We start from the raw sequence: 70,408 nt of genomic DNA, 5'->3' as shown, positions 1-70,408 counted from the left end.
TGTTGCACCCAGGGCTCACATTATATTTAATCCTCATTTTGTAGATGGGCAACTGAGGCACGGACAAGTGAAATGACTTACTCAAGGTCACACAACAGTCAAATGGAGGAGCCAGGATTAGAAGTCAGGTCAATAATAATAATAATAATGATAATCATGTATTTATTAAGTGCTTACTATGTGACAGGCACTGTATTAACCACTGAGTGGATACAAGCAAATCAGGTTGGTTACACTCCCTGTCCCATGTGGAGCTCACAGTTTCAATCCCCATTTTACAGATGAGGTAACTGAGGCACAGAGAAGTGAAGTGACTTCTCCAAGGTTACACAGCAGACAAGTGGCAGAGCTGGGATTGGAACCCATGACTTTCTTTGACACCCCAATCCCATGTCTTTTCCAATAGGCCACATTGTTTTTTTAACCTAATCAATCATATTTATTGCATGCTTACTAAAGGCCTGGGAGCATACAATATAACAATATAATCAAGTTGGTAGACATGCTCCCTGCCCAGCACGAGCTTACAGTCTAGAGGGGGTGATGGACATAGAAATAAAAATCAGGTGGAGACGTGTTTACTCCCCATTTTCCAGAGGACCAACCTGAGGCACAGGGAAGTTAAATGACATGGCCAAGGTCACAGCAGAGAGTGGTGAAGCTAGAACCAGAACTCCAGTCTTCCAGGGACATCTTTGCTGTCCACATTAGCCATCTGTTTTGGGGGATTCCTACTACATCCCACCCAACTCATACCTCATACCTTTGACCACCACATGGACTCGGGAGCTCTCCTCCCAGGCGGCGGTTCCTTGGGCTGCCTGCCCCCTATTTCCAGGCTAGCTCTTTAGCAGCCTTTTGGCCACCGACCGCCGACTTTCGCTGCTTTTTGGCCACCGACCGCCGACTTTAGCTGCTTTATGGCCGCCGACCGCCGACTCATCCACGCCGAGACCGCCCCTCTCTCCCGGGAAGCCGAGCCTTGTCATCGCCCGGAGCCTTGGAGCCATTACCACGTGGGCTCGGGATCTCTGCTCCCCTGGGGGTGAGTCTCAGACCGCCGGTCCCCCTCTTCCCAGCCGAATCGGCCACCACATGGACTCGGGAGCTCTCCTCCCAGGCGGCGGTTCCTTGGTCTGCCTGCCCCCCATTTCCAGGCTAGCTCTTTAGCTGCTTTGTGGCCACCGACCGCCGACTTTAGCAGGTTTTTGGCCGCCGACCGCCGACTCATCCACGCCGAGACCGCCCCTCTCTCCCAGGAAGCTGAGCCTTGTCATCGCCCGGACCCTTGGAGCCATTACCTCGTGGGCTCGGGATCTCTGCTCCCCCGAGGCGCAGCCTCGGCCCGCCCGACCCCGATTCCCGACAAGCCACCCCCTTTTTGCCTGCCGCTCGCCGACTCATCTGCACCTCCTCCGCCTCCCCCGGGGAGCTGAGCCTCGGACCGCCCGGACCCGCGCCCGCCTCAACATTGAAGCAGCGTGGCTCAGTGGAAAGAGCACGGGCTTTGGAGTCAGGGCTCATGAGTTCGAATCCCAGCTCTGCCACTTGTCGGCTGTGTGACTGTGGGCAAGTCACTTAACTTCTCTGTGCCTCAGTTCCCTCATCTGTAAAATGGGGATTAAGACTGTGAGCCCCACGTGGGACAACCTGATCCCCCTATGTCTACCCCAGCGCTTAGAACAGTGCTCGGCACATAGTAAGCGCTTAACAAATACCAACATCCTTTCCCAACCTGGACCTCCGCACCCCCGCTCGGGAACTCCCGACACTAAGGATCTTGGCCCCCACAGACCCCCAGCCACCAGCTCCCATTCTACCCCCGCCGCTCGGGCCCGGGGACATTGTGCTCCCCTTCTCGACCCTGGGGACATTGCGCTCCCCTGCTCGGCCCTAGGGACATTGTGTCCTCTGGGGATATTGTGTCCCCCCTGCTCGGGCCCGGGGTCATTGTGCTCCCCAACCGCTCCCCCACTCCGCCCGAGGCGGCCATTTTGGGAAGCCCTCACACCCTCTTCCCCCTTGAGGTGATTCATCTCCCCCACCCCCGCCCCGGGCGCCGATGTCCTTGTTCTCACCATGTTACCTTACCTTAGCCGCCTACGGCCGCAACCCATCCCGGACAACCTCAGGGCCCCCCGCCGCCACAGGGACATTTGGTCATGAGCTCTGGGACTCTCTCGGCCGCTGGCCGCTTGACTTTGAGTCTGATCTGGTAGGGTCGGGTCGTCCCCCGACCCTGGTCGTCGCCTGCTTATTAACATTATTGTATTGTGTCTTACTGTACCATGTTGCTATATTAGCGATTTCGCTTGTTATCGTTTATTGTCGTCAGTGCTGCCACCCACCTCTCTGGCCTCACCAGCCGCCTGACTTTGAGTTTGATCAGGTCGCCCCTTAATCGAGCCTACCCCTGACCGTGGTCATCGCCCGCTTATTAACACTATTGTATTGTATCATACTGTATCATGTTGCAGCGTGGCTCAGTGGAAAGAGCATGGGCTTTGGAGTCAGGGCTCATGAGTTCGAATCCCAGCTCTGCCACTTGTCGGCTGTGTGACTGTGGGCAAGTCACTTAACTTCTCTGTGCCTCAGTTCCCTCATCTGTAAAATGGGATTAGACTGTGAGCCCCACGTGGGACAACCTGATTCCCCTATGTCTACCCCAGCGCTTAGAACAGTGCTCGGCACATAGTAAGCGCTTAACAAATACCAACAAATACCAACATTATTATGTTGCTTTATTACCGATTTCGTTTGTTACTGTTTATTGTTGTCAGTACTGCCACCCACCTCTCTGGCCTCGCCATGTCCATCCTCCCCCCCTCCCTCCCGCCCCTTCCTATCCTCCCCTTCCCCTTCCCCTCCCTCGCTCAGCTCTTTCCCGCTCTCTCCTCTGCCCCCTCTCCCCTCCCCTCCCCCGCCCTAGAACCCCACTTTACCAGCGCTACCCTTCTTCCCCCTCCCCCTACTCCCCCCCACCAAACCCCCTCTTCACCCCCTCCTCCATTCTCTCTTCCCCACCCACGCCCCATCCCAGTCCTCCTGTCCCACCGCTACCCCTCATCGCCCTCTCCCCGTCCAGGGCCCCGCCACCTCCTTCCCATCCGAACCCTCCCCTCCCCCCGCCCTTTCCCCCCTCCCCCCTTGCACTCACAGCTACTTTCAAGTGTGGCCTCTGAAATCCCCGCTCTGTTACAGGTAAACTACCTTTAATCCATGACCTTTTCCTCTCCCGCTCCTCCTTCTCGCCCTTTCAGAAACGTGGCTCACTCCCGCAGACACGGTCTCCGCCGCCGCTCTCTCCAGCGGAGGCCTCTCCTTCTCCCACTCCCCCAGACTCACCGGTAAGGGAGGAGGCGTCGGCTTCCTCCTCTCACCCTGTTGCCGCTTCCGCACTATCCCTCCTCCCCCCTCCCTCTCCTTCCCCTCCTTTGAAGCCCATATCATTCGCCTCTACCACCCCCTCGAGATACTTGTCGCTGTCATCTACCGCCCTCCCGGTCCCACCTCCGACTTCTTCGACCACCTTGACCCCTTTCTCACCTTCCTTCTCTCCTTCTCTCTGCCCACTCTGATCCTCAGAGACTTCAACATCCATATGGATGTACCCGATGACTCCTCTGCCGCCCTCCTGCTATCCCTCCTCGACTCTGCCGACCTCCTCCTCCACCGTACCGCACCCACTCACCGACTCGGTCACGCCCTTGATCTCGTCATCTCCTACCGCTGCACTATCTCCTCCCTCACCGACTCTGAAATCCCTCTCTCTGACCGTAACCTTCTCACCTGCCTCATCTCTCACACTCCCTCCCCCTGCAAATCTTCGCTACTGCCCCACGGAGACCTCCGCTCTCTCGATCCCATCCGTCTTTCCAATAGCATCTCTCCTCACCTCGCCGCCCTGTCCTCACTTCCCACTCTCGACGATCAGGTCTCCGCTCTCAACTCCACCCTCTCTACTCATCTGGACTCTCTCGCCCCCCTTTCCCTCCGCTGCTCTCGCTCCACTAACCCACAGCCCCGGATCACCTCCTCCGTCCGCCTCCTACGCTCCTATGCTCGAGCTGCTGAGCGCTGCTGGCGAAAGTCCAAGCACCAAGCCGACCTCACACACTTCAAATTTATCCTTTCCTGCCTTAACTCTGCCCTCTCCTCCGCCAGGCAAAACTTCTTCTCCTCCCTCATCGACACCCATGCCCGTCACCCCCGCCGATTGTCCCGGACCTTTAACTCTCTCTCCTTAGGCCCCCTGTTCCTCCCCCTCCCCCATCTCTCACCCCCAATGATCTGGCCACCTATTTCCTCACGAAAATCAACACGATCAGGTCTGAGCTCCCCAAAGTCACCCCTCCGCCTCTCCCCCCGCCCCCCACCGACCCTCTCCCCTACTTTCCCATCCTTCCCTGCAGTATCCTCAGAGGAGATCTCCTCCCTCCTTGCAAGTGCCACCCCCTCCACCTGCACCTCGGACCCCATTCCCTCTCACCTTATTAAAACCGTCGCCCCTGCCCTCCTCCCTTCCTTAACTTCTATTTTTAACCACTCAATCTCCAATGGCTCCTTCCCCTCTGCCTTCAAACATGCCCATGTCTCCCCCATCCTAAAAAAGACCCGATCTTGACCCCATTTCCCCCTCCCAGTTATCGCCCTATCTCCCTACTACCCTTCCTTTCCAAAATCCTAGAACGAGTCGTCTACAATCGATGCTTAGAATTCCTTAAATCCCATTCTCTCCTGGACCCCCTCCAATCTGGCTTCCGTCCCCTCCACTCTACCGAGACTGCTCTCTCTAAGGTCACCCATGACCTCCTTCTTGCCAGATCCAATGGCTCCTACTCCATTCTAATCCTCCTCGACCTCTCTGCTGTCTTTGACACTGTCGACCATCCCCTCCTCCTCCATACCTTATCTCACCTGGGCTTCACGGACTCCGTGCTCTCCTGGTTGTCCTCTTACCTCTCTGGCTGGTCATTCTCGGTCTCCTTCGCTGGCGCCTCCTCCCCCTCCCATCCTTTAACTGTTGGAGTTCCTCAAAGGTCAGTTCTTGGCCCTCTTCTGTTCTCCATTTACACTAACTCCCTTGGTGAACTCATTCGCTCTCACAGCTTTGACTACCATCTCTAATAATAATAATGATAATGTTGGTATTTGTTAAGCGCTTACTATGTGCCGAGCACTGTTCTAAGCGCTGGGGTAGACACAAGGGAATCAGGTTGTACCACGTGGGGCTCACAGTCTTAATCCCCATTTTACAGATGAGGTAACTGAGGCACTGAGAAGTTAAGTGACTTGCCCAAAGTCACACAGCTGACAAACGGCCGAGCCAGGATTTGAACCCATGACCTCTGACTCCAAAGCCCGTGCTCTTTCCACTGAGCCATGCTGCTTCTCTCTACGCAGATGACACGTAGATCTACATCTCCGCCCCTGTCCTCTCCCCCTCCCTTCAGGCTCGCATCTTCTCCTGCCTCCAGGACGTCTCCACCTGGATGTCGGCCCGCCACCTAAAACTCAACATGAGCAAGACTGAGCTCCTCATCTTCCCTCCCAAACCCGGTCCTCTCCCGGACTTCTCTATCACCGTGGATGGCACGACCATCCTTCCCGTCTCTCGGGCCCGCAATCTCGGTGTCATCCTTGACTCGTCTCTCTCGTTCACCCCACACATCCTATCTGTTACCGAGACTTGCCAGTTTCACCTTTACAATATCGCCAAGATCCGCCCTTTCCTCTCCACCCAAACGGCTACCTTACTGCTACGGGCTCTCGTTATATCCTGGCTAGACTACTGTGTCAGCCTTCTCTCTGACCTCCCTTCCTCCTCTCTCGCCCCGCTCCAGTCTATTCTTCACTCCGTTGCCCAGCTCATCTTCCCGCAGAAACGATCTGGGCATGTCACTCCCCTTCTTAAACAACTCCACTGGTTGCCTATCAACCTCCGCTCCAAACAAAAACTCCTCACTCTAGGCTTCAAGGCTCTCCATCACCTTGCCCCTTCCTACCTCTCCTCCCTTCTCTCTTTCTACCGCCCACCCCGCACGCTCCGCTCCTCCCCCGCCCACCTCCCCACCGTCCCTCGGTCTCGCCTACCCTGCCGTCGACCCGTGGGCCACATCCTCCCGCGGTCCTGGAACGCCCTCCCTCCTCACCTCCGCCAAACTGATTCTCTTCCCCTCTTCAAAACCCTACTTAAAACTCACCTCCTCCAAGAGGCCTTCCCAGACTGAGCTCCTCTTCTCCCTCTACTCCCTCTACCACCCCCCCTTCACCTCTCCGCAGCTTAACCCTCTTTTCCCCCCATTTCCCTCTGCTCCTCCCCCTCTCCCTTCCCATCACCTCAGCACTGTACTCGTCCGCTCAACTGTATATATTTTCCTTACCCTATTTTTTTGTTAATGAAATGTACATCGCCTTGATTCTATTTAGTTGCCACTGTTTTTTACAAGATGTTCTTCCCCTTGACTCTATTTATTGCCATTGTTCTTGTCTGTCCGTCTCCCCCGATTAGACTGTAAGCCCGTCAAACGGCAGGGACTGTCTCTATCTGTTGCCGACTTGTTCATTCCAAGCGCTTAGTACAGTGCTCTGCACATAATAAGCGCTCAATAAATACTATTGAATGAATGAATGGTCAGAAACCTCCCCCAATGGTGGTCCAGTGCCAGCAGGCAAGGCTAGGGCTTGATTTGGCCTAGTGGATACAGCCTGGGCTTAGGAGTCAGCAGGACCTGGGTTCTAATCCCAGCTCCATCCCCCAAGGAACCCCTTCCCCCATGGAATCCTGGGCACTCCTAATAAGGGGAAGTTAGAGGCAGCCATTGATCCTTTAGCCTTTGGTGAGCCAAGGTGAGTGGGAACCAAGAGGTCTGGAAATGCTATTCCTCCTCACCAAGGGTTTCCAGGCTCAAAAGGAGAAGCCACAGATGTGAACACTGAAGCCAAGGCCTGATGCTGTGAGTCCGAATGAGAGGTACAGGAGGAAAGCGGGCCAGGGAGGGACGAACCAGGGAGGGACGAACCAGGGAGGGAGTTTCACAGGAGGACAGCAACTAGGGGAAAGGAAAATACGAGTTTCCCATTTCCTTGTAGAAGACAAGGAAAATAAATCCATACTCCTCATCTTCATCCTCCTCATTAATAATTATGGTTTTTATTGAATGCTTCCTATGTGCAAAACACTGTCCTAAGCGCTGGAGTAGATGCAAGATAAACAGTTTGGACACAGCCCCTATCCCACATAGGTCTCACAGTCAAAGTCAAAGAGTGAACAGGTATTGAATACCTATTTTCCAGATGAGGTAACTGAGGCAGAGAGAAGTTAAGTAACTTGCTCAAGATTACACAGCAAACAAGTGGCAGAGTTGGGATTAGAACCCAGGTCCTCTGACTCTCAGGCTTTTGTTCTTTCCACTAAGCCACACTGCTTCCCAGTAGTTGTCTTCTTCCTCTTCTTCTTCCTCCTTTTTTTTCATTTTTTTAGCACTTACTATGTGTCAAGCACTGTTCTAAGTGGCTGGGGGAGATTCAAGGTAATCAAGTCAGACCCAGTCCCTTTCCCACATTTGCCTCACAGTCGAAGTACTCAATACCCATTTTATGGTTGAGGAAACTGAGGCACAAAGAAATTAAGTGACTTGCCCACAGTCACACAGCAGTAAAGTGACAAAGGTATGTTAAGAAATGCACCTTCTAAAGTCTTTGAATATGAGACAGAGTAACTGTCAGATATAATGTTGGTATTTGTTAAGCGCTTACTATGTGCAGAGCACTGTTCTAAGCGCTGGGGTAGACACAGGGGAATCAGGTTGTCCCACGTGGGGCTCACAGTCTTCATCCCCATTTTACAGATGAGGTAACTGAGGCACAGAGAAGTGAAGTGACTTGCCCAAGATCACACAGCAGACAAGTGGCAGAGGCGGGATTTGAACTCATGACCTCTGACTCCAAAGCCCGTGCTCTTTCCACTGAGCCACGCTGCTTCTCTATGATATGAAGAGGGAGGGAGTTCTAGGTCAGAGGCAGGACATGGGCGAGGGGTCGGCAGTGAGGTAAAAGAGTTTGAAGCATAGTGAGTTGGCACTAGAGGAGTGAAGTGTACGGGCTGGGTTGTAGAACGAGAGCAGCAAAGAGAGGAAGAGGGGTCAAGGTGATTGAGTGCTTTAAAACTGCTGATGAGGTGTTTCTTTTTAATGCAGATAAGATCCACTGTCCAGATGGACCAATGAGAGTAGGAGAAATATTGAACACTGAAATGTACATTCCAATGAATGGTGAAGGGAAACTTGAATCAATTGTCCTTTAGACTGTAAGATCATTGTATGTTAGGGGACATATCTACCAACTCTGTTGCATTGTACTCTCCATGTGCTTAGTACAGTGCTCTGCACACAGTAAGTGCTCAATAAATACAATTGATTGATTCACTGATTGAACAACTGGACCAAGAATGTGGTCTGACTTCTGGGGTAAAGTTTCTGATCAAAGTATTCCCTGGGGCCTTGTGGGTAGGAAACGTGTCTATCAACTCTGGGTTTTTTTTTTTTCTTTAATGGCATTTGTTAAGTGCTTACTATGTGCCAGGCACTTCACTAAACACAGGGGTAGATACAAGTTAATCAGCTTGGACACAGTCCCTGTTCCAACTCGGGGCTCATTCTTAATCGCCATTAATCCCCAAGGTCACACAGCAGACAAGTGGTGGAGCCAGGACTAAAGCCCAGGTCCTTCTGATTCCCAGCCCCATGCCCTGTCCACTAGCCCTCACTGCCTTTCAACTTAAACAGTCATAGTTATTGAGCACTTACTGTGTGCAGAGTTTCTCTGTTATATTGTACTCTCCCAAGAGCTTAGTACAGTGCTCTGTACAAAGTAAGCACTCAATAAATACCATTGATTGCTTCCATGAGGTTCAGCTGGAATCTTAACTAAGAGTTAGCTAATGTGAGCAGAGAAGAACACAACTTTTGTCAAAGTAACTACCAGTTAGATTATGGCACCTTGGCACCAGGGAAGTAGTGTGACCTAGGGGAAAAAAAGAGCACAGTTCTAGGAGTTAGAGGCCCTGGGTTTTAATCCCTGCTCCACCACTTACCCTCTGTGTGACTTTAGCAAGTCAGTTCACTTTTCTGTGCTTCAGTTTCCTCATAAACATGATCTGGGCAGCTGAGTGAAGTGTGGACTGGAGTGCAGAGAAACAGGATGTAGGAAGATCAGCAAGGAGGCTGATACAGCAATCAAGGCAGGAGAAGATAAATTCTTGGATTAGTGTGGTAGCAGTTGGGATGGAGAGGAAAGGGCAGATTTTAGCAATGTTGTGAAGTTAGAACCAACAGGATTTGGTGACACTGAATGTGAGGGTTTAATGAGAGAGATGAGTCAAGGATAATACAAAGATTATGGGCTTGGGAGACTGGGAGAATAGTAGTGCTGCCTACAGTGATGGGAAAGATAGGAGAAAACAGGGTTTGGATGGAAAAATGGGGATTTCTGTTTTGGATATGTTAAATTGGAGGCTTCAGTGGGACATCTAAGTAGAGATGTCCTGAAGATAGGAGAAAATACAACACTGCAGAGAAGAAGATGTATGTAGATTATGTAGGTTATGTATTAGGTTATGTAGATTTGGAATCATCAGCACAGAGATGATAGTTGAAGCCATGGTAGTCAATGAGCTCTCCAAAGGAGTAGATATAGATAAAGGATAGAGGATAAATGAGTATGTTTGAAAGCAGTGGGGAAGGAACCACTGGAAAGTGAATTGATAAAGATCAAGGTGAGGGAGGGAAAAGGGAGGGGGCAAGTGATTTTATAGTGTGAAAGTATGAAGTTGGAGGCGCAATTGGAGGGGGAGGATTTTGAGAGGGGGCAGGAGATCTCCCTGAGATACTGCTGGGAAAGATGGGAGAGACAAAGGATGCTTCAACATCCTTTATCGTTCATCATCTGTCATACTCTCCCTTTATTTTTTAATGGTACTTGTTAACAGCTCACAATGTGCCAAGCACTGAACTAACTGCTGGGGTAGATACATTCATTCATTCAATCGTATTTATTGAGCGCTTACTATGCGCAGAGAACTGAACTAAGCGCTTGGCAAAGTACAATACAATAATAAACAGTGACGTTGCCTGCCCACAACGAGCTTACAGTCTAGTCTCATCTGGAGTCTAGTACCACATGGCCACCACACTCCATTTAATACAATCTCCCAAAGGATGAGCTGGCCTCTTTGATTAAAATTTCTAATTCCTCATCTATCATTACATTGTGGGTCAGCGTGCTACCTAAGTAGCAGAATTCTGTGATGGCATCTAGCCCTGTGACCATAAAAAGTCTTTGATTGGGTGTAGGTGTAGGCTGACTCAGCAAAACTGTTTGCGATCATCTGTAAGTTGTCTTTGGTGTGTGATTCTAGGGCACAGCCATCTCCAAACAGCAATGCGTGAAGAACCGTCTCTAGGATTTTAGTTGATGATCCACGTCAATTGAGTCCCAAGAGCTACCCAGAGAAATGAAAGGGTGTTCTACCACCTGCATCCGTGTTTCTTGTAGCATTTTCAAGCGCTTAGTACAGTGCTCTGCACACAGTAAGGTCTCAATAAGTAACGATTGAATTGAATGAATTTTCCAGCAAGTTTGAGTGGCATCAATTCAACAGGACCAGGCCCATTTGCAACCCTGCCTCACTCCACTGGTGGTGGGGAAATGGATAATAATAATAATTATTTTAATTGTGGTATTTGTATGTGCCAGGCACTGTGCTAAGTGCTGGGGTGTGTACAAGTAATTCAGGTTGGACATAGTCCCTGTCCCACGTGGAGCTCACATTTTACCCCCATTTTATCTCCATTTTACAGATGAGATAACTGAGGCACAGAAGAGTGAAGTGACTTGCTCAAGGTCACACAGCATGCAGGTGGTGGAGGCGGGATTAGAACCCATGGCCTTCTGACTTCCAGGCCTGTGCACAGCATCCTTGTCTCTGCCTTAATTTCAGAAGCTGAATGACCTTATGAAGATGTATTAAGAAATTTCAGTGCCCAGATCTACTGATGATGTCAAAGGCTTTCATAAAATCTACTATGACATAACAGCTTAATGAACTTGGGGAAAAAAAACAAACTGTACTTGTTTTGTCTTTTTCTCACTACTGTTCGATCCAGAGAAGGATAGATACTAGATCCAAGTAAGGAGCATTCTAGAGCTGGGGCCCTGGTGTTCTAGGCTCAGTTAGTCAGAATTGCCTGGCAGTCATTTAAAGGGACCTAGGGAACTAGGATTCCTTTAAGGGTTTGCCCTGCTCTGCAGGATGGTTTAAGAGAAAAAAACGTTGCTTCAGTGCAACTGAGTGTAGCTGGGAAGAGGCCAAACAGGTCTTCCAAATCAGTTTTGCATAGAGTTTTAATATGCAGAGCTGCCTAAGTTTAACTTGTACAGGTTGGAGTGAGGGGAGAGTAGCAGGAAAAACACATATTCTGCCTGGAGGCTTTCTCCATTAACCACTTAGGAGAGGAACCGTTGCCCAATATCAGTTCATGAGTCCCCATTGCTAATGAGGTTGGACACAATCCCTGTCCCACATGAAACTCACAGTCCAAGTTAGAACTGCCGTCATTCTCCACTGTTCTCCTTCATCCTCCATTATTTTCCATCATCCTCCATCCTCCTCCCTCATCCATCATCGTCTGTTATCCTCTGTCATCCTCCATTATTCTCCACTGTCTTCTGTCATTCCTCATTATTCACCATCGTCCTCTGTCTTCTCCCATTGTTCTCTATCGTCCTCTGTCATCCTCCATTATTCTCCATCATCCTATCATCCTCCATTATTCTTCATCGTCCTCCATCAACCTTCATAATTCTCCTTCATCCTCCAATATCCATCTATCTTGTCATCCTCCTTTATTCCCCATTACTGTCTTGCATCCTCCATCATTCTCCTTCATCCTCCAATATCCATTGTCCTCTGCCATCCATCACTCCCTATCCTCCATCTTCCACCATCGTCCAACCTTCATTTTCCTCCATCATCCTTCATCATCAGTTTTTCCATCTTTCAGCCACTTCTCTCATGAGAGTTACTACGCAAATGGCAAGTGGCCCCAAATCTTTGAATAGGGTATTCTAAAAACCAATATACTAATTAAGAGATCTTGGGTATCTTTCTTCTTCCTCCCTCAGCAGGTAACATTGGAAGGCTCCAGAAGATGAACAATCACACCTCGGTGACCAGATTCCTGCTCCTGGGTTTCTCAGAGGTCCGGGAGCTGCAGCTGGTCCACACTGCACTGGTCCTCCTGGTCTACCTGGCGGCCCTGACAAGAAATCTCCTCGTTGTCACCATCACCACTCTCGACCGGCACCTCCACACCCCCATGTACTTCTTCCTCAGGAACCTGTCCATCCTCGACCTCTGCCTCATCTCTGTCACCGTTCCCAAGTCCATCCTCAACTCTATGTCCCAAAACAGATCCATCTCCTTCCTGGGCTGTGTCTTCCAGGTCTTGCTAGTGATTCTGTTTGCTGCCTCAGAGATGTTTGTCTTCACGGTGATGCCCTATGACCGCTACGTGGCCATCTGCAGCCCCCTGCGCAACGAGGTCGTCATGGGCCGAGGGGCCTGTGTAAAGATGGTGGTCACCTCATGGTTCAGTGGGGGGCTGCTTGGGGTTGTGTTCTCCACTGGGGTATCCTCCCTGCCTTTCTGTGATTCCCATGAGGTCCAACAGTTTTTCTGTGACATACACTCCTTACTGAAGATCTCTTGTTCTGAGAAACATGTGGCCGAAGACATAAGCATTGCCATGAGGGCCGCCTCCGGTTTCTTCTCCTTTGGATTCGTAGTCCTTTCTTACATTCACATCTTCTTGGCTGTGCTAAGGATGCCATCGTCAGATGGGCGGTCCAAAGCTTTCTCCACCTGCCTGCCCCGCCTGGTCGTTTTCACTCTTTTTATCACTACAGGCTCCTTTGCCTACTTAACACCTCCCTCTGCCTCCCCATCAACGCTGGACCTGCTGGTGTCCGTGTTCTACATGGTGGTGCCCCCAAACCTGAAACCCCTCATCTACAGCCTGAGAAACTGGGACATGAAGGCCACCCTGGGCAGGGTCCTGGGTTCAGCATAAACGGTTCATTCTAATGCCAAGAACTTCTAATATGCAGAGAGGTGTCCCTACCCATTGACTTAACACTAATTGCATAACTTTCCAGCCACTGCTAATTCCCTTCTCCTCTCAATCAGTGAATCAGCAAGTCAATTGTATTCACTGAACAACTATGAAGGGGGAAATCACTCCACTCAGATTGGACATAGTCCCCATCCCACATCAGGCTCACAGTCTCAATCCCCATTTTAGGGATAAGGTAACGGAGGCATGGAGAAGTGAAGTGACTTGCCCAAGGTCACACAGTAGACTAGTGTGTAGGATTCGAACCTGGATTCTTTCTGACTCCCAGGCCCATGCTCTGTATACTAGGCCATGCTGTTTCTCTTAGGTATTAGTAGTAATACTAGTAGTAGTAGCAGTAATAGCAGTAGCAGTAGTAATAACAGTAGTAGTATAGTAATAGTAGTAAGAAAGGGATTTATTGAGTTCCCTGTGAGTGTAAAACACTGTGGTCAGGAAAGTACAACGGAAGGATGAGACAAAGTCTCTGCCTACAAGAAGCGTTGACGGAAGATAGATACCGATAGTGGAATCAGAATAAACAATCTGCGACATATTCATGAATCAAATCAATGATATCAATCTAATTGATGGATTCATTAAACTCTACACTCCTTTGTGTAGACAGAACATTTTGCATTCTCCTGGTTCTCTTTTTGTACAAAGTATTCAATAGGCACTCAGTAGGTGCTCAGTAAATGCCACTGGATAAAATAAAAATTGAATAGACATATATCCACAAGTGCTAAGACGGAGAGGGAAAAAAGATCTAGATTACTAGAATAATCAATATTTGTTGAAATTGAAACCAATGTTCTCTATTTCAGTCTGACATTATTGGTTGCATGTCAGTCAGTCAATCGTATTTATTGAGCACTTACTATGTGTAAAGCACTGTACTAAGCACTTGGGAGAGTACAATATAACAATACAACAGACACATTCCCTGCCCACAAAGAGCTTACAGCCTAGAGCGGGAGACCAACATTTATATAAATAAATAAACTAGAGCTATGTACAGAAATGCTGTGGGGCTGGGATGGGGCGGGGGCGGTGAATAAAGGGAGTAAGTCAGAGTGATGCAGAAGGGAGTTAAAGGAAAAGAAGGCTTAGTCAGGGAAGGCTCTTTGGAGGAGATGTGCCTTCAATAAGGCATTTAAAGTGGGGAGAGTAATTGTCTGATACGAGGAGGGAAGGCATTCCAGGCCAGAGGCAGGACGTGGGCCAGTGGTCAGCAGTGAGAAAGCTGAGTTTGAGGTACAGTGAGAAGGTTGGCATTAGAGAGCGAAGTGTGTGGGCGGGGTTGTAGTATGAGAGCAGCGAGGTAAGGTAGGAAAGAGCAAGGTGATTGAGTGCTTTAAAGCCAATGGAAGGGAGTTCCTGTTTGAGGCAAATGCAGATGGGCAACCTTTGGAGGTTCTTGAGGGGAGGGGAAACGTGGCCTGAATGGTTGTTTTTTTGAAACTGATGTCAGTAGGAAGCTGCTTCCACAGAGAAGCAGAGTGACCTAGTGAATAGAGCAAGGCCCTGGAAATCAGAAGGACCTGAATTCTAAAATCCAGATCCACCACTTGCCTGTTTTGTGACCTTGGTCGAGTGACTTAACTTTCTTTGGGCTTCAATAACTGTTCTCCCTCCTACTTACAGACTGTGAGTGTCATGTGGGACAAGAACTGTATCCGGCCTGATCAATTTGTAAATGCCTCAGTGTTGAAGGCAGTGGGCTCTCATTAAATGCCATTACTACTACTAGACTGTAAGCTCACTGTGACTTTGGTTGTACTGTACTCCCCAAAACACTTAGTAAAATGTATTGTACCCAGTGGGCACTTAATTAATGCAGTTACTCGCTGTGGGCCAGAAATGTGTCTACTGTTATATTGTGCTCTCCCAAGCGCTTAGTACCATGCTTTGCACACCATAAGCGATCAATCAATACAACTGAATGAACGAATGAATAAATACTATGGCAACTGTTACCACTGTTGCTGCAATTTTGACCACTATTTGGCTCCAACATTTATGTCATTGTACACTTGCACAGACAAAATGCACAGTCAAACATCTCAGGTGTGTTTTACATACACAGTTGGGACTACAATGAAAATAGCAGAGAAGACCACACCTCTAAGCTGCTTTGTTAAGTGGTGGTACCTTCCCCAGTGGAAGTATAATCAAAAATTTATCCTAGGCCTGTTTTTGCTTTAAGAGCCTCTCTCCACAGCCCTCAGTCTCTCTCTACAGCCCTCAGTTAATATCTTTTTTTTTATCTCCACGGAAACAAAATCACCAGGGTCCCCAAGGATGTACACTGGCATCCTCAGCTCTGCCCTTCCTAAATGAACCTCCATAAGTCCCTGTCCCCCAGGCTGGGAGGGAACAATAAAGTCTCTTTCCCAGAGGCCCTTGTCTCACTGCCCTGGAACCAGACATTCTAACGGACCAACAGATCTGTCTTCAATCTCACCAGCAGCCCCCTTTTTCTTGTCCCTCAGATCCTCTTGAGCACCAGGCGGTCTGAGTCTGAGGGCTATATGGAGAGTGACCCCTCCCCGCAGTGAGCATCCTTGAACTGTAAGAGGAAAGGAGGCCAACCCAGATCAGCACAGCCCCCAGACGAACCCAACACTGCACGTCTCCTGGTGAGTGCAGAACCTGAATCAATGAATAACCATAGTCACCATCCCCTTGCCCCTCACATCCACATAGAGACCCTGCTCTGCCTCATAATTAAACTCAGAACAGAGAGTGCTGGGTCAAATCAAGGGGACAGTTTGAGTATCCAACAGTCATGCAAGCGTCCACTGTCCCAGGGTGCTGTTGGGTGATTTGTGGGGGGCTGGGAACCCCCTCCAGGCATTTCAGAGAGGCTGTGCCCCTACAACTGCCTCTAACTGTTTCTAGAAGAACCCCACTTCACCTGTTCCAGGATGAATTTCAATCCCCAGATTGGATACCAGGGAGTGTGCTTATCCTGCCCTACCTTCTCCGGTGCTCCATCTTGGATGTCAGGAAGCAGCGTAGCCTAGGGAAAGAGCATGGGCCTGGGAGTCAGAGTACTTAGTTTCTAGAGTCAGAGTACTTGGTTTCTAAACTCATCTCCGCCACTTTTCTGCTCCGAGACTTTTCTGCTGAGTGACCTCGGGCAAGTCACCTAACTTCTCAGTACCTCGGTTTTCTCATCTGCAATATGGGGATTGAATCCTCCTCTGATTGACTTGGACCATGATCCTCGAGTGGGACAGAGACTGTATCTAACCTGATTGTCTTCTATCTACCCCAGTGTTTAGTATTCATTCAATAGTATTTATTGAGCGCTTACTATGTGCAGAGCACTGTACTAAACGCTTGGAATGTACAAATCGGTAACAGATAGAGACAGTCCCTGTCCTTTAACGGGCTTACAGTCTAACTGGGAGAGACAGACAGACAAGAACAATGGCAATAAACAGAATCAAGGGGAAGAACATCTCATTCAACGATAGTAAATAAATAGAATCAAGGTGATGTACATCTCATTAACAAAATAAATAGGGTAATGAAGATATATACAGTTGAGCGGAAGAGTACAGTGCTGAGGGGAGGGGACAGGAGAGGGGGAGGAGCAGACGGAAAGGGGGGAGAAGAGGGTTTAGCTGCGGAGAGGTGAAGGGGGTGGTAGAGGGAGCAGAGGGAAAAGGGGAGGTCAGTCTGGGAAGGCTTCTTGGAGGAGGTGAGCTTTAAGTAGGGTTTTGAAGAGGGGAAGAGAATTAGTTTGGCGGAGATGAGGAGGCAGGGCGTTCCAGGACCATGGCGGAATAGGCGAGAATGGGGATCGATGAGGAGGTGGGCGACAGAGGAGCGGAGCGTGTGGGGTGGGCAGTAGAAAGAGAGAAGGGAGGTGAAGTAGGAGGGGGCAAGGTGATGGAGAGCCTTGAAGCCTAGAGTGAGAAGTTTTTGTTTTGTGGGGAGGTTGATAGGCAACCACGGAGGTTTTTAAGAAGGAGAGTGACATGCCCAGAACGTTTCTGCAGGGCATGTAGGACAGTACCTGGCACATAGTAAACACATAACAAATTTCATTAAAAACTAAATAGTCTGGGTACCTGGATCGGGGCTGGAGTTGGTGTTGGCTGGTGAAACCTTGCTGCCAAGGTCAAAGGTCTATGGGGGGAGGCTCTGCTCAGAAACATGGGAGGTGGTGTGAGAAAGAAGTGGGTGAGGAGCAGAGGTTGTAATGGCATTGCCTTGGAGATCCAAGCTGTCCAGGTAGTGGGGGTGAATAATAAATAATAATTGTGGCATTTGTTAGGCACTTACTTAAGCAGTGTACCAAGCACTGGGGTAGATTCAAAATAATCACGTCCCATAGGTGGCTCACAGTCTGAGTAAGAGGGAGAAAGCAGCATGGCTTAGTGGAAAAAGCAAGGGGTTAGGAGTCAGAGGATTTGGGTTCTAAACCCGGCTCTGCCCTTGCCTGCTTTGTGTCCTGGGGCCAAGCCACTTAACTTCTCTGTGCCTCAGTTACCTCATCTGAAAAATGGGGATTGAAATTGGGAGCCCCACGTGGGACAACCTGATTACTCTGTATCTACCCCAGTGCTTAGAACAGTGCTTGGCACATAGTAAGCACTTAACAAATGCCATCATTATTTTATTATTATTAAAAGTTATTGAATCCCCATTTTGTAGATGAGGGAACTGAGGTACACAGAAGTAAAGCAACTTGCCAAAGTTCACACAACTGACAAGTGGCAGAGATGGGATTTGAAATCGGGTCATCTGAATCTGAAGAGATTCTGCCTCCCCTCTCTATACCCCTAGAGGTTGGGCAAACCCATTTAGACATTCACTTGTTTGAAGCCCGAGGGCTTGGTCCAAGAGAGCTATTGTGGTCACTTCTTGCTCTAGATGTCCACTATTCCAGAAAGGTCACAGATCAGAATGTTAAATTAAAAAAATTTAAAAAGAGGATGTGCAGCTCTTTCAGGTGGAAAGAACAGGGAGCTGGAATTGGAGGGCATCAAGTCTGGACTGTAAGTTCCATGTAACCAGGGAATGTATCTAACAAGTCTGTTATGTTGTACTCTTCCAAACGTTTAGCACAGTTGTCTGCACATAGTAAGCAATACATACCCACGATGATGATGAGTATTATTTCGTCTCTCAGAGAAGCAGCGTGGCTTAGTGGAAAGAGCATGGGCTTTGGAGTCAGAGGTTATGGGTTCTAATCCTGGCCCTGCCATTTGTCAGCAGTATGACTTTGGGTAAGTTACTTAACTTCTCTGTGCTTCAGTTACCTCATCTGTAAAATGGGGATTAAGACTGTGAGCCCCATATGGGACAACCTGCTTACCCTGTATCTCCCCCAGTGCTTAGAACAGTGCTAGGCACATAGTAAGCACTTAACAAATACCATCATTTTTATTATTAATATTACCTTTCACTTTTCTTGGTAGAAATCAATCTATCAATGTTATTCATTGAGCACTTACTACATATAGAAACCAGTCCTAAGTGTGCAGGAGAGTATGATAGAACAGAGTTGGTAATAATAATAATAATTATGGTATTTGTAAGTGTTAAGGTGTTTGCCAAGCACTGTTCTAAGCACTGGGGTAGATACAAGGTAAGCAGGTTTTCCCTCATGGAGCTCATGGACTTAATTCCCACTTTACAGATAAGATCACTGATACACAGAGAAGTTAAGTGGCTTGACCAAGGTCACACAGCAGATAAGTGGCAGAGCCGGGTAGATAAGTTCCCTTCCCACATCAAGTTTACAGTTAAGATGGGGAGAGAGAGATATTAATTTAAATAAATAAATAAAAATAATTTTTGTATATATCTCCTCACTCCCCACTCTTCAAAACTCTTCAATGCATTGCCATTCTTCTCCACAATCAAAAAGAGACACCATCTTCATCTCTCTTCCTCTTACTTATCCACACTCTTCTCCCACTAAAAGCCCCAACTTGCATTCTTTGTGCATAATCAGCTCACTGGACCTCATTTATTAATAATAATAATGATAATAATAGCAGTATTTATTAAGTACTTACTAAGTGCCAAGCACTTTTCTAAATGTCGGGTGAGAAATGAGATAATAGGGTTGGACACAGTCCCTGTCCCACATAGGGTTCACAGTCTTAAACCCGATTTTTCAGATAAAGAAATTGAGGCACAGAAATGCGAAGTTACTTGCCCAAGATCGCACAGCAGACAAGTAGTGGTCCTTCTGACTCCCAGGCCTGTGCCCTATCCATTGGACACCCTGTTTCTTCTTTCCTACTTTTATCCCCAAGTTCACACACTTCTCTCAGAACTCTTTCCACTTCAAAGCTGCTGGACCTCAACTCTTCCATCTTCAAAAGCCCTTTGGAAAAACCACCTCCTCCAGGAAACTTTTATTTTTTTAATGGTACTTGATAAAGACTTACTCTGTCCCAGGAAGTATGCTAAGTCCTGGGATAATACAAGATAATCAGGTTGGGCAGAGTACATGTGCCACATGGAGCTCACAGTCTAAATTGGAAGGACAGCAGAAAAGTGGTGAAGCCAGGATTCGTTCATTCAGTCATTCATTCATCCAATCATATTTACTGAGAGCTTACTGTGTGCAGAGCACTGTACCAAGTTCTTGGGAGAATACACTACAACAATAAGCACACACATTCCCTTTCCACAATGAGCTTAAAGTCTAGAGTGGGGAAGACAGACATCAATACAAATAAATAAATTATAGATATGTACATAAGTGCTGTGGGGCTGAGAGTAGGGAAGAACAAAGGGAGCAAGTCAGGGTGAGGCAGAAGAGAGTGGGTGAAAGGGATAGGGGGTGCTTAGTCTGGGAAGGGCTTTTGGAGGAGATATCCCTTCAATAAGACTTTGAAGGGGAGGGGAGTAATTGTCAGATTTGAGGAGGGGGGCAGTTCCAGGCCAGAGGCAGGATGTGGGTGAGTAATCGGTGGTGAGACAGGAGAGACCCAAGCGCAGTGAGAAGGGTAGCACTAGAGGAGCAAATTGTGTGACCTGGGTTGTAGTAGGAGAGTAGCGAGGTGAGATAGGAGGGGGCAAGGTGATAGAGTGCTTTAAAGCCAATAGTGAGGTATTTTTGTTTGATGCTGATTTGGATGGGCAACCACTGGAGTTTCTTGAGGAGTGGGGTGGCATGTCCTGAAAATTTTTGTAGAAAAATGATCTGGGCAGCGGAGTGAAGTATGGACTGGAGAGGCAAGATACAGAAATTTGGGAGGACAGTATGGAGGCTGATGGAATAATACAGGCAGGATAGGATGAGTGATTGCATTAACATGGTAGCCATTTGGATGGAGAGAAAAGGGTGGATTTTTGCAATGTTGTGAAGGTGGGACGAACAAGATTTAGTGATGGATTGAATATGTGGGTTGAATGAAAAAGAGGAGTCAAGGATAATGCCAAGGTTATGGGTTTGTGAGACAGGAAGGATGAGGGTGCCATCTACTCTGATGTGAAAGTTGGGAGAGGACAGGGTTTGGGTAGGAAAACAAGGAGTTCTGCTTTGGACATGTTAAGCTTGAGGTGGAGGGAGGACATCCAAGTAGAGATGTCTTGAAGGCAAGAGGAAATGCGAGACAGAAGAGAAAGAGAGAGACCAGGGCTGGAGATATAGATTTGGGTATTACCTGCATAGAGAAGCAGCATGGCTCAGTGGAAAGAGCCCGGGCTTAGGAGTCAAGGGCCATGGGTTCCAATTCTGGCTCCACCACCTGGAGAAGCAGAGTGGCTCAGTGGAAAGAGCACGGGCTTTGGAGTCAGAGGTCATGGGTTCGAGTCCCGGCTCTGCCACTTGTCAGCTGTGTGACTGTGGGCAAGTCACTTCACTTCTCTGGGCCTCAGTTCCCTCATCTGGAAAATGGGGATTAAGACTGTGAGCCCCACGTGGGACAGCCTGATTCCCCTGTGTCTCCCCCAGCGCTTAGAACAGTGCTCTGCACATAGTAAGTGCTTAACAAATACCAACATTATTATTACTTCACTTCTTGGTGCCTCAGTTACCTTATCTGTAAAATGAGGATTAAAACTGTGAGCCCTCATGGGACAACCTAATTACCCTGTATCTGCCTCAGCGCTTAGAACAGTGCCTGGCACATAGTGAGTGCATAACAAATACCAACATTATTATTATTATTAGAGGTGGTAGTTGAAGCCATAAGAACGAATAAGTTCTCCAAGGAAGTAAATGGAGAATAGATGGGAATTAGAACCCAGGCCCTCTGACCCCCAAGCCTGGGCTCTTTCCACTAGGCCACGCTGCTTCTCTTGACCCAAATCCTTTCTTAAGCACCTGGAAGGTCCTCCCTCCTCACATCCGCCATGCAATCACACTTCCCCCCTTCAAAGCCCTACTGAAGGCTCACCTCCTCCAAGAGGCCTTTCCAGACTAAAGCCCCCCTTTCCTTCAGCTCCTCCTACCCTCCAGGTCTCCCCAACTTGTTCCCTATGCTCTACTCCTTCTTCCCGCCCCACAGCACTTGTGTATATATGTACATATGTATAATTCTATTTATTTATACTGATGCCTGTTTACTTGTTTTGATGTCTGTCTCCCCCTTCTAGACTGTAAACCCGGTGTAGGCAGGGATTGTCTCTATTGCTGAATTGCACTTCTCAATAAATACGATGGAATGAATGAATGAATGAATGAATGAATGAATGAATGAATGAATGAGAAGTTGAGGAATAGTATGTTTTCAAATTGGGCATCCAGCTAGAATTTTAAATGAATTCCAATCATCCACTTTCTCATTTCCTGTCCACATTGTTCTCAGGAAATCCAAGTAGAAAATGGCCAATGTCTCCATGGTGACGGAATTCCTCCTGCTGGGTTTCTTGGAATGTCTGGGAGCTGCAGCTAGTCCACGCCGCATTGTTCCTCCTGGTCTACCTGGTGGCCCTGACAGGGAATCTCCTTATCTTAGCCATCCCCACCCTCGACCAGCATCTCCACACCCCCATGTACTTCTTCCTCAGGAACTTGTCTCTCTTAGATCTCTGCTACATCACCACCACCGTCCCCAAATCCATCCTCAACTCATTGACCAACAGCAGATCCATCTCCTTCCTGGGGTGTACTACACAGGTCCTTTTAATGATTCTTTTTGGTGGTTCAGAGTTTTTCATCCTTACTGCAATGTCCTATGACCGCTACGCAGCCATCTGCTGCCCCTTGCGCTATGACACCATCATGGACCAAGAGGTTTGTAGGAAGATGGCCACTGCCTCCTGGCTCAGCGGGGGTTTCTACTCCCTGATGCACATGGCTGCCACCTTTTCCTCCCACTTTTGTGGTCCTCGCATTATCCACCAATTCTTCTGTGATGTCCCCCAGTTGCTCAAACTCATGTGCCCTGGGGAGGCCCGAGCAGAGATCTGTGTTCTTGTCCTCAGTGTTATTTTGTGTTTGGGCTGCTTTGTATCCATTCTCGTGTCTTATGTCCACATCTTCTTGGCGGTCCTGAAGATGCCAGCCACCGAGGGCTGGACCAAAGCCTTCTCCACCTGTCTGCCTCACCTCATTGTGGTCTTTTTATATCTTTGCACCAGTTCATTTGCCCATCTGAAGCCACCCTCGTCATCCCCATCGCAGCTGGACCTGCTGGTGTCTGTGTTCTATACAGTGTTGCCCCCCACCCTGAACCCCCTCATCTACAGCCTGAGGAACAAGGACATGAAGGCCACCCTGGGGAAGATCTTCTCTGTCCACTTCATTTCCAGGGTGAACTGATTCTCTCCCTTTGCCATGGATGTGTACACAGAGCTCTCCTTCAGGGAAGGTTTGGCCAAAATGGTCCTCAGTACAAAGCTTTCTCTTTGAATCCTTGCCTCACTGTCCTCCCTTCCCTCCACTCCCTCCCTGGCATGCCTAACCCTCTAGAGAGTCAGTGCTCAAGACTGCCATTGACTGAGTGATTGAATAATAAATTTACTGATTAAGAGAGTTCAAAGCGGTAGAATTGGTATGCAGGTTCCCTGCCCACAAGAAGCTGACAGTACAGAGAGTAAGACTCGTTATGGGCAGGGAACATACCCGTTAATTGTGTTGTACTGTACTCTCCCAAGCACTTATGACAGTGCTCTCCACATAGCAAATGCTCAATAAATACCATTTAAAAAAAAGAGATTGTCTAGGAGACAATTCTTCTTGGGCATTTGGCAAGAAGGTTAGGCTAAGCAAAAATACTGAAAATGATAGTAGTAGTAATAATATTTATTAAGGCCTTACTGTGTTCAGGGCGCTATACTAAGCATTGGGAGGGGGTACTCACAATCTAAGATCGCTCATTATGGGGGAAACCAAGGCAATGGAAATTACCAAACAATCATTTGGGGGTTTTTATTTCGTTTTGTTTTATTTCTATGGTAGTTGTTAAGCACTTATTATGTGTCAAGTCCTGGTCTAAGCACTGAGTTAGACACAAGTTCATTAATGGCAGAGCATTGACATTAGTTGTGGTATTAATAGCACCACTTGGGACAGTGCCCAGCAATTAGAACAATGCCCAGAGATTAGAACAGTACTTGGCACATAGTAAGTTCTTAACAACTACCATAAAAAATTAAAAAAGAACATTGGAACTATGTTCTAGTCCCTTTGGCTATCATTGGGACCTAGTAATGATGGTATTTGTTAAGCGCTTACTATTTGTCAAGATCTGCCTCTAAAACACCAGTGAGTAGGTGCAGTGAGTAGCTTGGCATTGGAGGAGTCAAGTGTTGTAGTAGATCAGCCAGGTATGGTAGGAGGGGGCAAGCTCCCTTCTCTATACTCTAAGCTCAGGGGAAGCAGCATGGCCTAGTGGTTAGAGCCCGGGCCTGGGAGAGAAAAGGACCTGGGTTCTAGATACACCTCCACCATATGTCCGCTGTGTGACTTTGGGCAAGTCACTCAACTTCTCTATGCCTCAGTTACCTCATCTGTAAAATGGGGTTTGGCACTGTGAGCCGCATGTAGGACATGGACTGTACCCAAACTGATTAACTTCCTTCTACTCCAGTGCTTAGAACAGTGCCTGGCACATAGTGAGAACTTAGCAAATATCATAAAACAAAGCTCACTGTGGGCAGGGCATGTGTCTACCAACTCTGTTGCATTTACTCTCCCAAGTGATTAATATAGTGTTCTGCAATTTATTTATTTATATTAGTGTCTGTCTCCCCTTCTAGACTGTAAGCTCATTGTGGGCAGGGACTGGGTCTGTTTATTGTTGTATTATACTCTCCCAAGCACACAGTAAGCTCTGCACACAGTAAGCACTCAATGAATACGATTGAATGAATGATTGAATGAATGAATGAATGAATGAAGGGGAAGTAGCATGGCCTAGTAGAAAGAGCACAGGTCTAGGAGTCAGAGGACCTGAGTTCTATCTCAGCTCTGCCAACCACCCGGGTGGGTGACCTTGGGCAAGTTATTTACCTTCTCTGTTTCCTCATTTGTAAAATGAGGATTCAATACCTGTTCTCTCTCCTACTCGACTGTGAGTCCCAAGTGGTGCAAGAACTGTATCTATCCTGATGAACTTGCATCTGACACAGTAGCTTGGTACAAAGCTCTATGTGGGGAGGGAACCTGTCTACCACCTCTGTTACATTGTACTGTTCAAAATGCTTAGTATGGTGTTCTGCACACAGTAGATGCTCAATAAATACTACTGATTGATTGAGTAACCAATACCACAATTATTATTAGTAGTAGCAAAAATGTATCAGGATGAAAAATAGCTGAATAAATCATTACATAAAATATGAAAATATGCATAAGTGCTAAGGTTAGGAGCACCATATATATTGAGCAATGAGCTAGAGAGATTGGGGTGCTGTGAACTAATCAGGGAAGGATTTCGGAGGAAGAGGGATTTGACATTGGGGAGAGTTGTGGTGTTGGATTGGGAGGTGGGGAGGAAGGTGATCGGACTATTAAAGTCTTCTTAAATAATCTGGAGGACTGAATGAGAAGCAAAAATCCTCACCTGCAAAATGGGATTCCTTATCTGTAAAGTGGGTTTCAATTCTGTTTGCCCTGCTACTTAGATTGTGAGCCCCACGTGGGACAGGAACTGCACCCAACTTGATTAACTTGTATCTACTCCAGGCTTAGAACAGTGCTTGGCATTCAATTCAGTCATTTTTATTGAGTGCTTAATGTGTGCAGAGCACCGTACTAAGCACTTGGGAAAATACAATAAAACAATAAACAGACACAGTCCCTGCCCACAACGAGCTTACAATATAGAGGGGGATATAATAAATGCTTAGGGCACATGGTAAGTACTTAACAAATGACACTATCATCATCAAAATATCCACGTTGACCCTAATTTACCTTGGAGTTGATTTTCTCATGTAAATACATGTTATAAATTAGGATTTATTCCAGAACCTATGGAAAAAGAATATGAAACTCCACTTTGTGCTATGTTCTCTAACATTAACATTAAACTACTATTTCATCTTTATTAAAGTAATTTATAGCGTGAAGAATTTTATTATTGAGATGCAGCATAACCTAGTGGAAAGAGCCAGGGCCTAGGAGTTAGAGGTCCTGGGTTCTAATCTTAGCTCCACCACTTTTCTGCTCTATGATCTAGGATAAATCACATCTCTGTGTCCCATTTACCTCATCTGTGAAATGGAGATTATGAATGTGAGCCCATGTGGGACATGGATTGTGTTCAACCTGATTAGCTTGTATCTACCGCAACACTTAGTACAGTGCCTGGCACATAGTAAGCACTTTACAAATGCCATGAAAAAAAGGTGGATACCCAGGGTCCTGGAAGCTGTAATTGGTGGTCAGCAGGATTCTGGAGGAATCGGGGGTCTGTTTGGTCCAGAGCCCAGTCAGTAGTGGTTAATGGCTATGTGGTTTGAGTATTTATTAAAACACTTACTCTGTGCCAAGCAGTATGCTAAGTGTTGGGGAAGAATAGCAGTCTTACCTAGTGGGAAGAGCATGGGCCTGAGAGTCAGAGGATTTGGGTTCTAATTCTGGCTCCTCCACTTGTCAGACATGTGGCTTTGGACAAGTCACTTCACTTCTCTGTGCCTCAGTTACCTCATCTGTACAATGGGGATTAAGACTGTGAGCCCCACGTGGGACAACCTCATCACCTTGTATCCCTCCAGTGCTTAGAACAGTGCTTTGCACTTAACAAGTGCTTAACAAATACCATCATTATTATTATTATTATTCATTCCCATTTTACAACTGAGGTAACTGAGGCAAAGAGAAGTGAACTGATTTTCCCAAGGTCATACAGCAGGCATTTAGCAGACATGTGGCCGAGCCAGGATTAGAACCCAGGTCCTTCTGACTCCTGGGCCCCAGCTCCATCCAATAGACCAGGCTGGAGGTGGGGGGTGGGGGGCAGTTGGGACCCCCAGTCTCCTCTGTGCCCTATTGTCTCATCGAGGTTGGATTCTGTGCCCGGTCCAAAGCCTTTGCAATTTGGGAGGCTTCCCTCATTCCCCTGTCATCAGTCAGTCAATCAGTGTTTTTAATTGAGCACCTTCCCTTGGGTGGAGCACTGTTCTAAGCACTTGGGAGGGTACAAGACAGAGCTGTTAGACATGTTCGTCACCCTCAATCAATCACCTGAGTGCTTACTGTGTGCAGAGCACTGTACTGAGTGCTTGGGAGAGTATGATATAATAGTTGGTAGGTATCTTCCCTGCCCTCAGGGAGCTTACAGTCCAGAGGGAGAGACAGATATTAAAATAAATTAAGGGTATGGACTGTGAGGCTGAGCAGGGTGTAGGTGAATACATGATAAAAATCCAAGTGCAAATGTAACTGGGCAGACTGAACCAAACTTATCGTTCGTCAATCAGTGGCATTTATTGGGTGCTTATAATGTGTAGAGCACTGTATACTAAGCACTTGGAAGAGTATCGTATAACAGAGTTGGTAGACAAGTCCCAGTCCTTCGAAAGCAGCTTCTCCATTCATCTTATTCTCCTGGTTGCTCTTCTTTGCCTTCCTTTGCACCAGTATTGTGAACTTCTCTTGCCCAGGGACCAGAAATGCACGCCACATCCCAGGTGAGCAGGGAAATCCCATTTATTCCTTTAAGATATGGATCAATGCATATTGAGAAGCAGCATGGCTCAGTGGAAAGAGCCCGGGCTTGGGAGTCAGAGGTAATGGGTTCGAATCCCGGCTCTGCCACTTGTCAGCTGTGTGACTGTGGGCAAGTCACTTAACTTCTCTGTGCCTCAGTTACCTCATCTGTAAAATGAGAATTAACTGTGAGCATCATATGGGACAACCTGATTACCCTGTATCTATTCCAGAGCTTAGAACAGTGCTCTGCACATAGTAAGCGCTTAACAAATACCAACATTAGCATTATTATTATTATTATTAATGCAAGTGCCCTGAAGATGAATTTCCAAATCCTCAAAGAGATCAGTGTAACCTGAAAGCGATGATCTTCCTTTCCTATGAGGAACCTCTGGGGATGGTTCTGGTGTCCTTAGCCCTCTGTTTCTCTCTCCTAACCGCTCTGGTTTTAGGGGTCTTTATCCACCACCGGGAAACCTCCATAGTGAAAGCTAACAATCACAGTCTCAGTTACACACTCCTTACTGCCCTCCTGCTCCGCTTCCTGTCCTCCTTGACCTTTGTTGGCCATCCCAGCCTGGCCACCTGCCTCCTGCAACAGATGAACTTCAGAGTCATCTTCTCAGTGGCCATTTCTACCGTGTTGGCTAAGACAGTCACTGTGATCCTGGCCTTCAAAGCTACCGGGCAGGGGAGCAGAATGAGGACTTGGCTGGGGTCCAAGGCATCTTCCTCCATCATCTGCATCTGCTCTCTCATTCAAGTGGCCATCTGCACGGTCTGGCTGGGGATCTCCCCCCGATTCCCTGACGTGGACGTGACGTCTGAAGCTGGGGTTATCATCGTCCAGTGCAACGAGGGCTCCCCCACCGCCTTCTACTGCATCCTGGGCTACATGGGGCTCCTGGCCCTAGTAAGCCTCACTGTGGCCTTCCTGGCCAGGAAGCTGCCAGACAGCTTCAGTGAGGCCAAGTTCATCACATTCAGCATGCTGGTGTACTGCAGGATCTGGGTCTCCTTCCTGCCCATATACTTGAGCACCAAGGGCAAGGCCATGGTGGCCGTGGAAGTCTTCTCCATCCTGTCCTCCAGCACCGGGATCCTCGGCTTTGGGCCCAAGGTCTATGTGATCCTGCTGAGGCCAGACAGGAACACCAGAGGGCAGCTTCTGGAGAGGCAGGGGAATCCATAAATGGGGCACAATCAGGCGAGACCCCCAAGGGCCAGGCTCAGGGAAGTGGGCACTCGAAGGTGAGGGTTCAAATGCAGCCCTTCCCCATGAACACAAGACGCCATGGGCGTCCCCCAGAGGGTATTATTTCTCCTGAGGTGATTTCCCAGGTCGGCTACCAAATCCTTCACGTTCCTCCCTTCCCTTCAGCTCCCAACCTCCCATCCATGATTGATCATGAGGGCATGAGTTCGGTGAAGCAACGCACCAATCTCTGTCCCCAGGAGGAGGCCGAGGGCAGCGCCTCCCACAGGCAAAGAGGAAGATCCCAACATGTCCATCCTGAGTCTCTGGGAAAGTCCTAGTTGAGTGGTATGGGGCGCATCAATCCTGAATCAGTCCCCACTCTGGAACTCTGATCCTGGTCCTTCCAGCTCTGCACTCTTCCCACCTCCCTCATCCAATCAGTCAGTCAACCAATAGTATTTATTGAGCACTTATGGTGTACAGAGCATTGTACTAAGCCCTTGGGAGAGTATGATATAACAGTATAACAGACACATTCCCTGCCCACGGTGTGTTTACAGTCTAGAGGGGAAGACAGGCATTAATTTAAATAAATAAATTACAGCTGTGTAATTCCACTCCCACTCTCTTTTGCTAGGTCGTTTGGCCTTCCATTAGCCACAGCTTGTGAACATCACTTTTCCCATTTCATTTCTCATCTTTGCGTCACCAAAGAAATGTGACAAATAAAATTATTAGAACAATCATTCAGTGGCATTTATTGAATGCTTACTATGTGCAGATCACTGAACTAAGTGGTTGAGAAAGTACTGTATAACAGAATTAGTAGATGCAATACCTGCCCAGAGGGAGTTTACGGTATACAGGGGGAGGTAGAAATTGAAATAAATTATAGATAGAAAAAGTACTAGAGTATAAGGATATGCACATAAATGGTGTGAGGCTGGAGTGAATATCAAAGTGAGTAGATTTTCTCATAGAATTACATGTTATAAATTAGAATATGTGCCAGAAGCTATGGAATAAGAAAATGAAATTCCATTTTGTGCTATATTCCTTAACAATGAATGTCCTTAAACTACTGTTTAATCTTTATTAAAGTATCTCACCATATGAGAAGTTCTATTATTAAGTCCCATCATGGCCTAGTGGAAAGAGTCTGGGCCTGAAAGTCAGAGGTCCTGGGTTCTAATCCTTGCTCCACCATTTATCTCCTGTCTGACTTTGGGCAAGTTACTTTACCTCCTCCTCTTTTCCTTTTCCTCTCAATAAATCAACCAATCAATCAGTGGTATTTATTGAGCACTTACTGTGTATAGAGCACTGTGCTAAATGCTTGGGTAAGTACAATGTAACTGAGTTGGTAGACACATTGTCTGCCCACAGCGGCCTTTCAGTCTAAAGAGTGAGGTTACAGTCTAGAACTTCCAGGCTAGAATCAACAGTGTTTTCCTCTTCTATCTATGGGGCCCACCACTCTCCGAACTTTGTTCAGGATGTAGAAATCTGGGAAAGTCGATTTATGACCATCAGCTCCAAAATGATGACTTCATGTCCTCCAGCTCCCTGTTCTTTCCATCCGAAAGAGCTGCAATCTCTTTAAAAATCTAAAAAAAATTAAAAATCTTTATTTTTTTTCATTTTAGCATTCTGATCTGTGACCTTTCTGGAATAGTGGATGGGCAGAGCAGGAAGCAACCACAATAACTCTCCTGGACCAAGCCCTTAGGCTCCAAACAGGTGAATGTCTAAATGAGTTTGCCCAACCCCTAGGGGCATAGAGTGGGGAGGCAGAATCTCTTCAGATTCTGAGGACCCGGTTTCAAATCCCAGCTCTGCCACTTGTCTGTTGTGTGAACTTTGGCAAGTTGCTTTACGTCTGTGCACCTCAGTTGTCTCAACTACAAAATGGGGATTGAGCAACTTTTAATAATAAAATAATGATGGCATTTGTTAAGTGCTTACTATGTGCCAAGGACTGTTCTAAGTGCTGGGGTAGATACAGAGTAATCAGGTTGTCCCACGTGGGGCTCACAATTTTACTCTCCATTTTTCAGATGAGGTAACTAAGGCATAGAGAAGTTAAGTGGCTTGCCCAAGGTCATACAGCAGACAAGGGGCAGAGCCAGGATTTCCTCTGAACCCATTTCCTCTGACTCCTAAGCCCATGCTTATTGTTATATTGTACTCTCCCAAGCGCTTAGTACAGTGCTCTGCATACAGTAAATATGATTGACTGACAGACTGACTGAAAGAGCCATGGAGCAAACCTCCCAGTAAGGCCCTGAGGAGGGCCTGACCTAGAATGGCAGAGGGCATATCCATGTCCTTGGCACATGGCTCCAGGAACTTAGAAAAAGGCCACTAGTAGGGGCAACCTTTAGTAGGGAGCATCCCTTCTAGAGGTTAAGAGACAGACTGAGAGATGGGGAAAGGCAGACAGAGGAAGTTGGGGAGATGTAGGAGGAACAGAAAGAGACAGAGACAGAGAGAGATGGGGGAGACAGAGGGAAACAGACAGACCTAGGGACAGGGGGAAGGAGGCAGAGAAGAGGGAGACAAGCCAGAGGCAGAGAGAAGAAAAGACAAATTGATGAGGAAACAGAGATGGGAGAGATAGACTGTAAGCTCTCTGTGGGCAGGGAATGTGTCTATCAACTCGTCTATATTGGACTCTTCCAGGCGCTTAGTAAATACCATTGATGATCTTTTCCTCCAACCTGAGCAAAATCACTGCATCTGTAACCTTTAACATCTTGATATTCACCCCACTCCAGGCTTACAGCACTTATATACATCAATCAATCAATCATTCAGTTGTATTAATTGAATGCTTACTGTGTGCAGAGCACTGGACTAACTGCTGGGGTACATACAAGATAATCAGGTTGGGAACACTCTATGTCCCACATGGGGCTCATGTCTTAATCTCCATTTTATAGATGAAGTAACTGAGGAGCAAAGACGTTAAGGGGCATGCCTAAGGTCACAGAGCAGATAAGTGGCAGAGCCAGGATTAGAACCCAGGTTCTCTGACTCCCAGGCCTGTGCTCTAACCAGTAGACCACGCCATTTCTGCTTCTGCATGAATGTATGTATATATGTATATATGTAAGCCCACTGAAGTTTTATTTCAATTATATTGCAACATTCTTCCCTCACCTCCATTTGCAGGTCAGTGAGACGCCATCTGATAAATGGGAAAACAGCTATTGAAAGCAAAATCACATTCCATTCTAAGTGAACTTCTCCCTTCCTATGATCTTCTTCAGGGCAGCCTTCATGTCCTTATTCCTCAGGCTGTAGATGAGGGGGTTCACTGTAGGGGACACCACCGTGTAGAACATGGACACCAGCAGGTCTTGAAATGAGGGAGAGTCAGAGGGCGGTTTCAGATAAGCGAAGGAACTGGTGGAGAAGAAGAAAGCCACAACGACGAGGTGGGGCAGACAGGTGGAGAAGGCTTTGTTCTGGCCTTCTGAGGACCGTATCCTCAGCACGGCTGAGAAGATGCAGACGTAAGAGATGATCATGGAGACAAAGCAGATGAAGGCAAGACATGCAATGAGGGCTGAAATGTCCATCTCTGCCATGATCCAGTCAGAACCAGAGAGTTTCAGGAGCTGGGGGATATCACAGAAGAACTGGTGGATCTCATTGGACCCACGGAAGGGTAGAGAGAAGGTCACTGCTGTTTGCATAAGTCCAGAAAGACTCCCACTGAACCAGGAAGAAGCCGCCATCTTCCCACAGGCCCCTCGACTAATGACGAACTCGTAGCGCAGGGGGAGGCATATGGCCACGTAGCGGTTGAAGGACATCAACGTGAGCAAGGCCATTTCGGTAGATGCCAAAGATATGAAGACAAACACTTGGAAGACACAGCCCAGGAAAGAAATTTCTCTACGGTCAGTCAGAGAGTTGACAATGAATTTGGGGACAGTGGTGGAGATGTAACAGAGGTCGAGGATAGACAGGTGCCTGAGGAAGAAGTACTTGGGGGTGTGGAGTCTCCAGTTGAGGGTCGTGATAGCAACGATGAGGAGATTTCCTGTCAAGGTCTCCAGGTACAGCAGGAGGAACAGCACGGTGTGGACCAGCTGCTGCTCCCGTACCTCCGAGAACCCCAGGAGGAGGAATTCCATCATGGTGGTGACATTGGCCATTTTCTCCCCAGAGATATTTCAGGTATCCTTTGGGGACTCTGAAAGTGAAAAATGAGAAGGAAAAGGCAGTTTTCCACTGTAATGTTCTGAGGCCACTTGATACCTGATTTTTTTATGGTATTTATTAAGTGCTTATTATGTGCCAGGTACTGTACTAAGCCCTGGAGTAGATATAAGCTAATCAGTTGGACACAGTCCCTGTCATACATGGCGCTCACAGTATTAATCCCCATTTTACAGATGAGGTAATTAAGGCACATAGAAGTTAAGTGACTTGCTCAAATCACTGGTGAACATATACAGAATGTTTTGTTCCTTATCGGAGAAACCTTTGACTGTAAATTCAGGATCATAACCCTGTTCAGTTTGAGTTGGCTATGGATGGAAATGTTGAGGCTTTGATGATTATGGTTTTTTGTTAAGCACTAAGGAGCCAAGCACTGTTCTAAGCACTGAAGTAGACACAAGTTAATCAGGTTGGATACAGTCCATGTCCAACATAGGACTCACAGTCTAAGTGGGAAAGAGAATGGATATTGAATCCCCATTTTACAGTTGAGGAAACTGAAGCACGGAAAGGTTAAGTGGCATGTCCCAGGTAACACAGCAGGCAAGTGATGGAGCCATGATTAGAACCCAGGTTCAATGACTTCCAGACCTGTGTTCTTTCCACTAAGTCATAATACTTTGGCTCCTTTAGTTGTGAAAGAGGGAGAATCATGAGGGAGAATCATGATTTCGTTGTATGCGTGATGTGGAATTAATGTGAAAGAAATGTATCAGAATACAAAGAATTGGCTGAGTGAGTTGGGATAAAATCGGGATTTCTTAGGAAACTGGTTCAGTGAAAAAGTCTGGAATAGGATACAGTCAGGAATTCCTAGGAAAACCACAATCAATGGAAGGTCTGGTAATTTCTTCAGAGCAGGCTGCCATTTGGAATGTCTATTTGGATCTAGAATAACAAAAGAAAGCAGTCCTGAGAAGTAGCCTTCCCCTCATCCCGAGAAATCTGAATACTGCACATTCACTTTTTTTCAATTGTATTTGTTAAGTGCTTACTACATGGCAGGCACTCTACTAAGTGCTGGGAATATACAAGATAATTGGGTTGGACACAGTCGCTATCCCTCATAGGGCTCTCAGTCTTAATCTCCATTTTACAGTTGGGTTAACTAAGGCACAGAGAAGTGACTTGCCCAAGGACACGCAGCAGACAAGTGGCAGAGCCGGGATTAGAAGTCGGGTCCTTCTGACTCCCAGGCCTGGACTCTAGCCTCTAGGCCACACTGCTTTTCACTGGCAGTCCCTAGAGGGTGAAACAGCATTCCTTCTGGGCTTCCTCCTGTATTCTATAACTGGAGTAGGTACAAGTCTGATCTAATTAAGCAAGTCTGATTAATTAAGCGAGTCTAATTAAACAAGTCTGATCTGTGAACTTGGGGCTCACAGTTGAAGTAGAAAGAAAAGCATATTTAATCCCCATTTCACAGTTGAAGAAACTGAGGCACAGAGAAGTGAAGTGACTTGCCCAAGGTCACACAGCAAGCAATTGGCAGAGCTGGAATTAGAACCCAGGTCCTCTGACTCCCAGGCCCATGTTCTTTCCACTAGGCCACTCTGTTTCTCGCAGTTGAACTGGGATAATATCTGTTTAGACCAGAGTATCACTTACCCAGACCTTGCCAAGATCTATTCCTCCCTTCAGTATGGCTCTCAACCCTCATTATAATAATCATGATAATCATGAATCAATCAAGCAATCAATCAGATTTATTGAGTGCTTACTGTGTGCAGAGCACTGTAATAAGCACTTAGGAAAGTACAAATACAGCAATAAAGCAAGACAATCCCTGTCTACAACGAGTCACAGTCTAGAGGACGGGAGACAGATACCAATATAAGTGGACATCAGTATAAATAAATAAAATTATAGATATATAGATGATACCATAATGATACTAGTGTTATTATGGAGAGCCTTCTGAATGTGAAGCACTACACAAATCAGTCATTGGTATTTATCGAGCACTTACTGTGTACAGAGAATGGTACCAATTGCTTGGGAAAGTACAGTGGAGTTGGTACACAAATTCCCTGCCCACAAGGAGCTTACAGTTTAGAGGAATCAGTCAATAAATCTATGATATTTATTGAACGCTTGCTGTGTGCAGAGCACTGTACTAAGAACTTGGGAGAGTACGATAGAGTTGGTAGACAAAAACACTGCCCACAGGGAGCTTACAGTCCAGAGGGGGAAAGAGAAAAATTTCAGACAGGGGAAATTGCAGAGTGTAAGGATATGTACATAAATGCTCTGGGATTGAAGGTGGGGTGAATTTCAATGAAGCTGGAGTGCATGAACGATGCAGAAGAGAGAGTGGGGAGGGGAAATGAGAGCTTAGTCAGGGATGATGAAGAAAATTAATGATATAGAGGAGAAAGAGAAGCTGTTAGAAAGCACACACTTAAATGTTTTTCATTCATTCATTCATTCATTCAATAGTATTTATTGAGCGCTTACTATGTGCAGAGCACTGTACTAAGCGCTTGGGATGAACAAGTCGGCAACAGATAGAGACAGTCCCTGCCGTTTGATGGGCTTACAGTCTAATCGGGGGAGACGGACAGACAAGAACAATGGCACTAAACAGCGTCAAGGGGAAGAACATCTCGTAAAAACAATGGCAACTAAATAGAATCAAGGCGATGTACAATTCATTAACAAAATAAATAGGGTAACGAAAATATATACAGTTGAGCGGACGAGTACAGTGCTGTGGGGATGGGAAGGGAGAGGTGGAGGAGCAGAGGGAAAAGGTGAAAATGAGGCTTTAGCTGCGGAGAGGTAAAGGGGGGATGGCAGAGGGAGTAGAGGGGGAAGAGGAGCTCAGTCTGGGAACGCCTCTTGGAGGAGGTGATTTTTAAGTAGGGTTTTGAAGAGGGAAAGAGAATCAGTTTGGCGGAGGTGAGGAGGGAGGGCGTTCCAGGACCGCGGGAGGACGTGACCCAGGGGTCGACGGCGGGATAGGCGAGACCGAGGGACGGTGAGGAGGTGGGCGGCAGAGGAGCGGAGCGTGCAGGGTGGGCGGTAGAAAGAGAGAAGGGAGGAGAGGTAGGACGGGGCAAGGTGATGGAGAGCCTTGAAGCCTAGAGTGTGGAGTTTTTGTTTGGAGCGGAGGTCGATAGGGAACCACTGGAGTTTAAGAAGGGGAGTGACATGCCCAGATCGTTTCTGCAGGAAGATGAGCCGGTCAGCGGAGTGAAGAATAGACCGGAGCGGGGCGAGAGAGGAGGAAGGGAGGTCAGAGAGAAGGCTGACACAGTAGTCTAGCCGGGATATAACGAGAGCCCGTAATAGTAAGGTAGCCGTTTGGGTGGAGAGGAAAGGGTGGATCTTGGCGATATTGTAGAGGTGAAACTGGCAGGTCTTGGTAACGGATAGGATGTGTGGGGTGAACGAGAGGGACGAGTCAAGGATGACACCGAGATTGCGGGCCTGCGGGACGGGAAGGATGGTCGTGCCATCCACGGTGATAGAGAAGTCTGGGAGAGGACCGGGTTTGGGAGGGAAGATGAGGAGCTCAGTCTTGCTCATGTTGAGTTTTAGGTGGCGGGCCGACATCCAGGTGGAGACGTCCCGGAGGCAGGAGGAGATGCGAGCCTGAAGGGAGGGGGAGAGGACAGGGGCGGAGATGTAGATCTGCGTGTCATCTGCGTAGAGATGGTAGTCAAAGCCGTGAGAGCGGATGAGTTCACCGAGGGAGTGAGTGTAAATGGAGAACAGAAGAGGGCCAAGAACTGACCCTTGAGGAACTCCAACAGTTAAAGGATGGGAGGGGGAGGAGGCTCCAGCGAAGGAGACCGAGAATGATCGGCCAGAGAGGTAAGAGGAGAACCAGGAGAGGACAGAGTCCGTGAAGCCCAGGTGAGATAAGGTATGGAGGAGGAGGGGATGGTCGACAGTGTCAAAGGCAGCAGAGAGGTCAAGGAGGATCAGAATGGAGTAGGAGCCATTGGATTTGGCAAGAAGGAGGTCATGGGTGACCTTAGAGAGAGCAGTCTCGGTAGAGTGGAGCGGACGGAAGCCAGATTGAAGGGGGTCTAGGAGAGAATGGGAGTTAAGGAATTCTAAGCATCGATTGTAGACGACTCGTTCTAGGATTTTGGAAAGGAAGGGTAGTAGGGAGATAGGACGATAACTGGAGGGGGAAGTGGGGTCAAGAGCGGGTTTTTTTAGGATGGGGGAGACGTGGGCATGTTTGAAGGCAGAGGGGAAGGAGCCCTTGGAGATTGAGTGGTTCTGTTGAAAGTTCAGGGGTTCAGGAAAGCAACTATAATACTGTTCTCCCAAAGATCCTTTTGCGCTACTAGAGACAAAAAACAGAGTTTTGAGAATCGGCATGTCTTAGTGGAAAGAGCCCAGGCCTGGGAGTCAGAGGACTTGAGTTCTAATCCTGCCTTTGCCAATTGCTTGTTTTGTGACCCTAGGCAAGTCATTTAACTTCTCTGTGCCTCAGTTTCCTCAAATGTAAAATGCAGAGTAAATATCTGTTCTCCTTGTACTTAAACTGTGAGCCCCATGTGGGACAGGGACTGCGTCCAGCTGGATAAACTTGTACCTAACCCAGCTCTTAGAACAGTGCTTAACACGCAATAAGTGCTTAACAAATGTAGTAACAACAATAATAGTAATAATAATAATAATGATTGGGGCTGGATGAACTACTGATGATATTACGCGTCATCTTACATATGCCTATATCTTCAAAACTGGGTCTAACTGGTCCTCCCTCTCATGCTCCTCTGGTGCTAACTTTCTCACTGTACCTTGATCTTGTCTATCTTGCTGCTGAACCCTCACCCCCATCCTCCCTCTGGCCTGGAGCACCCTCCCTCCTCATACCCAACAATTTCTCTCCCTTCAAAATCTTATCGAAGGAACACCTCCTCCAAGAGGCCTTCCCTGAGTAAACCCTCCTTTTCTCTTCTCCCACTCTCTTCTGTGTCACCTTGACTTGCTCCCTTTATCCATCCCCCTCCCAGCCCCACAGCAGTTATGTATATAGCTGCAATTTATTTATTTTAATTCTTGTTTCCCCCTCTAATAATAATAATTGTGGTATTTGGTAAGCGCTTAGTGCTAAGTGCTTGCCAGGCACTATACTAAGTGCTGGGTAGATACAAGCAAATCAGGTTGGACGTAGTCCCTGTCCCACATGGGGCTCTCACTCTTAATCCCCATTTTACAGATGAGGAAACTGATGCCCATAGACGTGAAGTAATTTGCCCAAGGTCACACAGCTGACATGTGGTGGAGCCGGGATTAGAACCCACAGTCTTCTGACTCCTAGGCCCGTGCTTTATCCACTAAGCCATGCTGTAAGCTCGTTATGGGTAGAGAATATGACCGTTTATTGTTATATTGTACTCTCCCAAGAGTTTAGTACAGTATCCTGTACAGTATATATATATATACTAATAATACAGTATCTACTCTAATACAGTATATATTTTTATTACCCTATTTATTTTGTTATTGAGATGTACATCCCCTTGATTCTATTTATTGCTATTGTTTTTGTCTGTCTCCCCCGATTAGACTGTAAGCCCATCAGTGGACAGGGATTGTCTCTATCTGTTGCCGAATTGTACATTCCAAGTGCTTAGTACAGTGCTCTGCACATAGTAAGCGCTCAATAAATACTATTGAATGAATGAATGAATACTCTGCACACAGTAAGTGCTCAATAAGTACTACTGTTTGATTAACTGACTTCCTGAGCCATGGCATTCCCAGAGAAAGGTTCCTACAGTGCCTACTTTGCCTCCTTCCAGCCTCTAAATCACAGTTCTGCACCAGAAAACAGCCAAGGTGAACTTACCCCACAGTAGGTACAGATGTCCACAGGCAGATTTAGAAAACAGGTAACTGTGATAAGTCTACCAGCTCTGGTGTTGTACTCTCCCAAGTGCTTAGTACGGTGGTTTCCACACATTAAGCACTCAATAAATGCCATTGATTTATTGATTGGGTCCTTGCTTTACCAATCAATGGGTCCCTTCCCTGCCTACTAGCCCAGTGATCCCAACTGAAGAATAAGGAAAATAGATATGGAAGCCGAAAATGAATTTAAGTCTCTCTGGTGCAGGAGGGTTGAAATTCCATGGAAAGGGAGGCTATTTTCTTCCATTCTCTTATTATCATGTCAAAACACGGCTCCAGGATGCAGATCAAGCTCCATCCTTGGTCTTCGAAGTTCAATGAATAAGTAGACTGAGAATCTGATGATCAGACCTATTTCATGGTGTTTTCTGAGACTGTTGTCCCAAACGTTCCCTGAGGAACAGATTGGGAAATTCAGAGTCTAATTAACCCCATTAGACAGGACAGCGGAATCATTTTTTCTGCACCGTGGATTCAGGGAATGATGAAAATATGAGAAGAAAAGAGGTACCATGATATTAGGGTCTGGGAGCCCAGAGGTTCAGTTAGACAGCAAAGCCAAGCAAGGGCAAAAGGAGGATGGAAAATCTATTATTCATCCAGGATTTTCTCAGACATTTGATTCCATCACATAATGGTATATCATATGACCAAACCCTTATACTCAGTTGCTTCTCTTGTCTTATGCCATCGAGTCATTTCCGATCCATAGCAATGTCACGGACACATTTCTCCCAGAATGCCCCTCTATCTATCTGCAGTCATTCTGGTAGTGTAACCATAGAGCTACAGAAGTAGTTTACCACTGGCTCCTTCCACGCAATAAACTTGAATCTCCACCCTCGACTCTCTCCCATGCCCCTGCTGCCCAGCATGGGTGAGTTTTGATTGTAGCAGATTGCCTTCCCTCACTAACCCTTGCCCAAGCTAGGAGTGGAATGGGTAGACCTCTGCTTGACTCTCCCTCCCATAGCCTAGACTTGGTATAATACTGGAAACTCTCCAGGTGCAACCCTAAGAGGGGTTACTTCCCTTACCTGTAATTTATCTTCATGTCTATATTCCCCATTAGGCTGTGAGCTCCTTGAGGGTAGGTATGGTGTCTACCAACTGAACTGTACTCTCCCAAGCACACAGTAAGCGCTCAATGAATACCATCGATTGAGTGACTGATTCCTCTAGACTGCAAGATCCCTGAGGTCAGGGATTGGGTTTACCAACTTTACTGTGCTGTACTCTCCCAAGTGCTTAATAAGTGCTCTGCACACAATAAGCGCTCAATAAATACCATTGATTGATTGAATGATTCCTCTAGACTACAAACTCCTTGAGGATAGGGATTGTATCTTCCAACTCTAATGTACTGTGCTCTCATGTGCTTAGTATAGTGATCTGCATACAAGTGCTCAGTAGGTATTATTGATTGCTTAACTCTCTGCATCATGGCTGAACAACTCCACCACAAACTGCTACCTCCCCTACAGTCTAAAGGACTAATGAAAGAGCAAAGAGTTGGACACTGTCCCACATAACATCCTTTGCAGACCGACCTTCAGCTCTCTGTTCCTGAGGCTGTAGATAATGGGGTTTATGGCCAGAGGCACTATGGAATAGAACATGGACAGAAACAGATCCACCCCTGAAGGACCATTTGACTTGGATTTTAGATATGCAAAGGCCCCTGCAGAGAGGAAAAGAACGACAACGACCAGGTGGGGCAGGCAGGTGGAGAAGGCTTTGGATCGGCCCTCTACCGATGGTATCTTCAGCACAATGGAGAAGATACGGATGTAAGAGATGATGATAGAAATGAAGCAAAGAAAGGAGAGGCTTGCAGTAAAGATCGTGACTTTGACTTCTCTAAGGATTACAGTGGAGCCAGCTTGGGCCAGGAGGTGGGGAGTCTCACAGAAGAAATGGTGGATCACTTGGGACCTGCAGAAGGGCTCAGAGAAGGTGGTGGCCATGTACATGAGGGCGGAGAGGCCCCCGCTGAGCCAGGAGGTGGCCGCCATCTTCCCACAAGCCCCTCTGTTCATGACGACCTCATAGCGCAAGGGGTGGCAGATGGCGGTATAGTGGTCATGGGACATCACGGTGAGCAAGATCATTTCAGTGGATGCCAAAGATATGAAAAATAAAACTTGTAAAATACATCCCAGGAAAGAGACGGATCTGTTGTTGGTCAGGGAGTTGACGACAGACTTGAGGACTGTGACGGAGATGAGACAGAGGTCAATGAGGGCCAGGTTGCTGAGAGAGAAATACATAGGGGTATGGAAGCGCTCATCGAGGGCAGTGACAGTGACAATGAGGAGATTCCCCATCAGGGCCACCAGGTAGACCAGGAGGAACATCATGCCGTGGACCAGCTGCAGCTCCCGGACCTCTGAAAACCCCAGGAGGAGGAATTCCATCCCAGTGGTGATGTTGAACATTCCTTCTCCAGTGATGCTGTAGGCACCCTGGGGAATAAGAGATTGGAAATGAGAAATGGAAAGGCAATGCTTTTCTATATGAATTCTGGAGTTACTGGACGCTGAAGAAAATAAGAAGAATGTTCATTCCCTGAGAGAACACTTCACTTGTCCTAATAATAATAATAATAATGGTGGCATTTGTAAGTGCTTTCTATGTGCTAAGCACTTTACTACATGCTGTGGTAGATAAAAGATAATCAGGACCCACACTGGGCTCACGGTCTAAGTAGGAGGGAGAATAGGTGTTTAATCCCCATTTTGCAAACGAGGGAATGGAGGCACAGAGGAGTAAAGTGACTTGGCCTAAGTCACCCAGCAGACAAGTGGTAGAGCCAGAATTAGATCCCAGGTTCCCTGAGTCCCAAGCAGCGTGGCTCAGGGGCAAGAGCCTGGACTTAAGAGTCAGAGGTCATGGGTTCTAATCCCAGCTCCGCCGCTTGTCAGCTGTGTGATTTTGGGCAAGTCACTTCACTTCTCGGTGCCTCAGTTACCGCATCTGTAAAATGGGTATGAAGCCTGTGAGCTCCACGTGGGACAACCTGATTACATTGTATGCCCCCAGTGCTTAGAGCAGTTTTGCACATAGTAAGAGCTTAACAAATACCACCATTATTATTATTATTATTATTGTTATCATACCACTATACCACTCTGCTCTCGCTTGTCCCATTCCCTTTACACTGAAAGCTTCTTGTGAGCAGGGAGCATGTCTACCAACTCTGTTGCATTGTCCTCTCCCAAGTGTTTAGTACAGTGCTCTGCACACAGTAATTGCTCAATAAATACCATTGACTGTACATCCAATCATTAATTTTTACTGTCCTAGTTCTAAATATGTTTATGCTGCCCTCGTGATTTAGAGTGTAAGACTTTATGGACATGTCCATTCATTCATTCATTCATGTATTTATTGAGCACTTACTATGCACAGAGCACTAAACTAAGTGCTTGGGGGAGTGCAGTATAACAGAGTTGAGAGACACATTCCCTGCCCACAACTAGTTTACAGTCCATATGTGTGCTTTGTGGAGAATGATCTCACTTTTGCTATGAAAGAGCAAACAAATGTGAGCGTGAACCTCACAGACTACCCAGAATAGGTCAGATGAGTAGAGATAAATAATTGGAGTATTTGTTTAGCACTTACAATTTGTCAAGCATTATTTTAAACTCTGGGGAAGATACGAGGTAATCATATCAGATTATTTTTTATAGTATTTGTTAAGCACTTACTATTTTCCAGGCACTGCATTTTTCTTTGGGATAGATGCAAGCCAATCAGAATGGACCTAATCTATATCCCACATGGGGCTCATGGTCTTAATCCCCATTTTACAGGTGAGTTAACAGGCACAGATAATATAAATGACTGGCCCAAAGACACAGAGCAGACCAGTGGTGGAGGTGGGAGTAGAACTTAGATCCCCTGACTTCCAGGACCATGTTCTTTCAATTAGGCCATGATGATTGCAAACAAGATAATCTGGTCCCACATGGGGCTCGCAGACTATTTAGGAGGAAAAACAGGTATTGCATCCCCACTTTTGCAGATGAGGGAACTGAAGTACAGAGAAGTTAAGCGACTTGCCCAAAACAGGCACGTGGATTAGAACCCAGACCTCCAGGACCATGCTCTTTCCACTAAGCCATGCTGCTCCTCATAATTCCTGGTGTTCCTAGAAAACCCATGGAGAGTCTTATAGTACAAAGGGTCTTCCCTGGAATAGTCAGTTCTGAGCATGTCTGTTAGGATCCTGAACAAGGAAAGAAATTGGTATTGAGCAGCAGCCTTGAGCTCACCCAGAGGAACCCAGTATGTGCACATTTAGATGAAGCAGCTTAGCACAGTGTATAGAGCATGGGCCTGGGAGTCAGACGGTCATAGGTTCTAATCCTGGCTCCGCCACCGGTCTGCTGTGTGACCTTGGGCAATTCACTTCACTTCTCTGGGCCTCAGTTACCTTATCTGTAAAATTGGGTTTGAGTCCGTGAGCTCTATGAAGATCAAAGACTGTGTCCAAACTGATTTGCTTGTATCCACCCCAGGGCTCAGTACAGTGCCTGGCACATAGTAAATGCTCAACAAATATCACAGTTATTATCAATGTTATTCACTCTTATTCTCTTGCAGCTCAGGAGGGTGAAGCAACTTCATCGTCTCTGCTTCTTTCATTCATTCAATAGTATTTATTGAGCACTTACTATGTGCAGAGCACTGTACTAAGCACTTGGAATGTACAATTTGGCAACAGATAGAGACAATCCCTGCCCATTGATGGGCTTACATTCTAATAGGGACTTACCATATTTGTCATTCGAACTAAGCTAAGACCTAGCTCAGTGTGCGTAGGAGCATAGCCTAATGGGTCCTGGGAGTCAGAGATGCTGGATTCCAATCCCAGCTCCGTCACTTGCCTATTGTGTGACCTTGGACAATTCACTTCACTTCTCTGTGCCTCAGATCCCTCAATTGCAAAATGGAGAGTCGATGCCTGTTTTCCCTCCTACTTAGTCTGTGAGCCCTATGTGGGACAGGGACTGTGTCCAACCTGATTAATTTGTGTCTACCCCAGGATACACAGTGCTTTTCAGATAGTAAATGCCATTTTTAAAAAAATGCTAAATCAGAACATCAGCCTTGAAGACACTTCTGCATAGCAAGTCTCCTGACCTATGGGGACTGGCCAAAGAAGAGTAGCAACAACTCACCTCCTCCAAGAGGTCTTACCAAACTGAGCTTCCCCTTTTCCCTCTGCTCCCTCTGCTGCCTCTCTGCCCCCCACTTCACCTCCCCTCAGCTAAGCCCCCTTTCCCTCCTTTCTCTCTACTCCTCCCCCTCTCCCTTCCCCTCCCCTCAACACTGTGCTCATTTGCTCATTTGTATATATTTTTATTACCCTATTTATTTTGTTAATGAGGTGTACATCCCCTTGATTCTATTTATTGCTATTGTTTTTGTCTGTCTGTCTCCCCCGATTAGACTGTAAGCCCATCAATGGGCAGGGATTGTCTCTATCTGTTGCTGAATTGTACATTCCAAGTGCTTGGCACAGTGCTCTGCACATAGTAAGCACTCAATAAATACTATTGAATGAATGAATGAATGAACTACCCTCCTGCCCTCTGGAATTACTCAGTACATAATACTGATCAAAATGAATTCATTCATTTGATTCATTTAATCGTATTTACTGAGTGCTTACTGTGTGCAGACCACTGTACTAAGCACTTGGGAGAGTATAATACAACAGTAAACACATTCCTTCGCTCTCATGGCTTTGACTACCATCTCTACGCAGATGACACGCAGATCTACATCTCCGCCCCTGTCCTCTCCCCTCCCTTCAGGCTCACATCTCCTGCTGCCTCCAGGACGTCTCCACCTGGATGTCGAAACTCAACATGAGCAAGACTGAGCTCCTCGTCTTCCCTCCCAAACCCGGTCCTCTCCCAGACTTCTTTATCACCATGGATGGCACGACCATCTTTCCCGTCCCGCAGGCCCGCAATCTCGGTGTCATCCTTGACTCGTCTCTCTCGTTCACCCCACGCATCCTATCCGTTACCGAAACCTGCCGGTTTCACCTTTACAGTATCGCCAAAATCCGCCCTTTCCTCTCCACCCAAACAGCTACCTTACTGCTACGGGCTCTCGTTATATCCCGGCTAGACTACTGTGTCAGCCTTCCCTCTGACCTCCCTTCCTCCTCTTTCGCCCCGCTCCAGTCTATTTTTCACTCCGCTGCCCGGCTCACCTTCCTGCAGAAACGATCTGGGCATGTCACTCCCCTTCTTAAACACCTCCAGTGGTCGTCTATCAACCTCCGCTCCAAACAAAAACTCCTCACTCTAGGCTTCAAGGCTCTCCATCACCTTGCCCCTTCCTACCTCTCCTCCCTTCTCTCTTTCTACCTCCCACCCCGCACGCTCCGCTCCTCTGCTGCCCACCTCCTCACCGTCCCTCGGTCTCGCCTATCCCGCCGTCGACCCCTGGGTCATCTCCTCCCGCGGTCCTGGAACACCCTCCCTCCTCACCTCCGCCAAACTGATTCTCTTCCCCTCTTCAGAACCCTACTTAAAACTCACCTCCTCCAAGAGGCCTTCCTAGACTGAGCTCCTCTTCTCCCTCTACTCCCTCTACCACCCCCCTTCACCTCTCCACAGCTAAACTCTCTTTTCCCCCCTTTCCCTCTGCTCCTCCCCCTCTCCCTTCCCATCACCTCAGCACTGTACTCGTCTGCTCAACTGTATATATTTTCATTACCCTATTTATTTTGTTAATGAAATGTACATCGCCTCGATTCTATTTAGTTGCCATTGTTTTTACGAGATGTTCTTCCCCTTGACTCTATTTATTGCCATCGTTCTTGTCTGTCCGTCTCCCCCGATTAGACTGTAAGCCCGTCAAACGGCAGGGACTGTCTCTATCTGTTGCCGACTTGTTCATTCCAAGCGCTTAGTACAGTGCTCTGCACCTAGTAAGCGCTCAATAAATACTATTGAATGAATTCCTTGTTCACAATGAGCTTATAGTCTATTGGGGGGTGACAGTCGTTAATATAAATAAATAAATTAATTAAATTAAAGATATGTATATATGTACTGTAGGGCAGGGACAGGGGAAGAACAAAGAGAGCAAGTCAGGGTGACTCAGAAGGGAGTGGGAGAAGAGGAAAGGGGAGCTTAGTCAAGGAAAGGCCTCTTGGAGGACATGTACCTTCAATAAGGCTTTGAAGGAGATAAGAGTAATTGCCTGTCAGATTTGAGGAGGGAGGGAATTCCAGGCCAGAGGCAGAACATGGGCTGGGGTCGGCGATGAGATAGATGAGATGGCAGCACAGTGAAAAGGTTGGCGTTAGAGGAGTGAAGTGTGTGGGCTGGGTTGGAGTAGGAGAGTAGCGAGGTGATTGAATGCTTTAAAGTCATTGGTGAGGAGTGTTTGTTTGATGCAGAGGTGGATTCTTTCATTCATTCATTCAATAGTATTTATTAAGTGCTTACTATGTACAGAACACTGTACTAAGCACTTGGAATGTACAATTCGGCAACAGATAGACATAATCCCTGCCCGTCGACGGATTTACAGTCTAATCGGGGAAAACAGATGGACAAAAACAAGACAACTTAATTGCAATAAATAGAATCAAGGGGATGTACACCTCATTAACAAAATAAATAGGGTAATAAAAATATATACAAATGAGCACAGTGCTGAGGGAAGGGGCAGGGAGAGGGGGAGGAGCAAAGGGAAAGGGGGGAAAGGGGGCTTAGCTGAGGGGAGGTGAAGGGGGCGGCAGAGAGGGAGCAGAGGGAGCAGAGGGAAAAGGGGAAGTTCAGTCTGGGAAGGACTCTTGGAGGAGGTGAGCTCTCAGAAGAGCTCTGAACAGGAGAAGAGAGTTAGTTTGGCAGAGGTGAGGAGGGAGGGCATTCCAGGACAGCAGGAGGACATGGCCCAGGGGTCGATGGCAGGATAGGCGCGAATGGGGTACCATGAGGAGAGGAGCGGAGCATGCAGGGTGGGCAGTAGAAAGAGATAAGGGAGGAGAGGTAGAAGGGGGCAAGGCAATGGAGAGCCTTGAAGCCTAGAGTGAGAAGTTTTTGTTTTGTGTGGAGGTTGATTGGCAACCAGAGGAGGATTTTAAGGAGGGGAGTGACATGTCCAGAGAGTTTCTGCAGGAAGATGATCCGGGCAGCAGAATGAAGAATGGACTGGAGCGGGGAGAGACAGGAGGAAGGGAGATCAGAGAGAAGGCTGACACAATAATCCAGCCAGGATATTATGAGAGTCTGTACCAGTAAGATAGCCGTTTGGATGGAGAGGAAGTGGCAGATCTTTATTTCCATTACCCTATTTATTTTGTTAATGAATTGGTCATCACCTTGATTCTATTTAGTTGCCATTGTTTTTACGAGATGTTCTTCCCCTTGACTCTATTTATTGCCATTGTTCTTGTCTGTCCATCTCCCCCGATTAGACTGTAAGCCCGTCAAACGGCAGGGACTGTCTCTATCTGTTGCCGACTTGTTCATCCCAAGCACTTAGTACAGTGTTCTGCACATAGTAAGCGCTCAATAAATACTACTGAATGAATGAATGAATGATATTGTAAAGGTGAGACCTGCAGGCCTTGGTGACAGATTGGATGTATGGGGTGAATGAGAGAGCCGAGTCAAGGATGACACCAAGGTTGCGGGCTTGAGAGATGGGAAGGATGGTCGTACCATCCACAGTGACAGGGAAGTCAAGAAGAGGACAGGGCTTGGGAGGGAAGATAAGGAGCTCGGTTTTGGACATGTTGAGTGTTAGGTGGCGGGCAGACATCCAGGTGGAGACGTCCTGGAGGCAGGAGGAGATACGAGCCTGAAGCGAGGGGCAGAGGACAGGGGAGGAGATGTAGATTTGTGTGTCATCTGCATAGAGATAATAGTTGAAGCAGTGGGAGCGAATGAGTTCACCAAGGGAGTGAGTATAGATGGAGAACAGAAGAGGGCCAAGAACTGACCCTTGAGGAACCCCTACAGTTAGAGGATGGGAGGGGGAGGAGGAAGCTGCAAAGGAGACTGAGAATGAATGGCCAGAAAGATAAGAGGAGAACCAGGAGAGGATGGAGTCCGTGAAGCCAAGGTGAGATGAGGTGTGGAGGTGAAGGGGATGGTCTACAGTGTCAAAGGCAATTGAGAGGTCGAGGAGGATTAGGATAGAGTAGGAGCCATTGGATTTGGCACGAAGGAGGTCATGGGTGACCTTTGAGAGAGCAGTCACGGTAGGGTGGAGGGGATGGAAGCCAGATTGGAGGGGGTCCAGGAGAGAGTTAGAGTTAAGGAATTCTAGGCAGCGAGTGTAGACGACTCATTCTAGGAGTTTGGAAAGGAAAAGTAGGAGGGAGATAGGGTGATAACTGGAAGGGGAAGTGGCGGTCGAGAGAGAGTTTTTTTAGGATGGGGAGACATGAGCATGTTTGAAGGCAGAGGGGAAGAAGCCATTGGAGAGTGAGCGGTTAAAGATAGAAGTTAAGGAGGGAAGGAGGGAAGGGGCGATAGTTTTTATAAGGTGAGTGGGAATGGGGTCCGAGGCACAGGTGGAGGGGGTGGCACTTGCGAGGAGGGAGGAGATCTCCCCTGATGATACTGCAGGGAAGGATGGGAAAGTAGGGGAGAGGGTTGGGATGCAGGGGGGGGACAGAAGGGTGAGGGGTTACTTTGGGGAGCTCAGACCTGATTGTGTTAATTTTCATGATGAAGTAGGTAGCCAGATCATTGGGGGTGAAGGATGGGAGGGGTAAGGAACAGGGTGCCTGAGGAGAGAATTAAAAGTCTGGAACAATTGGTGGGGGTGATGGGCATGGGCGTCAATGAGGGAAGAAAAGTAGTTTTGCCTGGCAGAGGAGAGGGCAGAGTTAAGGCAGGAAAGGATAATTTTGAAATAGATAAGGTTGGCTTGGTGCTTGGACCTTCACCAGCAGCGCTCAGCAGTTCGAGCATAATAACGGAGGAGGTGGACAGAGGCCGAGACCCAGAGCTGTGGGTTAGTGGAGCGAGAGAGGCGGAGGGAAAGGGGGGCGAGTGAGTTGAGATGAGTAGAGAGGGTGGAGTTGAGAGCAGTAACCTGATCATCGAGAGTGGAAAGAGAATAGGGAGGCAAGGTGGGGAGAGATGCTTTTGGAAAGACGGATGGGATCAAGAGAGCGGAGGTCTCTGTGGAGGAGTAATACAGATTTGCAGGGGCAGAGAGTGTGAGAGAGGAGGCAGGTGAGAAGGCTATGGTCTGAGAGAGGGATTTCAGAGTTGGTGAGGGAGGAGATAGTGCAGCGGTAGGAGATGACGAGATAGAGGATGAGACCAAGTTGGTGAGTGGGCGAGGTGTGGTGGAGCAGGAGGTTGGCAGAGTCAAGGAGGGATAGCAGGCAGGTGGAAGAGGAGTCACCAGGTACATCCATGTGGATGTTGAAGTCTCCGAGGACCAGAGTGGGCAGAGAGAAGGAGAGAAGGAAGGTGAGAAAGGGGTCAAGGTGGTTGAAGAAGTCGGAAGTGGGACCAGGAGGGCGGTAGATGATGGCTACAAGAACCTGGAGGGGGTGGTAAAGGCGAATGATATGGGCTTCAAAGGAGGGGAAGGAGAGGAAAGGGGTAGGAGGGATAGTGCAGAAGCGACACTGGGGTGAGAGAAGGAAACCGACGCCTCCTCCCTTTCCGGTGAGTCTTGGGGAGTGGGAGAAAGAGAGGCCTCCGCTGAAGAGAGTAGCGGTGGAGACCGTGTCTTCAGGAGTGAGCCAGGTCTCCATAAGGGTGAGAAGGAGGAGAGAGTGGGAAAGGAAAAGGTCAAGGATGAAAAGTAGTTTATCCGTAATGGAGCGGGGATTCCAAAGGCCACACTTGACAGTAGCTGTGGGTGCAGCGGAGGGAGGGGAGAAGGGGCAGGGGGAGGGGAGGGTTTGTATCTACCCCAGCGCTTAGAACAGTGCTCGGCACATAGTAAGCGCTTAACAAATGCCAACATTATTATTATTATTTGGATGGGAATGAGATGGCGGGGCCCTGGACGGGGAGCAGGGAATGAGAGGTGGTGGTGGGACAGGATGATTGGGATGGGGCGTGGGTGGGGAAGAGGGAAGAGGGGAGGGTGGGAGGAGGGCGTTTGGTGGGGAGGAGCATAGGGGGAGGGGGAAGAAGGGTGGCACTGGTAAAGTAAGTTTCTAGAGCGGAGGAGGGGAGGAGGCAGAGGAGAGAGCAGGAAAGAGCTGGGCAAGAGAGGGGAAGAGGAAGGAGAGGATTGGGAGGGGCAAATGGGAGGAGGGGGGGTGGAAGGACATGGTGAGATCAGAGAGATAGGTGGCAGCAGTGACAACAGTTAACAATAACATGCGAAAGCGGTAATATAGAAACATGATACAGTAAGATATTATTAATAAGCAGGTGATGATCAGGGTCGGGTGTTGACTAGGTGGATGAATAACCACTGGAGTTTTTTGAGGAGTGGGATGGCATGTCCTGAATGTTTTTGTAGAAAAATGATCTGGGCAGCAGAGTGAAATATGAACTGGAGTGGGGAGAGACAGGAGGTTGGGAGGTTAGCAAGGAGGCTGATGCAGTAATCCAAGCGGGGTAGGATGAGTGATTGTCTTAACGTGGTAGCAGTTTGGATGGAAACAAAAGGGCAAATTTTAGCGATGCTGTGAAGTTGGGACCAACAGGATTTAGTGATGGATTGACTATGTGGGTAGAACGAGAGAGAGGAGTCGATGATAATGCCAAGGTTACAGGCTTATGAGACAGGAAGGATGATGGTGCCATCTATGGTGATGGGAAAGTCAGGGGGAGGAAGGGGTTTGGGTGGAAGATAAGGAGCTCTGTTTGGTATTTGGTTTACTAATTGCTTACTACTATGTGTCAAGCATTTAGATACAAGTTAATCAGGTCAAACACAGTCCCTGTCCCCCATGGACTCACAGTCTAAGTAGGATGATGGACGGTCACTGAATCCCCATTTTACAGATGAGAAAACTGAGGTGCAGGGAAGTTAAATGACTTGCCCAAGGTCACAGCAGATAAGTGACAGAATCAGGATTAGAACTCAGGTCCTCTGACTCCCAGGTCCTGACTTCACACTAGGCTATGCTTCTTCCACTATCCTAAGTGTAGGATAGAGGCCAGAAAGTCCACGTTCCTGTTGGTCCTCAAAGTGGGCTCTTTCTGTATCCACTGAAAGTAATGTGGTTTAGTTGAAAGACCATGGGCCTGGAACTCAGAGGCACCACTTGTCTGCTCTATGACCTTGGGCCAGTCATTTCACTTCTCTGTGCCTCAGTTACCTCTTCTGTACAATGGGGATTAAGACTGTGAACCCATGTGGGACCTGGACTATGTCCAATGTGATTTAGCTTGTATCTACCCCAGCACTTAGTATTGGGCCTGGCACAAAGTAAGTGCTTAACAAAGGGCTCTTCACATAATAAGCACTCAATAAATACCACTGATAGATTAACAAAATGCTAAAAAAAAATAGAGACATAAATCTGGGCTGGATGGGCAATCCTCTGAGTCAGTGATGTCACTTCTTATGGATTCATGTCTCCCTAGGCCTTCATCCTTGGATCTGAAAGACTCTCTGGACCACGACACAACCAAACAAATCATCGGGAAATTTCTTGTTTTGTTCCCCACCTGTCTGCACATCAACAAGCCCCAACAGGAAACAAGAAGTGATGAGCTTACCTGTCAGGACATGCTGACATCTACAGCTCTAGGAAACCAGTAGCAATGGTGAACTCAAGTCTTTTTCTTACCCCCTTTTACCTTCCTGGGTATTAAGTTCTTCAACTCACAGGTCCCTTCCTCTCCCGTTCCCTCAGTGACCCCATCAGCATCATCGACATAATGGATGTGGAGCCTGGAAAATTTAGTTGATTTAAAGCCATCAGTGCAGGGAGGATGGATATCAATGGGAATGGAGGCTGGCCTTCTCCATCATCTTGCTAAGACAAAAACACTCCCAAGACCTGGATGACTTGTCCAGGCTACAGACAAACCTACTTGTTTGGTCTTTGAAGCCCTCTGAGAGAGAAGATTTTAGTGACTGAGGATCAGACCTCTTACTTAGCGTTTCTGGAGACTTTAGTCCCAGGGCTCCAAGAAAATAGCCCTAGGGATGGCCTTGGGTTTTCAGAGTCTAATTAATCCCACTGGACAAGACAGTGGGATTTGCCTTTCTGGGAACTTGTTTTCAGGGAAAGATAGAGATAAGAGATAGGATGGAGGTAAGGAGAGTTAAGAGGTGTCAGCTCAGAGCCCAGAATCAATCAACCAATGAGATTTCTTGAGCACTTGCTATGTGCAGAGCATTGTACTAAAGCACTTGGGAGAGTACAACACAACAGAGTTGGTAGACATGTTCCCTGCTCTCAGTGGCTTACAGTCCAGAGATGGGAGACAAACATTAATGTAAAGAAATCATTTATAACATATAATTTAAAGATATGTACAAACGTGCTGTGGGGTTGACGGTGGGACAAATGTAAAATGCCCAAAGGTAACAAATTCATGTGCATAGGGGATGAAGAAGGGAGAGGGAGCTGGGGAAAAGAAGGTTTAATAGGGAAAGGCCTCTGAAAAGCCAGGAGGTTCAATTGGGCAGCAGAGCATAGCCAGGGGAAGAGGAAGGTAAGATGAAGCAGCGTGGCGCAGTGGAAAGAGCACGGGCTTTGGAGTCAGGGCTCATGAGTTCGAATCCCAGCTCTGCCACTTGTCAGCTGTGTGACTGTGGGCAAGTCACTTCACTTCTCTGTGCCTCAGTTCCCTCATCTGTAAAGTGGGCATTAAGACTGTGAGCCCCACGTGGGACAACCTGATTCCCCTGTGTTTACCCCAGCGCTTAGAACAGTGCTCTGCACATAGTAAGCGCTTAACAAATACCAACATTATTATTATTATTATAATAAATAGTTCATCAAGGATTTCCTCAGCCCTTTGATTCCTCACATCCTCCCTGACAAGCTGGAAAGTTTGGCACCTTTCACTCTACTACTTAGAAGATACCCAACTGGACTGAGGACTACCATCACCAACAACCGGGCATCAACCTGAGAATTATAATCATTATAATAAAAAATAATAATAATTTTGGTTAAGTGCTTACTATGTGTCAAGCACTGTATTAAGTGCTGGGGAAGATAGAAACTAATCAGATCCCACATGGGGCTCACAGTTTAAGTAATAATAATGTTAATGACAATATTAACAATAATAGTAGTTTTTTAAACACTAGGTGTTAGGCACTATACTACACACTGAGGATGATACGAGATAATCAGGTCCCACATGGGGATCACAGACTAAGTACAAGGAAAGCAGCCTAACTCAGGCTAGGGTAGTGAAGATTGATTGATATTTATGCCCCAAAGATTGGTCCTGGAGGTTGATTAATTAATAAATTGTGGTATTTGCTCAGCCTGGAAAAAGTCATTCATTCATTCATTCATTCATTCATTCATTCATTCTATCATATTTATTGAGCACTTACTCTGTGCAGAACACTGTACTAAGTGCATGCAGAACACTGTACTAAGTGCTTTGAAAGTACACTTCAGCAGTAAAGAGACAATCCCTGTCCAAACTGGGCTTACGGTCTAGAGGAGGGGAGATAGACATCAAAACAAGTACACAGACTTCAATATGAATAAATACAATTATAGATATATACATATAGATGTATAAGTGCTGTGGGGTGGGGAGGGGGGAAAGAGCAAAGGGAGGGAGTCGAAGTGATGCGGGGGGGGGATGAGGAAAAGGGGGGCTTAGTCTGGGAAGGCCTCTTGGAGGAGGTGTGCCTTCAGTAGAGCTTTGAGTGATTACTTGGCAGATTTGAGGAGGGAGGGCGTTCCAGGCCGGAGGTAGGATTTGGGCCAGGGGTCAATGGCGGGACAGGTGAGAAATGGCGGGACAGGTGAGAATAAGGAACAGTGAGAAGGTAAGCACCAAAGGAGTGGAGTGTACAGGCTGGGATGCAGAAGGAGAGATGGGAGGTGACATAAGAAGGGGTGAGGTGATGGAGAGCTTTGAAGCCAATAGTGAGGAATTTTTGTTTGATAAGTCATAAAATGTGCTGATGTAACCATTTCCACAAAAATACAAATTGTCAATTCTATGCTGTTTCCAGTGACAGTGTATGGATCTGAAAGCTGGACAGTGAAAAAACAGGATAGAAAAATCAATTTCAGCCCTACCTTCCCCTGCCAACAATTTCAGCCTCACCCTGTCCTTAGTTAAGCAAGTTAGAGTCACACTTGATTGGATTCTGTTGTTGGTGTGGAGGAACACAATGCCCACCTTTTGGGAATGAGGTTGCATCCACTTTTTGAGGCATGGATTCAGTCTGTCCTCACCCTTACTGATCTTTATTAGATATTGCAATACCCGCCCCCCCTTTTTGCTGTGTTGCTGCGGCTTGATTTTTTTTGTTGGACTGGACATCTGGGGGCTCATCCAGGATCCACATGAGTTCATGGGAAAAGCCTGCTTGGGACCTGCTGGACCGAGGACTCTGCAACGCAACCCTGGGCAACGTAGACTACTGGATAGTGTATTGGCTGGAATAGCAAGCAAGACCCAGGTTTGAATACCACTGGCCTACTGTGTGATTTGACCAAGTCACTTAATCTCTCTGGGCCTTGGGTTCCTTATCTGTAAAATCAACTGAAAGGTTTTGTAGAAAAAAGATCCATGCAGCTGAGTGAAGTATGGACTGGTGATGAGAGAGACAGGAGGCCCGGACCTCAATGAGGAGGCTGTTGTAGTAGTCAAGGCCCGACAGAATAAGTGCTTGGTTAGATCATTGTAGTAGTAGTTTGGATGGAGAGGAAAGGGAGGATTTTAGCAATACTGTGAAGGTAGAACTGACAGGATTTCGTGACAGATTGTACATGTGGGTTGTATGAGAGAGATGAATCAAGGGCAATGCCAAGGTTATAGGATTGTGAGATAGGGAGGATAGTGTGATTTCTTCAGCGATGGGATAGACAGGGAGGAGGACAGGATTTGGGCAGAAAGATGAGGAGTTCTGTTTGGACATATTTAGTTTGAAGTGTTGGCAGGACATCTAGGTAGCAATGTTCTGAAGGCAGGAGGAAATGTGAGATTGCAGAGGAGTGAGTTCAGGGCTGGGGATGTAGATTTGGGAATCATCCACATAGCAATGGTAGTTGAAGCCGTGGGACTGAGTAAGTTCTCCTAGGGAGTGGGTAGATGGAGAATAGAAGGGGACTGAGAACTGATTCTTGCAGGACCCTCACTGTGAGAGGAAGAGAGACAGAGGAGGCCAGACTACAAAAGAAACTGAGGAGTAGCCAGAGAGAGTGGAAGAAGAGGAAATGAGGGCTTATTCAGGGAAGGCTTCTTGGAAGAGATGTGTCTTCAATAAAGCTTTGAAGGTGGAGAAAATAATTGTCCGTCAGATGTGAAGAGGGAGGGGCATTCCAGGACGGAGACAGGGTGTCAGGGAGACGTAGGTGGTGGAATAGATGAGATCGAGGTACAGTGAGAAGCTTAGGGTTAGAGGAGTGGAGTGTGCAGGCTGGGTGGTAGTAGGAGAGCAGTGAGATAAGATAGGAAGGGAGAAGGTGAGTGAGAACTTTAGAACTGATAATAAGGAGTTTTGGTTTGTTGCAGAGTGGATACACTGGAGCTTCTTGAGAAGTGGAGAAACATGGACTGGCGTTTCTATAGAAAAATGAGTAAAATAGGGACTAGGGTGGGGAGAGACAGGAGGCAGGGAGGTCAGCAAGGAGGCTCAATCTGTCAATCAATTGAACTTAGAGTTTGGGAGAGCACAATGCAACAGGCTCATAGGCACCTTCCATGCCCCAAACAAGCTTACAGTCTAGAGGAGGAGACAGACACTGATACAAATAATTAAATTATGGATATGTACTTAAGTGCAGAGGGCCTGAGGATGGAGTGATTAAGGGTGCAAATCCAAGAGCGAGGGCGATGAAGAAGGGGATGTGAGAAGAGGAAATCAAGGCTCTGTCGAGAAAGTTCTCTTGGAGGGGATGGGATTTTAATATCCTATTCCTACTTCCCCCAAGACAGAATCTTTCCAAAGTTTCTGAGTTTCCCATACACAGATTACATAGGCACTTCTGCTTATGAGAAGGTAAATGGGGTTTACTTAGTAAAATATTTTAGCATTAAACAGCAATGACAGTTATTTGTTGTGAAGTATTTATCTACACCTTAAAGAGCCCTTAACATTTAGCAAAGAAGTTACCAAGAAGAGAACTGTGCACTGGAGGAAGAAAATTTTAAATGAAGAGTGGAGATATCTAGCCATCCAATATCTTAAGCTAATAACTCCCCACCAATTTATATAACATAATTACACCCTAACTTATCCTAGTGGAAAGAGCACAGGCCTTGGAGTCTGATGACATGGGTTCTAATCCCCCCTCTGCCACTTTTCTGCTGTGTGACCTTGGGTGAGCCACTTAATTTTGATATTACAGATGAGGTAAGTGGGGCACAGAGAAGTGAAGTGACTTCCCCAAGTAACTGATGAACATAAGCAGAATGTTTTTTATTTATCAGAGAAAGCTTTATTAGTAGACTGACCGGGTTTCAGAAATTCACTGTCTGTGATCTGGTCTTGCCATTTGCCACTGAACCTGGCCTGTAAGTGAAAGTGATGTAAGGTTTCAGGGAGCCGGATATGGATCCTGTTGGGTGTTTCACCAGGAGGCACCAAACAGGCAAAAAAAGAGAGGTGATTATGACCACATGGGTCAACTTGGGGCCATTCCAACTTGAAGGTGCCTCCCTTTAATCTTCCTGGAGACCCGAAGGGAAAGCATGTAGCCACCCTAGGGATCCTTGTTTAAAAAAGGAGAGTCCCTTTTCCACAATGCCCTTATTCTCCGGTCGCTGGAAATCATCAGGAACGGACTCATAGTTGAGAAGGTGACTGAAAAAGCCACATGGCTATTCACCAACCATGGAGAATTCTCTTTCCTGTTTAACAAAACACTGAACATGATCGTCTGTCGTCCATACAGCAGGACGTAGAACACTACCAGGACGATGACCCTCTTGGCTGCCCTGACCTCGGGCATCGCTCCAGGGGGAAGTCCAGGTGCATGGAGGTGTCGGACCCGCCGGTGGTGTCTGTGCAGGACAATCACCATGTAGCCACTGGCCATGCTCATGACAACCACGAAGGAGAGATCTCTCAGAGAGGTAACAATTGCATTTCTAAGAGTGGTTGCTGTACTGACAGGTACTTCTGTGCAATATTTAAAATCCAGCGTGATTCGAACCCTGGAACCATTCCGGGAACCTGCCACAAACCTCAGTGCACCAAAATCTAAGAGAAGAGTGAAGATCCAGAAGAGGAGATAGGAGGAGAAGATGAACTTGGATAACCTCAACTTAAGTCCCGTCCACCTGGGGGTCCCGGGGCTGATGGTGATGGCCTGGTAGATGCTCAGGAAGCAGGTGCTGAAGATGGACAGGCCACGGGCCACTCGATAGAAGTACATGACCATTTTGCATTCGACATCATCTAGGAAATTTTCAAGGCTCCAAATTTCCAGTGCATTTAAGACTCCCCCAGTGAGAAGGACGATGGTGTTGGCCAAGGTCAGGTGAGCAAGGATGAAGTCAGAGGAGCTTAACTGGTAGCTGCCACAGATCTTGTGGATATAAAACAGGAAGAGGAATCCATTTGCTGAAATCCCAGTGCCAACCTGTATCAGAATCACAATGCCAAAGGTGATGTCCATTCACCCCAATTCTCAGGCAGAATTAGAGAAGACCTCCTGAAAGGCAGCTTTGGGAGAGAGAATGACTTAGGAGTGAGACACACAGGGAGAAAGAGAGAGTGTGTGTGTGTGTCCTACGGCATCCAGGAGACCTAAAGACATACCTGCACCCCTTAAATTTGACTGGCAGTCAAAAAAATAAATAAAATAAATGAATTGTGGCATTTGTTAAGCGCTTACTATGTGCAAAGCACTGTTCTAAGCGCTGGGGGATACAGGGTGATCAGGTTGTCCCACGCGGGGCTCACAGTTTTAATCCCCATTTGACAGATGAGGTAACTGAGGCACAGAGAAGTTAAGTGACTTGCCCAAGGTCACACAGCTGACCAGCGGCAGAGCCGGAATTAGAACCCGTGACCTCTGAGTCCCAAGCCCGCGCTCTTTCCACTGAGCCATGCTGCTTCTCTAAAAAAAGAAATTTACATGCTCTTTGTTTCTTCGGTCATTGAGTCAGAAGGACTTGGGTTCTAATCCCGGCTCTACCACATGTCCACTTTGTGGACAAGTCATTTAACATCTCTGGGCCTCAGTTACCTCATCTGTAAAATGGGGATTAAGAGTGTGAGCCTCATGTGGGACAGAGACTGTTTCCAACCTGATTAACTTGTATCTACGCCAGAGCTTAGAACAGTGTTTAGCACATAGTAATCACTTAACAAGTATAATAATAATAATGATAATTATTATTATTATCATTATTACATTGGATTTTGGATACTCTCCCCACCTCAACCCCACAGTGCTTACTTAGATATCTTTAAATTATGTATTATAAATGACCTATTCATTCATATGCATTCCTATAAGCTTGTTGTGGGCTGTGGACTTGTCTGCTACTTCTGTTTTATGGCACTCTCCCAAGTGCTTAATGCAGTACTCTGCACATAGTAAGTGCTTAATCAATTACAATGATTCATTGATTCTTAATATTCCTGATAAAATACCATCATTATTCCCCAATTCTGCCAAGAAGAGATGGAAAACACTAGTTTGAGGCTCAGCAATGAAGGCAGCTTTGTGATAAGATTGCTTCCTTCTGTGAGCCTTCTGATAGGTCGAAAGGTATTAATTCCACTAGGCAAGCAGTGTTGCCTAATGGAAAGAGCATGAGCCTGATAGTCAGAGGACCTGGTGTCTAAACCCTAGTCCGCCACTTGTCTGTTCTGTGACTTTGGGCCAGTCACTTAACTTCTGTGTGTCTCATTTCCATCCTCTGCAAAATTTGGATTCAATACCTGTTCTCCCTCCAACTTAGACTGTAAGTCCCATGTGGGATCTGATTATCTGGTATGAACCCCAGCACTTAGTACGGTGCTTGGGACATAGTAAGTGCTTAACAAATACCACAACTATAAATTGTTGCCAGCTTTAAGTGTCTGTCTTCCCAGCTAGCTTGTAAGCTCTTTGAGGGTGGGATCGTGTCAATTAACTCTACTGTTCTTTTTCAAGGGCTTAAAACATTGCTCTGCACAAAGAAATCAGTAGGATTCCAATTAATCAATTGGTTTATTGATTGACAAAGGCTACAATGATCAGGCCCCTCTTAGGGTCGCATCTGTACAGTTTCCAGTACTCTACAAGTCTCTGCTATGGGAGGGAGAGTCAAGCAGAGGCCTACCCATTCCATTCTTAGCTTGGGCAGTGGCTAACAAATGGAAGGCAATCTGCTACAAGTCAAAACTCACCTGTGCTGGGCAGCAATGGCATGGGAGAGACTGGAGGGCAGAGACTCAAGTTTACTGTGTGGAAGGAGGTGATGGTAAACCACTTTCATATTTTTACCAAGAAAACTCTACGGATACACTACCAGAACGATTGCAGATGGAGAGCGGGGAGTTCTGGGAGAGATGTGTCAGTGGTGTCCCTGTGGGTCAGAAACAACTAGACGGCTTAAGACAAGACAATGCTCAAGACAACTGGGGTGTGTTCAAGGCTAATGTCCAGAACTTTCCAAATTTTATACCAGGCTAGGCCATCAGCCGAACTAGGCTTTTCCCGATCCGTTACCAAGACCTGCCAGTCTCACCTATACAATATCACCAAGATCCGCCCTTTCCTCTCCACCCAAACGGCTACCTTACTGCTACAGGCTCTCATTATATCCCGGCTAGACTACTGTGTCAGCCTTCTCTCTGATCTCCCTTCCTCCTCTCTCGCCCCGCTCCAGTCTATTCTTCACTCTGCTGCCTGGCTCATCTTCCTGCAGAAATGTTCTGGGCATGTCACTCCCCTTCTTAAACACCTGCAGTGGTTGCCTATCAACCTCCGCTCCAAACAAAAACTCCTCACTCTAGGCTTCAAGGTTCTCCATCACCTTGCCCCTTCCTACTTCTCCTCCCTTCTCTCTTTCTACTGCCCACCCCGCACGCTCCGCTCCTCTGCCGCCCACCTCCTCACCGTCCCTTGGTCTCGCCTATCCTGCCGTCGACCCCTGGGCCACGTCCTCCCGCGGTCCTGGAATGCCCTCCCTCCTCACCTCCGACAATCTAATTCTCTTCCCCTCTTCAAATCCCTACTTAAAGCTCACCTCCCCCAAGAGGCCTTCCCAGACTGAGCTCCCCCGTTTTTCCCTCTGCTCCCTCTATCCCCCACATCACCGCTCCGCAGCTAAACCCTCTTCTCCCCTCTTTCCCTCTCCTCCTCCCCCTCTCCCGTCCCATCCCCTCAGCACTGTACTTGTCCGCTCAACTGTATATATCTTCATCACCCCATTTATTTTGTTTAGTGAGAGTACATCACCTTGATTCTATTTATTTGCCATTGTTTTTATGAGATGTTCTTCCCCTTGACTCTATTTATTGCCATTATTCTTGTCTACCTGTCTCCCCCGATTAGACTGTAAGCCCCTCAAAGGGCAGGAACTGTCTCTATCTGTTGCCGATTTGTACATTCCAAGCACTTAGTACAGTGCTCTGCACATAGTAAGCGCTCAATAAATACTATTGAATTAATTGAATGAATGAAATTTATTGATTGACAAAGGCTACAAAGATCAGGCCCCTCTTAGGGTCGCATCTGGAGAGTTTCCAGTACTCTACAAGTCTCTGCTATGGGAGGGAGAGCCAAGCAGAGGCCTACCCATTCCATTCTTAGCTTGGGCAGTGGCTAACAAGTGGAAGGCAATCTGCTACAAGTCGAAACTCACCTGTGCTGGGCAGCAATGGCATGGGAGAGAGTGGAGGGCAGAGACTCAAGTTTACTGTGTGGAAGGAGGTGATGGTAAACCACTTTCATATTTTTACCAAGAAAACTCTATGGATACACTACCAGAACGATTGCAGATGGAGAGCGGGGAGTTCTGGGAGAGATGTGTCAGTGGTGTCCCTGTGGGTCAGAAACAACTAGATGGCTTAAGACAAGACAATGCTCAAGACAACTGGGGTGTGTTCAAGGCTAATGTCCAGAACTTTCCAAATTTTATACCAGGCTAGGCCATCAGCCAAACTAGCCTTTTCCTCAAAAGATTTGTAAAGAAAAGAATTGCTTCTACCGAAACAAAAAAACAACTTACTTCACATTGATTTTGATTCAATTTTGGACCTTTTCTAACTTGTTCATATAGCGATGTGCTTGATGCTCAGCATCTCTGATGAGATGACCTGAAGAAACAATGTGCCTTTGTTTTTAATGATATTTAATTACTTACTAAATGCCAGCATTCTATTAAGTACAAGATAATCAGGTTGGACATAGTCCCTGTCCCACATGGGGCTCACAGTCTTAATCCCTATTTTACATATAACTGAGGCCCAGAGAAGTTAAGTGAATTGTCCAAGGTCTCACAGTGGACAAGTGGCAGAGCCAGGATTAGAACCCAGGTGCTTTTGACTCCTAGGCCCATACTCTATCCACTAGGTCACGCAGCTTCTCTTAGCCTTTCAAGGCTCATCATGGGCCTCATTACTGACAATGACACTGATTCTTCAGACCCCAGGATCCAGAGTCTGAGGAATCATTTCCTGGAGACAATGGGAGATGCTATCCTTTGAGAAGGCATCCTTGTGAGAGTGGACCATGGCTAGTGGCGAAGAGATGCAGTCTAGGGATATTCTTATGCCAATCATCAAGAAAGCTTGGATTAATCAATGATATTTATTGAAAGTTTACAGTGGGCAGAGCACTGTACTAAGTGCTTGAGAGAAAACAATGCATCAGAGTTTGTATTCCCTGCCCATAAGGAGTTTACAGTCTAGAGGGTAAGGCAGACATTAAAATTACAGATATGACCATGAGTGCTGTGGGGCTGAAAGTGCTTAAAAGGTATGGATAAAAATGCATAAGTGATGCTTAAGGGAGAGGAAGTAGAGGAAAAGAAGACTTAATCAGAAAGGCCTCTTGTTTGACAATCACATGAAAAATTCCCGGATCAACCTGATTTCTTAGTCACTATCTGTGCTCTGGAGATTGCACTCTGGGGAGCTTTACTAAATATATATACACACACATATATATATATACATACACATATATACATAAATATAATGTATTTGGAAGATTGAGGTGCAAAGGGAATAGCTAGAAATTGAAGTAGAGAGGGAATCTGGAGGGGCAATGGATGTGACTGGGGACCCAAACATATAAGTTACTCCCTCAATCAAGTCAGCCTCATTGATAAAAATAATCATAATCTTGGTGTTGGTTAATAACGTAGATGCCAAGCATTGTGCTAATTGCTGGGCTAGATGCAAGACCATCTGATCAGACTAAGTCCCTCATAGGGCTCACAGTCTAAGGGGGAGGGAGAATAGGTATCAATCCTCATTTTACTGATGTGGAAAGTGAGGCAAGAGAAGTTAAGTTGCTTGATCAAGCTCACACAGCATGCAAATGTTGGAACTGAGTGGAAAACTCCAGTCTTCTAACTCGCAGTCTTTTGCTCTTTCCAATAAAGGACTACCCAGAAATTCATTAGAAAAGGGAGCTGAGGCATATGTTTTCTTGTCCTAAACCCTCCTGTTTTGTCCCTCATTCTCATCCCTCTTAACCTCTCCAAGCAATCATGGTCTGGAGACACAAAAGCCTTGCAAACCTCTGTCATTCCAATGTCCATCCTTTCTCAAACACACCCCAGGCCCAGCACACAGTTTCAGACACTGGGGGAATCTTTCCCTTCCAGGCTTCTGACCCAGTAACCCCATCAACAGAAAAAAAGATGATTCTGTCCTACTCACCTGCCTCCATTTCCTCCATGGATGAAGAGGCTGGCTCTCTCACAATCCGACTCCATTGCAACAAGGAGGAGGAAAGCATTTATCAACCGGTTTTCCTCATCACTGCTCTCCCTCTGGAGGTGATTAGTGTGTGGGGTTCAGTGAGTTTGTCACTGAGCATTATCTGCTCTGACATTCTGCCTGGGAAATCTCTGGTGATGGTTTCCCTCCCTGCTGCCCTCCGCCACCAATCTGAAACTTGATGATTCCGGAGCTTTCTGAACAATGCAGCAATGTTAGTTGGCCATAATAATAATAATAATAGTATTGGTATTTTTTAAGCACTTACTATGTTCCAAGCACTGTTCTAAGCTCTGGGGTAGATACAGGTTAATCAGATTGTCCCATGTGAGACACACAGTCTTAATCCCCATTTTACAGATGAGGTATTGAGGCTTATGAGACACATCCTGGAAGAGACAGGACATGGCCTAATCCTGCAGGACCTAGGAGTGACTTGAATTTTAAAAAATCAAAATTGCCTAACCAGCTAGTAGCAGCTAGAAACAGTATGAATGTCTAGCATGATCTAGATAGTTGATTTTTGACTGACTGTCCTTCGATAGTTTGGAGAGGAGATTCATTCATTCATTCATGCAATGGTATTTATTGAGTGTTTACTCTGTGCAGAGCACTGTACTAAATACTTGGAAAGTACAATACAGCAATAAAGAGAGACAATCCCTTCCCACAATGGGCTCACTCTCTAGAAGTGGGGGAGACAGACATCAATACAAGTAGCGTGGCTCAGTGGAAAGAGCATGGGCTTTGGAGTCAGAGGTCATGAGTTCGAATCCCAGCTCTGCCACCTGTCAGCTGTGTGACTGTGGGCAAGTCACTTAACTTCTCTGTGCCTCAGTTACCTCATCTGTAACATGGGGATTAAGAGTGTGAGCCCCACGTGGGACATCCTAATTCCCCTGTGTCTACCCCAGCGCTTAGAACAGTGCTCGGCACATAGTAAGCGCTTAACAAATACCAACATTAAACAGACATCAATATAAATAAACAGAATTATTGACATATACACATATACATAAGTGCTGTGGGGTGGGGAGAGGAGAGAAGAGCCAAGGGAGCAAGTTGTGGTGACAGGGAAGGGAGTGGGAACTGAGGAAAAGTGGTCTCAGTCTGGGAAGACCTCTTGGACCCCTCCTTCAAGACCTTCAAGTAGGGCTTTGAAGGGGGGAAGAGTGATTTGCTGACAGATCTGAGGAGGGAGGGTGTTCCAGGACAGAGGTAGGAGATGGGCCGTGGGTCAGCGGCGAGACAGGCGAGATTGAAGCACAGTGAGAAGGTTAGCACCAGAGGAGCAGAGTGTGCAGACTGGGCTGCAAAAAGAGAGAAGGGAGGTGAGGTAGGAGGGGGCAAGATGGTGGAGAACTTTAAAGCCAATAGTTAGGAATTTGTGTTTGACACGGAGTTGGTTAGGCAACCACTGGAAATTTTTGCAGGGGGGGTGAGGTGACATGTCCTGAACGTTTCTGTAGAAAGATAATCCAGGCAGTGGAGTGAAGTATGGACTGAAGTGGGGAGAGGCAGGAGGTTGGGAGGTCAGAAAGGAGGCTGAGCTTTCTCTTGGACATGTTGAGTTTGAGGTGGCGGGAGGACATCCAAGTAGAGATGTCCTGAAAGCTGGAGGAGATGCAAGCCTGGAGGGAAGGAGAGAGAACAGAGGAGATGTAGTTTTGGGTATCATCTGCATAGAGATGGTAGTTGAAGCTGTGGGAGAGAATGAGTTCTCCAAGGGAGTGAATGTAAGCGGAGAATAGAAGTGGACCAAGAACTGAACCTTGAGTGACCCCTTACAGTTAGGGGATGGGAGGGGGAGGAGGAGCCGACAAAGAAGACTGAGAATAAATGGCCAGAGCGATAAGAGGAGAACCAGGAGAGGACAGAGTCAGTGAAGCCAAGTTTGGATAATGTATTGACAAGGGGATGGTCCACAGTTTCAAAGGCAGAGGAGATGGCAATAAGTGTTTGTGGGTCTCACCTTACTACTGTGAGGTAGAAACAACGTGGTTTAGTAGAAAAAGCACAGACCCGGGTTCTAATCTTGGCCACTTTGCTACTTGCCTGCTGTGTGACCTTGGGTGTATGGCATTTATGAAACACTTACTCTGTGCAAAGCACTGTTCTAAGCGCTGGGAGGGATACAAGGTGATCAGGATGTCCCACGTGGGGCTGACAGTCTTCATCTCCATTTTACAGATGAGGTAACTGAGGCACAGAGAAGTGAAGTGACTTGGCCAAGGTGATACAGCTGGCAAGTGGCAGAGCCAGTATTATTCAATAGTATTTATTGAGCACTTACTATGTGCAGAGCACTGTACTAAGAACTTGGAGTGAACAAGTCAGCAACAGATAGAGACAGTCCCTGCCGTTTGACGGGCTTACAGTCTAATCGGGGGAGACAGACAGACAAGAACAATGGCAATAAATAGAGTCAAGGGGAAGAACATCTCGTAAAAACAATGGCAACTAAATAGAATCAAGGCGATGTACATTTCATTAACGAAATAAATAGGGTAATGAAAATATATACAGTTGAGCAGACGAGTACAGTGCTGAGGGGATGGGAAGGGAGAGGGGGAGGAGCAGAGGGAAATGGGGGGAAAGAGGATTAAGCTGCAGAGAGGTGAAGGGAGGGTGGTAGAGGGAGTAGAGGGAGAAGGGGAACTCAGTCTGGGAAGGCCTCTTGGAGGAGGTGAGTTTTAAGTAGGGTTTTGAAGAGGGGAAGAGAATCAGTTTGGCGGAGGTGAGGAGGGAGGGCGTTCCAGGACCGCGGGAGGACGTGGCCCAGGGGTCGACGGTGGGATAGGCGAGACCGAGGGACGGTGAGGAGGTGGGCGTCAGAGGAGCGGAGCATGCGGGGTGGGCAGTAGAAAGAGAGAAGGGAGGAGAGCTAGGAAGGGGCAAGGTGATGGAGAGCCTTGAAGCCTAGAGTGAGGAGTTTTTGTTTGGAGCGGAGGTTGATAGACGACCACTGGAGGTGTTTAAGAAGGGGAGTGACATGCCCAGATCGTTTCTGCAGGACGATGAGCTGGGCAGTGGAGTGAAGAATAGACTGGAGCGGGGCGAGAGAGGAGGAAGGGAGATCAGATTAAAGGCTGACACAGTAGTCTAGCCGGGATATAATGAGAGCCCGTAGCGGTAAGGTAGCCGTTTGGGTGGAGAGGAAAGGGCGGATCTTGGCGATATTGTAGAGGTGAAACCGGCAGGTCTTGGTAACGGATAGGATGTGTGGGGTGAACGAGAGAGACGAGTCAAGGATGATACTGAGATTGCGGGCCCGAGAGACGGGAAGGATGGTCGTGCCATCCACGGTGATAGAGAAGTCTGGGAGAGGACCGGGTTTGGGAGGGAAGATGAGGAGCTCAGTCTTGCTCATGTTGAGTTTTAGGTGGCAGGCCGACATCCAGGTGGAGACATCCCGGAGGCAGGAGGAGATGCGAGCCTGAAGGGAGGGGGAGAGGACAGGGGCGGACATGTAGATCTGCATGTCATCTGCGTAGAGATGGTAGTCAAAGCCGTGAGAGCGAATGAGTTCACCAAGGGAGTGAGTGTAAATGGAGAACAGAAGAGGGCCAACAACTGACCCTTGAGGAACTCCAACAGTCAAAGGATGGGAGGGGGAGGAGGCGCCAGCGACGGAGACTGAGAATGACCTGCCAGAGAGATGAGGAGAACCAGGAGAGGACGGAGTCCATGAAGCCAAGGTGCGATAAGGTGTGGAGGAGGAGGGGATGGTCGACAGTGTCAAATGCAGCAGAGAGGTCAAGGAGGATTAGAATGGAGTAGGAGCCATTGGATTTGGCAAGAAGGAGGTCATGGGTGACCTTAGAGAGAGCAGTCTCGGTAGAGTGGAGGCGACGGAAACCAGATTGGAGGGGGTCCAGGAGAGAATGGGAGTTAAGGAATTGTAAGCAGAATTCTAAACAGTATTAGAACCCGTGACCTCTGACTCCCAAGCCCGTGCTCTTTCCACTGAGCCACGCTACTTCACTTCTCAGAGCCTCAGTTTCCTCATCTGTAAAAAGTGGATTAGATACCTCTTCTATCTCCCCATTAAACTCTGACCTGCCCCCCATGTGGGAAAGCGACTGAGTCTGGACTGATTACCTTATAACTACCCCAATGCTTAGTAAAGTGCTTGACACAGAATAAGCACTTAACAAATACCATAATTGTTATTATTATGTTCATGACCAATTAAATACTTCTGTGGTCCTGACCATGACCAGTTCCTTCTCTTCAGTCCTATGGATGGGCATGTGAATTAATTGATCAGACAATCAATTTCATTTATTGAGCACTTACTGTGTGCTCTATACTAGTGCTTGTTAGAGTACAGGTTAACAGTGTAACTGTCACATTCTCTGCCCACAGTGAGCTTTCAGTCTACACGGGGAGACAGACATTTATATAAAGAAATAAATTACAGATATGTAAAAAGTGCTATGGGGCTGGGCGGGGGTTAGGGGATGAATAAAGGGAGCAAGCCAGGGAGACGCAGATTACATTGTCCTCTCTTGGTTCTATCTTTCTGGCCACTCATTCTCAGTCTCTTTTGCGGGCTCCTCCTCTGCCTCCCACCTCCTAACTGTGGGGGTTCCTCAATGTTCAGTTCTGTGTCCCCTTCTATTTTCCATCTATACCTACTCCCTTGGAGAACTCATTCACTACCATGGCTTCAACTACCACCTCTCTGGGGATGATGCCTTTAAGACATCTCAACTTGGATATCCTCTCGTCACCGCAAACTTAACATGTCTAAAACAGAACTCCTTATCTTCCCACACAAACCTTGTCCTCCTTGACTTTCCCATTACTGAGGATGGTTCCACCATCCTTCCTGTCTCTCAAGTCCGTAACCTTGGCTTTATCCTTCACCCCTCTCGGTATCTGCCCCAGCACTTAGAACAGTGCTTGACACATTAGCGCTTAACAAGTACCACAATTATTATTATTAGTAGTAGTAATAGTAGTAGTAAAATACCACAGAGTTAGTAGACATGTTCCTGGCCCACAATGAGCTTTCAGTCTAGAGGGATGCCGGGGATCCCTGGATTGAGAGGGACTTTTCACCTTCTCAAGGACACAATTGGAGCCTGGGACTTGTGGATCTTTGCTGATCAGCATCAAGGGGGCGAGTGATGGGAAACACATCATCAGGTAAGCTGTGATATTCTGAAGCTCCATGTCATTTCCCTTTGCAGAAGAAAAATTGAAAGTGATGCTGTTGTTGATCCAATAAAAGAACTCAAAGCAGCTGATGAGGCAGAGGATAATGTGAATGGCTCTGGTCTACAAGGAGGTTTTCAGGGACTTGCTGGTGCTGTGGATGTGCTGGTCTCGTTTGTGGTGTCGGTGTAATATGATCACCATGTAGTCGCTGGCCCAGCTCATGAGAAACAGAGAGAAGGTCTTGGAGAGTTGAGGCTATTAATGAGACAAAGACAGTAACACAATTTTTCTTGGGTCTAGAATAACAATATTTGGAAATAATTGTGTGTTCTGTGAGGGTGAAATTATTGATGGCTTTAGTTGTAATGAGTAAATTGATGGAGATTAACAAGTTAATGTTCCAAAAGAAGAGGAAGGAGGGATGATGTAATGGGGGGCAGGGCTCTGGGCTTGAAGGTGCTGGAACAGATGGTGACGTTCTGGAACACACTCAGGAGACAGGTGATGCAGTTAGACAGAGCCTGGGCACTCTCTTCATGTGCAGTACAAACTTGCACCCAATGTCACTCAGGATATTCTTCGTCTTCCCAAAGGCCACCAGCATCTCTGGAATGACCCACATGAGAAGGATCACTGTGTTGGTCACGGTCAGGTGTGAAGATCAGGTCTGCTGGAGCTGAACAACAAAGATGTGGATGTACACCAAGTCTCCACAGTCTGAGAAAGGAAGGAAATTCTCATTATTGGTCATTGGGTTGGTCTTGATGTCTTCAGGACTGCAGAATCCTGGTAATTCAAAAAGGGATCAAGAGTGACAGAGCCTTGAAATATGGATTTCGAGAAACAAAGGACAAGTGTCAGCAGACTTCCTCTACTCAGGAGAATGGACTCATTTCTGAGAAATTCGGCCACCAGATGAAACATCCAATGACCATGACTTTGGGGAATTGTTTATATTCCTTGTAATAATGCTGTAGATTAGGTATAAATTGGAAATTGAGTGGGCTCAGCTGCCAGCCTTGCCTGACCCTTTTGGATTGGAGTTGGATTGTCCTTTCTCAAAAGGGTGAAAAAAATCCCAAGATTTTCAACTGGGAAAGCTCCTGTGATAAATGATATTTATTGAGTGCTTACTATGCACAGAGCACTGTACTAAGTGCTCAGGAGAGTGCAATACTACAGAGTTGGTAGGGGAAAGATTTTGAGTTGATTGGTGACCTTGTATGTTTCATCACTACAATCTAAAGAAAAGTCTCCCTACAATGGATAGACCCCATTAGCTTCAAGGTCATTTGACTCTTCCTCCAGTGGATTTCCTGATTACCAGGATAAACCAGTAAGGACAAATCAACAATCAATGGTATTTATTGAGTGCATACTGTGTGCAGAATACTGTACTAAATGCTTGGGAGAGTACAATACAGCAGAGTTGGTAGACATGTCCTTTGCCCACAAGGAGGTTACAGTCTAGAGAGAGAATCAATCAATCAAAGATATTTACTGAGTGCTTACTGTGTGCAGAGCACTGTATTAAGGGTCTGGGCACTGATCACTACGTAGACCAAGTTTTGACCCATTCTAGTGTTCATTAACAATCAATCAATCAATTGTATTCACTGAGTACTTATAGTGTGGTGCATTGTACTAGCATTTGGGAGAGGACAATAAAACAGAGTTGGTAGACACATTCCCTGCCCACAGCGAGTTTACAATGTTGAGTAACCTTGGGTTTTGTTTAACTTTAGGTCTACCATAAGTTTGTCAGAAAAACAGACAATTGAAATACATTTCCTCCCCTTTGCTGGGCAGAGAAGAGGGAGAGTATTAGATTAATCATACCTTGTCACTTGGGGAACAATTGGAAAAAACAGAACAAAAATAGAAATGAATAGAAAACTCTACCGTAATCTAAGCCATTCATAAGTGGAGTTAAGGAAAAGAATGAGGGAGTTAGCTGGAGAAGTGCAGCAATTTTCAGAGTTAGTTGGAGTCATTTAATCAGTGGTATTTATTGAGTGCTTACTCTGTGCGGAACACTCTACTAAACACTGGAGGACGATGTAGTCGTTAGACACAATCACTACTTTCAAAGGCTTACAGTCTGAAAAGGATCAAAGAGGATTATCCCCCCACCCAACCCCAAACACTTATGTACATATCCATAAATTATTTATTTATATTAATCCCTGCCTCCCTCTCTAGACCGTACACTAGTGGGGGCAGGGACTGTGCCTCTTATATTGTCATATTGTTTTCTCTCAAGTGCTCACTGCAGTACTCTGCACACATTAAGAGCTCAATAAATACTACTGATTAATTGATTGATTGATTGGAAAGACCCCAGAAAGAATAAGCCTAAAAATGGGATACTCCCAAAAGACCTATGATAAACAGGGGGAATGGACCAAGCAGCCTTTCAAGAAAGATGAAGGGCTTGGCGGAAAGGTGTCACCCTCTTTCTTTTGTGAATGCTGTTTTGGGAACATCTATGTAGAATGTCCAGGACTATTGAAGTCATAATTTGATATTTTGCAGAAGATAAATGATCTCCAAAGGAGACAAAATTCTAAGTTTTGTTAAAAAATCTGTTATGATGCCTAGCTACTAGAATCTGTGTGTTGGGAGGGGGGAGGAGGGAGGCGGGGGGATGGGAGAAAC

General features: G+C 46.9%; 6 protein-coding genes and 1 non-coding gene across 7 annotated transcripts; 4 read left to right on the top strand and 3 right to left on the bottom strand.

The window, feature by feature from the left end:
- The first annotated feature begins 12,209 nt into the window (after window positions 1–12,209).
- LOC100079909 (olfactory receptor 14A2-like) lies at window positions 12,210–13,130 on the top strand. Its single transcript, XM_029057145.1, has one exon. It carries the CDS (start codon window positions 12,210–12,212, stop codon window positions 13,128–13,130), a length of 921 nt encoding a protein of 306 aa, XP_028912978.1.
- Window positions 13,131–22,135: 9,005 nt separating this feature from the next.
- LOC100092037 (olfactory receptor 14A16-like) lies at window positions 22,136–23,205 on the top strand. The gene has a single exon (XM_029057144.2). The coding sequence runs from the start codon at window positions 22,147–22,149 to the stop codon at window positions 22,915–22,917; it is 771 nt and encodes a 256-aa protein (XP_028912977.2). The 5' UTR covers window positions 22,136–22,146; the 3' UTR covers window positions 22,918–23,205.
- Window positions 23,206–27,619: 4,414 nt separating this feature from the next.
- Window positions 27,620–28,447, top strand: LOC114808883 (vomeronasal type-2 receptor 26-like). Its single transcript, XM_029057143.1, has one exon. It carries the CDS (start codon window positions 27,620–27,622, stop codon window positions 28,445–28,447), a length of 828 nt encoding a protein of 275 aa, XP_028912976.1.
- Window positions 28,448–31,689: 3,242 nt separating this feature from the next.
- On the bottom strand, window positions 31,690–32,619 carry LOC100079361 (olfactory receptor 14J1-like). Its single transcript, XM_001510290.2, has one exon. The coding sequence runs from the start codon at window positions 32,617–32,619 to the stop codon at window positions 31,690–31,692; it is 930 nt and encodes a 309-aa protein (XP_001510340.2).
- A 919-nt stretch (window positions 32,620–33,538) lies between these two features.
- LOC100680681 (olfactory receptor 14A16-like) lies at window positions 33,539–43,201 on the bottom strand. Its single transcript, XM_029057142.1, has 4 exons — window positions 43,162–43,201; window positions 42,089–42,093; window positions 40,117–41,031; window positions 33,539–33,574 (listed from the first exon to the last, which is right to left on the bottom strand). Exons 1-4 carry the CDS (start codon window positions 43,199–43,201, stop codon window positions 33,539–33,541), a joined length of 996 nt encoding a protein of 331 aa, XP_028912975.1.
- Window positions 43,202–56,396: 13,195 nt separating this feature from the next.
- Window positions 56,397–57,314, bottom strand: ORNANAV1R3219 (vomeronasal 1 receptor ornAnaV1R3219). Its single transcript, NM_001253611.2, has one exon. The coding sequence runs from the start codon at window positions 57,312–57,314 to the stop codon at window positions 56,397–56,399; it is 918 nt and encodes a 305-aa protein (NP_001240540.2).
- A 3,036-nt stretch (window positions 57,315–60,350) lies between these two features.
- LOC114808891 lies at window positions 60,351–60,488 on the top strand. The gene has a single exon (XR_003756642.1). It is a non-coding gene; the product is annotated as a small nucleolar RNA SNORA7 (small nucleolar RNA).
- The last annotated feature ends 9,920 nt before the right edge of the window (window positions 60,489–70,408 follow it).

The sequence above is a fragment of the Ornithorhynchus anatinus genome, unplaced genomic scaffold (assembly GCF_004115215.2).
Source record: "Ornithorhynchus anatinus isolate Pmale09 unplaced genomic scaffold, mOrnAna1.pri.v4 scaffold_344_arrow_ctg1, whole genome shotgun sequence".
Lineage (NCBI taxonomy): Eukaryota > Metazoa > Chordata > Mammalia > Monotremata > Ornithorhynchidae > Ornithorhynchus > Ornithorhynchus anatinus.
This window is presented reverse-complemented; position numbering and strand designations above follow the sequence as displayed.

What these genes read in the sequence shown, in the direction of transcription:
- LOC100079909 (XM_029057145.1), top strand. Translation starts at nt 12,210, where the DNA reads ATGAACAATCACACCTCGGTGACCAGATTCCTGCTCCTGGGTTTCTCA.
- LOC100092037 (XM_029057144.2), top strand. Translation starts at nt 22,147, where the DNA reads ATGTACTTCTTCCTCAGGAACTTGTCTCTCTTAGATCTCTGCTACATC.
- LOC114808883 (XM_029057143.1), top strand. Translation starts at nt 27,620, where the DNA reads ATGATCTTCCTTTCCTATGAGGAACCTCTGGGGATGGTTCTGGTGTCC.
- LOC100079361 (XM_001510290.2), bottom strand. Translation starts at nt 32,619, where the DNA reads ATGGCCAATGTCACCACCATGATGGAATTCCTCCTCCTGGGGTTCTCG.
- LOC100680681 (XM_029057142.1), bottom strand. Translation starts at nt 43,201, where the DNA reads ATGAAGTTGCTTCACCCTCCTGAGCTGCAAGAGAATAAGA. An exon ending in TCAGGAACAGAGAGCTGAAG is followed by an intron (nt 33,575 to 40,116) that starts GTCGGTCTGCAA and finishes TTGTTATTCTAG; the next exon opens with ATCCAAATAGACATTCCAAA.
- ORNANAV1R3219 (NM_001253611.2), bottom strand. Translation starts at nt 57,314, where the DNA reads ATGGACATCACCTTTGGCATTGTGATTCTGATACAGGTTGGCACTGGG.